This window comes from Geotrypetes seraphini, chromosome 4 (assembly GCF_902459505.1).
Source record: "Geotrypetes seraphini chromosome 4, aGeoSer1.1, whole genome shotgun sequence".
NCBI classification, from domain to species: Eukaryota; Metazoa; Chordata; class Amphibia; order Gymnophiona; family Dermophiidae; genus Geotrypetes; species Geotrypetes seraphini.
In genome coordinates, this window is record NC_047087.1 from 290,983,725 (window position 1) to 291,055,813 (window position 72,089).

General features: G+C 43.5%; 1 protein-coding gene across 2 annotated transcripts; it reads right to left on the reverse strand.

Moving 5' to 3' along the window:
- Positions 1-4,847: 4,847 nt before the first annotated feature.
- TLX1 (T cell leukemia homeobox 1) lies at positions 4,848-38,146 on the reverse strand. 2 transcript variants are annotated; one of them, XM_033942861.1, is made up of 3 exons: positions 37,516-38,146; positions 34,457-34,658; positions 4,848-5,137 (listed from the first exon to the last, which is right to left on the reverse strand). In XM_033942861.1, exons 1-3 carry the CDS (start codon positions 37,988-37,990, stop codon positions 4,915-4,917), a joined length of 900 nt encoding a protein of 299 aa, XP_033798752.1. In that variant the 5' UTR covers positions 37,991-38,146; the 3' UTR covers positions 4,848-4,914. The 2 variants fall into 2 exon arrangements, with proteins under 2 accessions (XP_033798752.1, XP_033798751.1); XM_033942860.1 differs by having other exon boundaries at positions 34,457-34,694.
- Between the last annotated feature and the right edge of the window lie 33,943 nt (positions 38,147-72,089).

Below are 72,089 nucleotides of genomic sequence, written 5' to 3' on the forward strand. Positions count from 1 at the left end.
GGTGGTTTAGCCTGTACGCATTTTAGCAGCTGCCTTACCAAAAAGTACTCCCCTTGGAGATCCCACAACAGGACTATCTCATAATGAACCCAAGTATAATAGGATTAACTCCGTCGCTAAACTATTTTCTGGCGGTTTAGCCTGCACGCATTTTAGCAACGGATTATCTGACTTTAGCGAGGTTTCTAGCAGTCCCCGACAATGGCATGCAAAGTGCTCTTTAACATTGAAATGAGCCCTCCGATGGATTCTTAAAAATTGCCGAGGCGTTTTCGAAGAGCGGATTCGGCTTTTGGCAACAAAAAGCAGCGACTGGTCCGGGGGTGCCGTTACAGTGCCAGCACTTGTGTTTTGACTGTGGCTAATGAAAAAATAAAATGTATATCTATATATTTTATGAGTGGAAGGTAGTAAAATCATGCTTTTTTGAGTTTATGGGAGAGACAGGCATGTTTCATGCGCGCTTGTTAAAAGCCGTTTCTTCTTGAGCACGTGTATGATACCCTTGTTTTGTGTGTTTCTGGCTGTGGGTCTTGATTAAATTTTACATTAAAAACAAATTACAAGATTTGCCTGAATTATAGAAGTTTTTTGGGAGAGAAAGGCATGTTTTATGCACGATTGATAAAAGCCGATGTTGTTTCTTGAGCACACGTATGATACCCTTGTCTTGTGTGGTGGCTGTGGGTCTTGATTACATTTTACATTACAAAACAAATTTGAAGATTTAGTGGGTTTTGTTTTTGAGAGAAAGGCAACATGTTTTATGCGCGATTGAAAAAAAGCCGACGTTGTTTCTCCCCTCCTCTCCCTTCCATTTGTCCAACGGTGCAGCAGGAGAGTATGGTTCGTTTGTTTTTATGGCGTTTTTCTGCAAATGTAGGAAATCTTTGCTGCTGTCCGTCGATCTTATTTGCATGCGCGATTTTTTTTTTTAAGAATGTCTCGGGTTTTTAGAATCGGTATCAAAACGGCTGCGTTAGCAGACCGTCGCTTTTTAACCCTTTCAGGACCATAAGGATCGTAGGCCAATTTTTGTGGTTTTGACGACATTTTTATGGTAAAAAGGGCTTGCAGATGCCAAAAAATTGATTTGTTTTGTGAAATATCATTATTTTTTTTTAAAAAAATCACACTTCTGGCTTATGGACAGTGTGGCAAGTGAATCTTCTCGTCAATCTGGCAACGACGCTAATGAATGAATGTCGGAACCAGTTTGTTTACATAAAGGCAGTATCATATGGAATCCGTACATATCAAATTTAGAACTGTAGACTATCCCAATCAAAATTTATAGGATTTTAAAGTTATGGGACAAATATGTCCCTTGGTCCTGAAAGGGCTACAGCGGGTTTTTGAAAATCCTCCCCTAAGTCAATGGACATTATTTTAAGGAGGATTTTTCCGATTGGTGATGGGGTACTAAATTTCCCACGGAGAGTTACATAGATAACCTGTGTGGGTACCCACTGAAATCTTTTCCTCCTTAAATTTGAATGTTCATATTAATTTTCATTCTGGATTCTTTTGTTGTAGGACTTTACATATATTGGATCGGAATATTTCTTGGGGTAAAGTCTATATATCCTGCATCAGATATTTGACTTGTTTTAAAACTTAGAGAATGATCAAATTAAGCTACCCTGTATACACATTTTATCACATCTACCTGTCAAAAGCACCAAAATATTATTTGAAATTTCATTAACATTCCACTTGGCTTTGTCTTTGCTGTTCTTATTTCTGTAAGTAGAAGTAATCTATTTTGACAGTATGCATGATATATTGCCTTTCTTCAGTTTAGATGCAGAGGCAACATCTGGAATCAAACGATAACAACTGAACCTTGATATGTTTGGGATAAATAGTTTATGGAATACAGGGAAAATAATAACTTGCATTTCATCTGATTTAATTCTGTCAAATGGTAGCTTCAGGCAGGGTGAATATAGGCACGTTTGGATGAAGTTAATAACTTCAAATCTTTTTGAAGTCAAGAAACACTCTTTCATTTTTAAATTGATTGTATAGCTGGTGAAGAAAATCTGTAAAATGAAAAACTTCCTCTATATTAACTTTTAGTTTTCAGCTGTTAAACCCAAATGTTATTCATATATCTGTCATACAAAATATCACTGTTTGCAACAACATAAAAAAAAAAAAGCTCAGTGATCCCAAAGTTATTAAAAAGGTTGTTTAGTTAGACTAGATTTGGGTTCTTAATAAATTACATTTTCTGATAACCCTTTTTTTTTCTCAGACAGATCAGCCAAAAATGAGTTCACAATTGTAATTAAATCACAGGCTGGCATCCCACAGACTTAGATGAAGTAATTGCATTTCTCCCTCCACAATAACTTCTATATCTGAAATCTGATTAAATGATTGTACAGATCTTCACGCTCTCTTTCCAAAACATGAAAATAAATAAATAAATAAAACAAATAAAACTCAGACCTTTTGAGGAGCTGGTAGTTTAAGAATATCACTCATTATTTAACTTGTATTTATGCAAAAATTTAAATTTTATTTACACAGTTGTGGGGGTTTTTTTTTCACATTCAAAAAGTAAAAACCTTAGCAGTGTAGGTGGATAGGAACTGGATCTTGGTGGATAAACTCCAAAACAAAGCAAGGACTGCAGAGTAAAACATACAAGATGCAGGAATCTTTATTAAAAATCTTCTCCCTCCATATTCGCTGTGATAGGGAATTAACAGACCCTCGAATACAGAAAAACCGCAAATAACTTTTTCATATGTTATTCGCTGTTTTCTATTTAAAAAAAACCATCGTGAATATGGTGAAACCGCTAATAACACGGTGGGAGACCTAGCCTGTTCCTGAAGGAGGTGCAAAACACGGTGAAGAAAGTGCTGGGAATCGGCGATTTTCTCTGTATAAATGCTTGGAATCGGTGATTTCTCTATGCAAGCTGATGTAATTTTGGCGGAGGGGGGGGAGCCAGCAAGCTAAAAACCTCGAATAATCGAAACCGCAATTGTCAAAACTGCGAATATGGAGGGAGAAGTGCAATCCATAAAAAAAACCAGCTCTCTTATACATGGAGTGCGGCCCCAACACGATCCGTGTTTTAGAGAAGCACTCCTTCCTCAGAGAGCCACTTTTTTTAATGGATTACTCTTTTATATAGACTTTTAATAACAATTCCTGCGCCTTGTACCTTTTACTCTGCAGTCCTTGCTTTTGTTTTTGGTGTTGGCTTTTTACTGCGGACCCCTTGGCTTTTTCGTTGTTTTGGCTCTCGGTGGATAAAGTCACTCGCCCTGCGGAGATCTTCAGAGCCAAAACCAATGGCAGAGATAGAGGCGGAAGGGCTCTAGATAGGAAGATATTTCTAGTGCTTCCATTCGGTGAAACATATTTGCAAGACTTATTAATAAGGCTAGCTACGACGTCTACAACAATTAATCGAGAAACAGACGATGACTCTATCAGCCAGCAATAGACAGAGAAAGAGTGGGCTCATTATTATTAATTTTTTTTCATCCTCAGCAATTCTATTCAAAACCCAGAGGATATCATGAAAATAAAGTCAGCTTTGCATAGACTGTACTTTCAGTATGATACAAATGCCTCAATATGGAACCAACTAAACTTAAAATAACCAATTAATTCCTTAATAGTAAGATGATTTTTTTTTTTTTTTACTTTGTCATGAAATAATCAACTGTAATACTGTCTCTGAAAAATCAGTTCATAACTGCAGAGCTCTGATGATGCATCCAATACCGGACAGCTTAAAATTTTTTTCACATAAATTACACGAGGGTCTTATAAAATGAATATACATTGAACGCATTGTAAGTGCATAAGTTAAAAAAAAAATTGTGTTCTTTAAAATCTCACAGGAAAACAAAATATTAACACTGGCACAACTTCTTAAAAGCTGGCAAAGTTTTCGGTGGTACATATAACTAAGTGGGGAAAAAAATAAAATAATGTCCCGGATTGTAATATAGCAGAACTGGGAAGTACAAATGACTCTTGGCAACATATTAATAGCCGAGTTTTAAAAGGTGAAAGAGACTGGCAAGAATGTGACACATTTCCCGATCATAATTCGATTTCCAAGCTAGAACACGGGAAATCAACTTAGCAAATCAGCTGAAATTGGCATTGCATTGCCCTGGTGAAAGTAAACGTCTCAAGACCGAGTCAGTTATTACACCAGAAGCTGGTCGATAACATGTTTGCTATCTGTGCTTTCCAACCTCTGTCTGCTCTTTTCATCATAGTTCCTCTGCTGATGGAGTTTCCTGTTCCTTTGGTGTTTTTTTTGTTTTTTTTTTAGTTTTGCAAATAAACAAAAAATCTCAAAGCAGTTCTCAAAACGCGCCTAAAATTTCTGGCTAAAACCTAACTTGCATAAGAAGGAAACCAGGATGGAAAGCAGAAAAGAGGGTGGCGTTTTAGCATTTGAATCATGATCATATTATTAGCCGTCTGAGCAAATGACGCAGTGAGAATGTTTTCAGGGCATTCGTCGGTTCCCTCTTTAACGCGCAGCTTCTCCGCCGTCTCCGGGACGTCCCTTCAGTCCGTTGCGCGAAATTTAAGAAAGATCTGAAAATACGGTAGCTGTTGGATCGCGTTTGCTTTTATCAGGGGGCGGGGCTAAGGTCACCCGCGGATTGAAAATGCAGATGCGCGCCCCAGCAGGATCTCAAATTTCCCTCTGAAACTGGAATTGTTTTGACGTCTTTGAGAAAACTGGACTTTAAAAAAGCCGAGCCTGCTTCCCCCTCCCCCTCGAAAACATTGCTCTGCTTTTATTCTTTCCTTTACGTTTGTGATAGTGTCTTTTTACGACTTCTCGCTCTTAGTTTGTTGTGGTTGTTTTTTTTTTTTTTTTTTTTGGGGGGGGAGGGGAAGGTTCAGGAGATATGCGTTTTATTCACAGGCAGACGCCACCGAGGTGACGCTGGTGATTTTCGAGCTGTCATCAGACCAAGGCTGGAGGTTCTGCAGGGCAAAGAGGGAAGAATTGTGGATGCAGATGGGATCGGCCTGCATGGGCTGGTTTATAGATTTCTGAAAAGCTTCCTGTTGCAGCTGCATAAGGATCCGGTTGGCTTGCTGCCTCTCTGCTTCCCTCTCTTCTGCAGTTTGTCGCCTTAATGCAATGCAACCCAAAAGAGAAATAGAGACAAGGCGCATGGTTAAAGGATACAACATTTCATACGTTTGACATCCTATGTATAAGACCTTGCAGTAATAATGCATAAAAAAATCTGCCTTACAGCACGCTCCAATTACCCTTAATTTTAACTTGTGATATAACTGAGACAAAGCCAGACTAAGAGAGAGCTTCAAAAAGTTTCTGCGCTTTTATTTTTTTAAACACAAATATCTCAAAAGCAAATTACGTCACTTTTCCACAGGTGAGCCGGCTTGCCTGACTAGTCTCATGACATTCTATGACACACCCAGTGGCGTAGCAAGAGGGGGTGCAGCCTTGGCGAGGGCGCAGGTACCTGTCCTCCTCGCCCACCCCCCACTGCCGCGTGTACGCACCGCTTCCCTTCCCCCCTTACCTCTGTAACATTCCTGGCGTGAGGGGCAATGCCCAGCCTGCTGTCGCGCCAGGGTTGTCTCCTCTGACGTCACCTAGAAAGTGACGTCAGGGGAAGAGCCAACGCTGGCTCCACAGCAGGTTGAGGGGTGCTGCTCGAGCCAGGAACGTTGCAGAGGTCACGGGGGAAGGGAAGCGGTGCGCACACGCGGCAGTGGGGGCGGGGAAGGAGCATGCGGCGATAGGAAGATGGAGGAGAGTGCGGGGGAGGGGCGCCACCGCCCTGGGCACCTGTCACCCTCGCTACGCCACTGGACACACCCTCTTACCACTTCTCCAGCCCCGACCATTGCTGGCGAAAATATGAAAGTGCTGAAACTTTCTGAAGGACCCTCGTATTTTGCATCTGAGGATGGTATATAAATTTGAAAAGTAAATTAATTAATTAATGACATAGAAAGCAAAGATGTTGATATTCTTGAGTCTGTGATATATTCAAACCTCAGTTTCCAAGTTCTAAATCATAAACAATCCATTTTTTTAAGACTAATAAAGTGTTCCCCCGCGTGTCAAAGCAGCTCCTGATTGGTGTAGCCCAACTTTACTACAGGAAGAGGCGGTCGGAGCAGACCGCGAGTGATTTTTCTTCACCCGCCAGCGCTCCAGCTGCCCTCTCCTGCCTCCCCTGTCTTTTGACAGGCAAAAAACCGCATTCGTGGTTTTTCAAAATTCGCGGGGGTTCCTGAAATGGAACCCATGCATATTTCGGGAGAGTACTGTATATTTTTTAGTCATGTTTGTTTTGTTTACAATGCTCGGGGTATATATTCAACTCAGGACGGAAAAGGGCACAGGTGCTGCATGAACTTTAGCATTCCAAAGTAGTTTAGGAAAGTTCCAGAAAGGTTCGTGCACCAGTGGCTTAGGCGTGGCTCCTACCACCAAATTAGCTCATAAATATCCTTAAAAGAGTTACAATAAGCAGCCAGCATGCATATTACAACCACCTTAAAAGGGCACAGTAATCTGCATCTCATTTCCAAAATGTGTCACTTCCTGTCAGTACCTGAGTAGCGATTGCTGACACAACGACAGGAAAGGAAACAACACAAAAGCCACTGATGGTCTGCACGGCCTCAGCGCTCCTAAGCAGTCACCTGGGTCTAGCAGCGCTCTGACCTTCCCCCAAGTCCCTGGACCCCTGCCCCCAAAGAGGCTGGCGTGATACCCACTCAGCTTGGCTGCTGCGCTTCCATCTTGGAAAATGGTAGCACCTTGTACTGCCCAGTGCATCATGGGACATACTGAGCAGAATCACTCTGCAAAATAAGGGAATTGGAGAATTCATAGTGGAATGTGGAGAATGCAAGGGAAGGCAGAGAGAGAAAAAAAAGGAGGGGGGTGGGAGAGTGTGGCGCAGTGGTTAAAGCTACAGCCTCAGCACCCTGGGGTTGTGGGTTCAAACCCACGCTGCTCCTTGTGACCCTGGGCAAGTCACTTAATCCCCCCATTGACCCAGGTACATTAGATAGATTGTGAGCCCACCGGGACAGACAGGGAAAAATGCTCACGTACCTGAATAAACTCATGTAAACCGTTCTGAGCTCTCCTGGGAGAACGGAATAGAAAATGGAATAAATAAATAGTATGAAACGTTTCAGCTTCTGATAACCAGAGCAGGTATTGTGACATCATAATGCCTCATTCCACCAATGCCTAAGAGCCAACCTCATCAGTGAAGTCACAATGGCTTGATTGTCCTATACTTGGCTACTTTTGCTACATTTTGATTTCTAGAGTGGCGCAGTGGTTAAAGCTACAGCCTCAGCACCCTGAGGTTGTGGGTTCAAATCCACGCTGCTTCTTGTGACCCTGGGCAAGTCACTTAATCCCCCCATTGGCCCAGGTACATTAGATAGATTGTGAACCCACTAGGACAGACAGGGAAAAATGCTTGAGTGCCTGAATAGACTCATGTATATCATTCTGAGCTCCCCTGGGAGAACAGTATAGAAAATTGAATGAATAAATAAATAAAGAGCAGGGAAAAGGGAGAGAGAGGGTGCTCTATCTACAACCCCCACACCCCTACCTCCAACAGATATACAGTACATACATACACCTATATCTACACAATTCACCCCTTCTCCCACGCATGTGCTTCCATCTTCCTCACAGAGGCCAAAATTCTGCAACACAGACACATATGGAGCACCTACACCCCTTCACCACACACCTCCATTACTGTATCAAGGCACCTCTCCATGCTGTTCTCTGCTGACTCCCTCACATGTCTATTTATAGACCGCCTATCAAAGTTATCTAAGCGGTTTACAATCAGATATTCAAGCACAGTGTATTCGGTCCATAAGACGCACCCCCCTTTTCCATCCCCTTTTTGGGGGTGGAAAAAGTGCGTCTTATGGTCCGAAAAATACGGTACGGTATATAGTGCCGAAAGGCATATGAAGCGCTGTACATTTTGACATTTATAGACAATCCCTGCTCGGAAGAGCTTACAATCCAATTTGGACGGACAGACAGGCATGACATATAGGGTTGGGGATGCAGAATCCAAGGCGAGAGGAGTTAGGAGTTGCAAGCCCTCTCGAAGGTCTTGCACTGGGCCTTGAACACTGCCAGAGACGGAGACCGCCGTAGGGATTTGGGCAACTTGTTCCAAGCATATGGTGCAGCAAGCCAGAAAGGACGGAGTCGAGTTGGCAGTGGAAGAGAAGGATGGATTTACCAGCAAAGCAAAGCTTGTGGGGATCAAAGGGGGAGATAAATGAAGAAAGATAGTGAGGAGCAGCTGAGTGAGTGCATTTGTAGGTCAGTAAGAGGAGTTTGAATGGTAATCTGAAACGGATGTGAAGCCAATGAAGTGACTGACAATGTCCACTCTTTCCTAGGGTTACCCTATGGCTCCAGAAAAAAGAGGACAGATTGAGACATCTGGGTTTTACTTCCACTGAAAGCAATGGAAGTAAAACCCGGATGTCTCAATCCATCCTCCTTTTTCTGGAGCCATAGGGTAACCCTACTGTTTCCAGTCCCAACACTGCCTGTACCCCCACCTCCAATCCCAACCCTGATATCGTCTGCACTTCTAAATCATACTTCAAACACTGCCCACACCCTCAGATCACACCTTTGCCTCCTGACACAAAGTCTCCACCCCTGATATAAAGCCAAGCCCATCCAGACCCTAACCGGGGGCCTTCAATGGTAGTTGGCAACAGCTAGCGCCCTCTGCTGCCACTTGGGTCAGTGACATCACCCAATAGGTCCCTCTGTCCCCTAGCAGTAGTTTTGAATGCAGTTCCCGTTACCCTATACACTCAGCCTATTCAACAGCTGGTAATTTTGCACTGGCACATATCAACACAGCTGTGGTCTTCAGCGTCGATTTTACCTTTATCCTCTAGAGCCATTTACCAGAATGCAGCAAATGAATGGCATTCAGAGCAAATGTGTGCTTCGATGTCCTGGCATTATATTAGGGTGATTTATTTGCCCGGACTTTTGTTTGCAGAAGGTAGGTAACATCATTGTGAGAATTGCTCTGAGACACTGTTCTTCCAAAGACCGCGATGGCTCCCCAGTTGCAAGACTTTATGATCGCGACTCTCCCTCCTCCCCTGGTTTCCTCACACAAGAAATTCCCTTGAGACACAGGGTGGATACGAACAGGGCTCTGTGAGTATCTCTCCTGTAGACTTTCTCAGAAGGCTTTCCGAGAGCACCATGCTTCCAATTTACTTATGGGCCGTGAGCCTGCCTGGAATGCTTAGCCCGAGGGGGAAACAGGAGGTAAAGTAGAGAATTACTTCAAGACATAAATTCCACTCATCCCCAATGGAATCTAACCCATAACCACCCATACCTGCTAAGATCCATTCAATCTCCATAGGGGCATAGCTATGGGTGGGCCTTGCCCACTCAGTCTCAGCTCAGGCCCACCCAGTCTCTCTCACAGCATAAGCACGGGGTGGAATCAGGGCCAGGCTGCAATGCCAGTCCCACTTGCAGCAGCGCTACACGTGTAGCCCAGTGCGCCGCCTCTGAGGAAGGGCAAGTCTCCGCCCACCTCAGCCTGAGCTTCAGAGATCGAGGGTGGGCAGGGCTCAATGATGCGCTCGCGCAGTCGCACTCCTCCAGGGCGGGCCCACTCACTTTGGGCTTAGGCCTGCCCAAAATTGGCTGCCTAGCTATGCTACTGAGTCCCACCCATTCCTACATTAATCTCATCCATCCCCATCCATGTCGGCAGGAGTCGATGCTATTATTTACTTGCTCACAGCCCTCTGTTTCTTCCCAGCCCAACCCCTACAACCTCCTTTGGTTTCTGGGATGATATTCAGCACTACTAGATGTACACAGCACTGCACACATTATATGCCATCAGTTTTCTCTGTACCTAGTGGGTTCACAATCAAAGTTTTGTACCTGGGGCATTGGAGGGTAAAGTGACTTGCTCAGGGTTACAGAAAGCTGCAGTGGCAATTGAAGCTAGTGTTCCAAGCCTCATTCTGGCACGCCAACTATCTCTCAGTGCATTCCAAGCCTCATCCTGGAATCACCTGTGATTTTTTTTTAACCACACCCCTGCAGTAATCCCATGATAACTTCTTCCATCCCTGTGGGATCCCTATGGCAACTTTTTCCTGCAATCCCCATTCAGCTTTCTAAGACAGAGGTAAGCAGCCAGACAGAAGATATTAACGGAGGTGAGCATGTTTGCTCACCTTCCTTTTTTTGGTTTACTCTCCCACCCTAGAAAATTGCTAGAGTTTCAGGATAAGCTAAGAGCAGGAGAGTATTGGAGCTTAAACTGTATATGTCAACAGGAGACGGGACTTAGTAGAAAAAATATTTGTAGTGCTCATAGGTGGGAGCTGGCTGGTGGCTGAGCCACCAAAGACGGTGATCTTTCAAGGAACTGGAGATTTAATGATTATAGGTGATGAGGGAAACCAGTCACTGACTGACCAGTGGGGTACAGGTGCATGACTAGTTGGAATCTCCAGAAGATAGAGACTTATATGGGGTGGTGTTCCTTCTCTGAGTATGGATTCTCGTGAGAAGCAGCAGTGCCCTATTCTGACCTACCAGCTATGGATTAGAGGGTTTCTGAGTTAGGACCAGTTAAAACTAGGAGGCTGTTGGCCCCAGGATCATTCATTTTGCCACTTGCTTCCATTTCTACAAACTGACAGGCCAGTTCGGGCTTTGCTCTGAAAATCTTTAAACAGTCAAGACAAAATGATTCCATAAAGGTGCAGAGTGTAAAACAGTAAAAGTTACAATTCACCTTTTTTTCTCTGTTCTCCACCCTTGAGTGGAGAAAATATTATCTTCACCTCCCTGGAATTTGCCGCAGCAGCTGGGAATTGCAGTCTTCCCTAGCTCCTCTCTTTCCTTCTTCTCTGTCAGAGGAAGATCTTAGGTACAGTACTTCTTCCCTTGAACTCTGGTCTACTGGGGTTCAGCTGCTAGAGTGATCCACTGAATCTTTATCTTCTTTACCAAAAGATAAGTGATATCACTTAATTCTTTTTATTTCAGAAGCCTCCTCCAGTCTATGATTCTATATTACATTTAAACAGCCAGTCAAACTCTGACCCATGTGGTACAGTGGCTGTGCCAGTCACATACAGTAAGCTGCCTTTTGACCTGGAATTAATACCCGTGAGTTTCTCCTTCAATTCAAAGTCTCCTTCAACTATTATCTCGCTGGTAGGTAGAACGCTCCCAATTCTGAAAAGTATTGGGTGGCAGAAAAAGGTTACTTACTGAAATAAGTAGGGATCACTAGTGGTATCTATACTCCAAGATGGCTGAACTTTAGGAATCTCTAATGCGACTAAGACAAATGGCCAGAGGATGGAATAGCAGACATTTTCCTACTGAGGGGAAAGGGTTTGAGGAAGCAAATGGTTACCAATTAGGTTTGTTTCTTCATAGAGTAGAGAAGGACTTTAAGGTAAGATCAGTGAGCTAAGAAATCAGGAAGCCAGGGTTCAAATTCTTTGTCTCCCCAATGCTTCTTTTGACGTTGGGCAAGTCAACCCACCCTACATTGGGTCAGGTACAGGAAGTGGAATTGTGGAGCCATGGACAAAGGTGGGTGAACCAGAGGTTGGAGCAATTGGAGAAGAAGGGCTGGATTAGAGAGCTATGCGTAAATACCTAGTTGAGTGATATACTGTCATCAAATCCATCAAATAACCTGGACACATAAAATTTTAAAAATAAAAAGCAAGCTTTTAAATTCAATTCTTGCCTCAATTGGCAACTAATGCAATTCTGCATTCCTATACATAGCATTGGGGAGTCTTCCGGGTCCTCCCTCCTCTGGCAGGAAGTTTGATATAGATGAGTTGGAGTCCAGCAGATCTGAAACATGCACGTGCACTGCAATTAATCTGCTTGGAAGCACTTCCAGGTGGCCCAGACAGAGGCAGGATGGCAGAAGTATTGGCAACAGTAGAGAAGAGAAAATATGTCCTGAAAGGGATGATATAGGAGAAGATATGTATAGGGAGGGTGAGGAAGGAAAGAGGAGATATTAGATCGTAGAGGAGGGATGAGGGAAAGGGAAGGAGAGATGCTAGAAATGGCGGGGCAAGGGGTAGAAGTAAGGCAAGATGAGATGCTATACATTGGGGCGAGAGTAGATGTTGGTTAACTGGAGGATGGGTAAGGTAAGGAGAGGAAGGAAAGTGAAGTGAAGCAGAGGGAAGGGCAGATGCTGGACTATGGGGGTCAGAGAGGAAGGGAAGGCCAATGGAGATGCTGGACTGCAGGGAGTAGGAAAGGGAAAACAAGGGGAAATGCTGGGCTATGGAGGAGAGAAGGGAGGAGGGGTTGCTAGACTACAGAATGTAGGGAAGGGAAGGAAGATAAGTGGAGACACTGAACCACAGAGGCATAAGATATCCTTGGGCCAACCCTGATTTTTGAAAGAGGCAGGTGATTAAATGTAAAGTGAAAGGCAAAGCTAGCTTAATACAATTTCCATACCTGGTACAAATATGTCAATTGTTAAACCACACTGAAGTCCAATATATTCAACTGTACACTTTTACACAAAACAGTGAATGCTTTTATTTTACATCATATGACTAATCCTGAATGGGGGGATGGACTGATTTGAGAGAAGAAGAGGGGAACACTGTCCGGATGCGGACTAGAATGTCCCGTCTGCGGAATCGGAAAGAAGTAGGGAGATTGTGGATGCCTTTCAAAAGGCTCTGCTCAGACAAATGGTGACGGAACCCACAAGGGAAAAAGCGATATTGGATCTGGTCCTCACAAATGGAGAGAGTATCTCTAATGTTCGAGTGGGTGCTCACCTAGGTAGTAGCAATCATCAAACGGTTTGGTTTGATATAACGACTAAAGTGGAGAGCGGCCGCACGATACTTAAAGTCCTAGATTTCAAACGTATGGACTTTAATGCAATGGGAAAGTACCTGAAGAAAGAGCTGTTAGGATGGGAGGACATAAGAGAAGTGGAAAGACAGTGGTCTAAGCTGAAAGGAGCGATAAAAATGGCTACGGACCTTTATGTGAAGAAAATCAATAAAAACAAGAGAAAAAGGAAGCCGATATGGTTCTCCAACCTAGTGGCTGAGAAAATAAAGGCGAAAGAGTTGGCGTTCATGAAATATAAAAAAAACCCAAGAAGAGGAGAGCAGAAAGGACTACAGGGTGAAACTGAAAGAAGCCAAGAGAGAGATACGTTTGGCGAAGGCACAGGCGGAAGAACAAATGGCTAAAAATGTAAAAAAGGGAGATAAAAATTTTTTCAGATATATTAGTGAAAGGAGGAAGATAAAAAATGGAATTGCTAGGCTAAAAGATGCTGGGAACAAATATGTGGAGAGTGATGAGGAGAAAGCAAATATGCTAAACAAATACTTCTGTTCTGTGTTCACAGAAGAAAATCCTGGAGAAGGACCAAGATTGTCTGGCAAAGTTACACGAGAAAATGGAGAAGATTCTGCGCCGTTCACGGAGGAGGGTGTTTATGAGCAACTTGAAAAACTGAAGGTGGACAAAGCGATGGGACCAGACGGGATCCATCCCAGGATACTAAGGGAGCTCAGAGAGGTTCTGGCGAGTCCTATTAAAGACTTGTTCAACAAATCTCTGGAGACGGGAGTGATTCCTCGGGATTGGAGGAGAGCGGATGTGGTCCCTATTCATAAAAGTGGTCACAGGGATGAAGCAGGAAACTACAGGCCGGTGAGCCTCACTTCAGTTGTTGGAAAAATAATGGAAGTGTTGCTGAAAGAAAGGATAGTGTATTTCCTTGAATCTAATGGGTTACAGGATCCGAGGCAACATGGCTTTACAAAAGGTTAATCGTGCCAAACGAACCTGATTGAATTTTTTGATTGGGTGACCAGAGAGCTGGATCGAGGACATATGCTAGATGTAATTTACTCGGATTTCAGCAAAGCCTTTGATACAGTTCCTCATAGGAGGCTGTTGAACAAACTTGAAGGGCTGAAGTTAGTGCTATCTTGTGGTGAGAGGAAATGGAAGGGGGAGGGGGAGGAAGGAAGATGGTGGAAGGGTTGGAGGTAGGCCTGGATAGGAGGAAGCAATAGTCAGTATGAGCTGAGGGATCCCCCACCCCGGGTCCCAGGAGAAGAAGGAATGAATGCTGACTGGGTGATCCTGTCACCAGGGCAACCAAGAGAGGAGTCAGACAGGGTGAAAGTTTACTGCTTCTATTTATCATTTCTATAGCGCTGAAAGGCGTATGTAGCACGGTTCATAGACATAATCGTGGAAGACAAAGGCGCGTGCCGACAACTGAGCGCAAGACGGAGGCGTGCGCCGAAGAAAATTACTCTTTTTAGGGGCTCCGGCGGGGGTTTTTGTTGGGGAGCCCCCCCACTTTACTTAATACAGATCACGGCGGCGTTGTGGGGGGTTTGGGGGGTTGTAACCCCCCACATTTTACTGGAAACTTAACTTTTTCTCTAAAAACAGGGAAAAAGTGAAGTTTTCAGTAAAATGTGGGGGGTTACAGCCCCCCAAACCCTCCACAATGCGGCGCAATCTGTATTAAGTAAAGTGGGGGGGTTCCACCCCACACCCCACCGTCGGAGCCCCTAAAAACAGTAATTTTCTTCGGCGCGCACCTCCACACTGCGCTCAATTGTCTGCGCGCGCCTTTGTCCTGGTGCGCTTTTGACTGCTGTACATTTAACATGTAAATAGACGGTCCTTGCTTAGAGGAGCAAAAATTACTTCTGCAATATATTACAGGTTGCCACTTGCACACTGCTATTTCTGGGAGGAAAACATTTCACTTTTTAATTTAATTTAATTTCCATATGTATATCCCGCTTAACCACAAAGTTCCAAGCAGGTTACAATAAAAGATAATACCATATCAAAAAATGTACCAAACTTAAATACATCCTATATAGAGTCATAATATCCACCCTGCTTAATCAAAAATATTTTTGAGGTAACCATTTTTTTTCGCTTTCCTAAAAAGCCTGATATTAGACACATTTCTTATTTCGCTGGGTAAAAAATTCCAAAACTCTGCAGCTCTTCTAAAGAGCATTTACTTCATAGAGGAGAGCAATCTACAATCTTTACACGATGCTATTACTAATAACAATTCTCAGGAAGAGCGTAAATACCTAGATGAGTGATATACTATTATCAAATCCATCAAATAACCTGGCCATATAAAAATTTAAAAATAAATAGTAAGAGGTACATATTTTTTTTTTTTTTAAGTCTAAAATCCTGCCTAAATCAGTACTTGGACAATAAAAAAGACAGGTCATCCAAGTACCAAAAATCAAACAGGGTTTTAGACATATCTAAAATCAGCTTAGGTCTTTTCTCTGACTCTGTGCACCCAGAGCGAAAAGGGGTATGGATAAGGCGAGAGATTGGGATGTGGGCTGACCTATATTAGAGAAACTGGGCCTCTTCTCCCTCGAACAGAGGAGATTGAGAGGGGACATGATCGAAACATTCAAGGTACTGAAGGGAATAGACTTAGTAGATAAGGACAGGTTGTTCACCCTCTCCAAGGTAGGGAGCACAAGAGGGCGAGAGAAGACAGAAGGAGAGATGTTGAATTGGGGAAAGCAAAGACAGAGTGAGAGTTGTTGGAACCCAGGAGAGTTGTTGGAACAAAGAGAAAGATGGAAGTGGACAAAAAGGAGGGAAGGAAGAGAGAAACTGGACCATGGGGAGGAGGGGCAGAGAGCAAGACAGATGAGATAGGAAGATGCTGGGGAGGGTGTGAGCAAAGAGACAGAAAGATGTTAGGCTACAAAGGTGGGAGGGGGAAGGAGAGAAAGAGAGAGAAGATGCTGGGTTACAAGGGTCAAAGGAGAGGTGATGCTGAGAATGCTGAAACACTGTGAGAGGAAATGAGGGACAATGTCAAGGAGAGAAGTATGTGTAGAAATGCAATAATGGTAAGTAGATAACAGATGAAAGGGAATAAGAAGCTGGGGAAGGAGGAAAATGGAAAAGGTAGGGGTGAGAGAAGGGAATGAGTCTCAGGGTTGACAGGGGCAGGAGTGAACCCCACTCTCTCCTGCTCTGGTGGCTACCTTATATGGTAGCCTGAAAGCCCTAGCAGTAGTATGGAGAGATTTTCGCTAGGGGGTTACCAAGGCAGGAGTGAGTGAGGATCACATCTGTCCTCATCACACCTGGGGTGAGTCAAGAAATGCAGCTGGCTGGGGGAGGAGGGGGCAGCTAGCTGACTGACTGGAATGCAGGGGGAGCTGGCTGGCTAGAAAGTGGGTGATGTGGAGGCTGGCTGGCTGGGAGTTGATTTGGCTGCACAAGAATTGCATGGAGAAGTGGAGGAAGCCAGTACAAAAAGGTGGCTTAGGGCACCACAGTCTCTTGAGCCAGCCCTGTTCCCTGGTATGTACTGTGTGAATGATAATGTACCCTAAAATATTTTGTTAATTCATATTCTCTTTGTTTTCACAATTATGGTTTTACCTATCCTCCCAAAGAAGCTCAGACAGGGTACAAATCAGATATGTAAGCTTTTTCCCTATCTGTCCTGGTGGGCTCACACTTTACCTATCTGGGGCATTGGAGGATTAAGTGACTTGCCCCGCGGTCACAAGGAGCAGCATGGGATTTGAACCCACAACCTCAGGGGGCTGAGGCTGTAGCGCTAACCACTACACCACACTCTCCTGCCATATTACTTGGTATCCTAATGTATCAAAGTAATATATATATACAGGGCTCCTTTTACGAAGGCGCATTAGCGGTTTAACGTGCGTAATAGCGTACGCTAAACCGCCGGCCGCGCTAGCTGCTACCGCCTCCTCTTGAGCAGGCGGTAGTTTTTTGGCTAGCGCAGGGGTTAGCGCGTGATTAAAAGTCGCGTGCGCTAAAGCCGCTAACGTGGCTTCGTAAAAGGAGCCCACGGTATATGCAACGCACACATACACATGTTCAGGTTCGATCAAGCATCATTAATAGTGAGCACTCTTCCAAAAGAATGTGTAGTTTTTTCTGCAGAGTGCACACCATTTTCCATCAAACAAGAAGCACACGTTTGTTTTTTGTGTTCATCTGTTTCCTTGCTTTGTTTGTTGTTTTTTTTATATAAACTTTATTGATTTTCAAATCTAGAACAGTGCTTACAAAATATACATGCAATTATCATTAGAGATAGCACTTCCCAATCAATCAGATATTAATAGAAGATAATTATCCCCACCCTCCCTCCCACCCTAATTTGAGAACAAAAAGAAAAGCAGTAAATTATACATGAAATTAAAATCCCAGACAACATTTGTTAAGTATATAGCCCCCCCCCCCCCCCCGCACTCCCTCCCACCCATCCTGGATATGCAGTCTAAAAGGAAAAATAAAGATATAATTCAATTTAATCAGAATGAACATAATTAGTCAATGGACCCCATGTTAATTTAAACTGCTTATTATGGCATGATGTTTCCGAATTAATTCTCTCATATTTATAATATAAGCATAAAAATTCCCACCAAAAGGTAAAATGGAGTCTGTCCCAATTTTTCCAGTTTTTAGTGATCATTTGCATGGGTACCCCAGTCATAATCATAAAGAGCCTACTGTTATGCCTATCTGATGTCCCACATATTACCATCTCATAGGATTCCAATATCAGGTTGATTTGCCCCCATATAGATCTCCAAAAATTGAGTATCAAAGGACAATAGAATAATAAATGATCCGGTGTCCCTACGTCAAGATGACAGTGCCGGCATCTATTAGACTTGGAACAGTCCAACTTCTGTAAACGAACAGGGGTCCAAAAACTTCTATGTAACAAATAAAACCATTTTTGGCCCATAGATGCTGACGCTGTACATCTCATCCTCCAAGTCCAAATCCATGGCCATTGAGTAGTAGAAATCTGCTAGAACATAAGAAGTTGCCTCCACTGGGTCAGACCAGAGGTCCATCGCGCCCAGCGGTCTGCTCCCACGGCGGCCCATCAGATCTATGACCTGTGAAGTGGTTCCTGCTGCTTAATCTCAATGCTCCAAATGTCTCTCAAGCTTGTTTTTGATTTTTTATTCATATAGTCAGATATGAATTTATATCACTTGGCGGCCTGATGCCCTAGCAAATCTATCTGGAAGCATAGGCCCGGCAAGTTATACTGATTATTTAAATTCTGCCAATCAGGGAACCCCTTCTGAATGGCTTGCTTCAACTGCAACCATTTATATGCTTGAGACTTTGAAATACCGAATGATTGTTGCAGTTGTGAAAAATCAAGCATTTTCCCATTTGATAACACATCATCTAAAGTACGTATACAATGCTTCCAGAGGATCTTAGACTCGCCTATTTGAATCTTGGAGTTCAGCCATAAGGATTGACACGTGGTTTTTTTTGTACTGGTTTAGCTGTTAAGTTGTTGATGAATTTTAAGGTTTTCCATGTGGCAAAAATAATACTATTGTCCTCATAAATTCGGGATAACTTGATACTCAAAATGTGGCTCAACTGCAATGGGGACATGAGTTGCCATTCTAAAATCAACCAATCCGGAAGATGCTCCAAGACTTCAGGAAGGATCCAATACATACCCTGCCGCTTGATGGTATCTATAAAAATTTTCAGCTGGTGACGGTGGGTTCTTTTAGCCTTCATCGACGGTATTCCTGAATATTCAGTGCCGGACCATGTCCTAAATATTATTGGCAATTAACCACATAAATGCTGACTCCACTCTTGGACCACCCCTCAAAAAGCTGGCTTTCACTTTGCCAGTCTGTACTGATATTCAAGAAAGCATGCACCATGTGCAAACAGTGCAGATCACCCAGATTCTAGAAAGGTCACCCAAATTTGAGTTCTGTTCCCAGACTGGCGGCCAAAATAATTAGTTAATGAGCTCAAATGATTTAATTACGCTATTAACAAAATTGTAAGTGTTATGTTGCATTGTACTTGCTGTACGCCGCCTTGGCTGAATCTCTACTTAAAGGCGGTTCATAAATCCAAATAAAAAATAGAGCTTAGTGGGCACAAATTATGATTTGGGTGCCAGTCTGGCTGCATGCTATTGCGTAACAGCACCAAAATTGGATTGCGCAAAAATTTAAAGGGTTGTGGCCATGGGAGGGGCATAGGCGGGTCAGGGGCATTCACAAAAGATGCACGCAGTGATAAGAACAGCGGGGATCCACGCCCAACTTGCACGCCAAGCAGCTGGCCTAAACCTTCATGCCCAAAGCTGAGTGAAGAATTCAGCGCTCAACACTGTTCTGTGAACCGCATTCATCCCAGAGCACCCTTTACAGAATAACGTTTAGCGCTGAATTTTATTGGCGCCTGACGTTTGGCATCCACTAGTGGGCTGTGGATTGGGAACCCTGATATAAGGCATATATACATTTTCAGACCGACATCCACACCCCTGAGGAAGGTCTCCTTCCGGAGGCCGAAACACGGACCGTGTCGGGTCATCAACTGGGCCATGCAATTTTAAGGTCATTACGACTATATACCTGCAAAATAGGACTTTATATCCATGTACTTTTATATGTATTTTAATTTGAGTCTATATGAATAAATAGACTTTCAAGGTTGATGTGTTCTTTCAAGGTTGATGTGTTCTATCCCACGCCTCACTTGCTTGCTTTCTTCGTTCTAAAAGTGGCCTTGGAGCATCCTTATTGCTGGTTTTTTCTGCATACCAAGGCCACTTTTGCCATGGCCAGAAACAGGCTAATTTTCCTATCTCTGGACTTAATGGCCATTCGCTAATTGTGCAGTTAGAGCATGGCCATTTAAAAGTCTCCTGAAAAGCTGGCTTTTGAAGGATGCTTTTAACTGAGTTATGCTTATTTTATATCCCCAGGATACTCGTTAGAGTAACAGTAAGGTCGATAAACAAAAATCCTTTTGTTTCGTTACCTTGCCCTTTTTGATTTGATTTACAAATTGTATTTATCTATAGTTGTGTAAAAAGCGCGATTTTTCTTTCCCCGGGTGCTGGTGAGGTGTGTGAAGGGTTGGGGAACCCCATGGCAACGCGCAAAAAATTGCTCGGCGATAAACCTGGCCAGCGCACGATGGAGCAGGCGCTGGGCCGGGCTGCACATGGTGGGGCAGGCCCGGAGACCAGCAGTGGGGAGGCGGCGAGATTGAGTGGCGCTATCGCGGCGGTCGCCGACATGGTGGCAGAGCCCATTCAGGAAGAGGCCTCGCCGGAACCGCTTACGAAAGCGGACATTCAGCGCTGGATTATGGAGGTAAAATCTGAAATCTCGGCTGTGGCTGTGCAAGTCCGGGAAGCGGTGCAAGAGCTGCGCACTGACCTGGTGGAGGTGGGCACAAGGGTGGAAGTGGTGGAGATGCGGCTGGATAGCTGCGAGGAAAATGTGACTGGTGTGCAAAGATCTCTGGAAACTGCATCTGCTGATTACCAACTCCTCCTGGATAAGGTTGAGGACCTGGAGAACCGCACCCGGCGTAATAACTTGAGGGTGCGGGGCCTACCGGATCTACCGGAGTATAAAGATGTTCGTGCTACTATTATTAAGCTGATCCGTTGGCTTCTACAAGATGACTCTCTGGAGCCGGGTCTTGAGCGTGCACATCGAGCTCTGGGACCCCGGACCTCAGATTTCCCTAAAGATATTGTGCTTTGCCTTCAGAGCTTTGTGCTTAAGGAACAGATCTTCCACAGAGCCCGGGAGCTGGGCACGGTCACCTGGGAGGGGCATCGATTGGAGTTCTATCAGGACCTGGCTGCGGGCACGCTTCAGAAACGCCGGGCATTCCGGGAAGTGACTAAAGCTCTGCAACGCAGCAATTTGCGCTACCGCTGGACTTACCCCTTTGGGGTGGTTATTTCCATCAATGGAGTACACACTAAAGTTACCACTGTGAGGGAGGCCCATGGTTTGCTGCAACAAGCGGGTATTGAAATCCCGGAGGAGGCTGTTCCTGCGGTGGGAGCGGCGTCCAACCGAGTGGGGAATCCCGCCTCCTCCCGATGGCAGCGTGTGGAGAGTGGATCCAGGAGCGGGAGGGGAGGCCGGGGGGGAGGACCCCCTCTTCGAGCTACCGCTTCTTCCTCGAGCGGCCCCCCCTGAGGATTGACTGACTGTGTTTGTTTTGTTATTGTTTTCCTTCTTCCCTTCATAATGGGAGGGGTGTTTTTGGACTCTCTCCTTGAGGATGTATTTCTGGGTCTTGGGTTTTGGATGGGGGTTGAGTGGGGGAAGTCCATGGACTGTTCCTGGGGTGTGGTGGGAGGGGGAGGTTGGTGGATTGTTTCTGTGATGGGTGGGGGTACAGTGCTGGGTGGGGGGGGGGGGGAATGAGAATTGTTGTGTGGAGGGCTGTTGGTTGGGAGAGTTTGCTTACGGGGATTGTTGTGGGTGATGTTTTGATAGTTAGCATTTGGTTGTGGGGATTGAGCAATGGGCCGAGGGGATGGTTCACTTTCTTGCATGTTGGTGGGAGATCTATGGACTCTCACTTTGGGGGAGGGGGGGTGGAGGGGTGGGATGGTGGGGGGGAGAGGGGGGTATGGGGTCGAGTATGGAGGGGTTGGGTCCGCAGTGTTCTTGCTTTATTTAGATTATGGAGGGGTTTAGGTTGGTCTCTTATAATATTAGGGGTCTTAATTCCCCCAATAAGAGACGGGCTTTTTATAGAGAGCTGTTTCGTCTGAAGGCAGATGTTTGTTTTGTCCAGGAAACTCATCTACTTCAGTCCCATGAATCCCTGGTTAAAGACACTAGATTTTCTCAGGCCCTTTGGGCTTCCCTGGTAGGTACTTCCAAGAGGGGAGGGGTGGGTATTCTTATTTGTAAGGGGGTTCGGTGTGAAGTGCATAGGGTGGTGCGGGATCCCCAGGGTCGATATATAATGTTGGAGGCTCTGATTGAGGGGGTCTTGTACTCCCTGGTTAATATCTATGCCCCTAACGAGGGTCAGGGGGCCTACTTCCGCGAGTTGGTGCCTCGAATCCTCCGGTTCAAGGGGGCGCCCTGGTTTTGGGTGGGGATTTCAATCTTACCGTGACCCCTCATTTGGATAATTCAGGACGGGCGGATCACTATGGGAGAAAGGATCGTAAACTGTTGCGTGAGGCATTGACTACCCTTAATTTGGTGGATTGTTGGCGGTGGTTGCATCCCGCGGTTAGGGACTATACTTACTTTTCGGGGATACATTCCTCTTACTCTAGAATCGATTATGTATTTGTAGAGCGGGGATTGCTCCGTCGGGTGGAGTCCGCGGGGATTGAATCACTCACGTGGTCGGATCATGCACCTGTTTGGGTGCGGTTCTCGGGGGAGGGGGGTGGTTCGGGACAGAAATTTTGGCGTTTCAATGATAGCCTTCTTGATGACCCGGAGGTGGGAGTGCAGATAGAGGGGTGGCTGCAGGAATATTTGGATGTGAATGAGGAGTGTGGAGCATCATTGGAAGCGGTTTGGGAGGGATTAAAGGATACCCTTCGGGGCAGATTGATTGCTCTGGCTTCTGCCCGGCAGCGCAAATGGCGGGAAGATGCGGCGGCTTGGTTGATTTTGATTGGTCGGTTAGAGCACTTACACAAGCGTAACCCTTGGGATATTGAGCTCCGTGGGCGGTTGTTTCAAGCGCGCCGTGATCTCCAGGCTTTAGACTTGGAGCGCCTGCACCATAATTTGCAGCTTCTCCAACAGAGATATTTTGAGTTTTCTAATAAAGCTAGTCGACTGGTTGCCAATCGTCTGAAGGTACGGCAGACGCGTAATCAGATTCTCTCGATTCGAGCGGCTTCTGGGGAGTTGTTGCAGAAAGAGGATGCTATTCGTGCTCGTTTCGTGGAGTTCTACTCCCATCTCTATACTTCGGAGGCTCTTGGGTCCTTGCAGGATCTGGACGCCTATCTAACTTCGGCGGCGCTGCCCAAGATTGCACGTGATGATGTGGTGCGATTGGACCGTCCTCTCACGCTGATTGAGGCTCATGGAGCACTGCGCTCGATGAAACTCGGTAAATCGCCTGGGTTGGATGGTTTCACTGTTCGGTACTATAAACGTTTTCAGGATCTCTTGCTGCCTCCTTTGTTGCGCTTTCTTAATTCTCTGCAAGAGAATAGTGCTCTCCCCTACTTCATGCGCTTAGCGGGGGTTACGGTGCTGGCTAAGGAGGGGAAGGATCCCCTTCAATGTGCTTCCTACAGGCCGATCTCGCTGTTGGGGGTTGACACTAAGATTTTCACACGAATTTTGGCGGATAAACTGATGAGTTGGATTCCCCGGTTGATCCATCCTGATCAGTCGGGGTTTGTAGTGGGAAGACAGGTGGGCGATAACACTCGCCGTGTCTATAACTTGTTTGACCGGGCCAGGAGGGGGGTACGGGACACGGTGTTTTTATCTATCGACGCTTTCAATCGGGTCTCCTGACCTTTTTTATTTCGGGTCTTGGATTCTGTGGGTTTGGGTCCACGCATGCAGGATTGGATTCGGGTCCTTTATACTTGCCCTCTTAGTTGTATTAAGGTTAATGGGGGTTATTCGGAGACTTTTTCATTAGCCCGGGGAACACGTCAGGGATGTCCTCTCTCCCCGCTTCTCTTTGCCTTGACGGTAGAACCCTTGGCGCAGCGGGTGCGGATGAACCAGGATATTAAGGGGGTTACGGTGCCGGGAGGGGATTATAAGTTGGCCCTGTTCGCGGATGACCTTTTGTTTACGGTGGAGGAGCCTGAGAGTTCTTTGCCTGCTATATTACGGGAGTTGGACGATTTTGGTCAGGTGTCGGGGTTTCGCGTTAACGTTGGTAAATCAGAGCTTCTTAATATTAACTTGTCCGGAGATCGGGTGACTTATCTCAGGGACCGATTTCCATTTCGGTGGGTTCAGCATTCTCTACGCTACCTTGGGGTTTATTTTGTACCGCCGGGAGTGGCACTTTATGATCTTAATTTCCCTCCGCTCTTTCGGCGCATTCGCCAGGATTTGTTTGGTTGGAAAGATCAGTATTTTTCTTGGTTGGGTAGGGTGGCAGTTGTGCAGATGATGATCTTACCCCGTCTCTTGTTTCTATTTCAGGTGTTGCCGCTCTGGGTGAGCAGGAGCACATTGGAGGGGGTTCAAAGGCACCTTTTTGATTTTATATGGGCGGGCCGGAGACCCAGAGTGAGCAGGAAGGTCTTATATTTGGGGCGGAGTGATGGGGGACTGGGGGTACCCAATGTGGTGAAATACTACCAGGCTGCTCAGTTACGTGCCCTTTTAGAGTGGCAGACGCAAGTACCGAAACCGTGGGTGGAGATAGAGCAAAGTTTAAATGATGGGGTGCCTTTGTTGCATCGGCCATGGTTGCCTGGCAGGGTGCGGCTAGTGGGTGAGGTGACTTCGGTTGGAACTTCTCTGAGGGTTTGGAATCAGACCAGAGGGGGCTTATTGCTGGGCAGGCGCCATTCCTGGTATACCCCGTTGAGACATAATCCAGATTTTCTACCGGGAAGGACGGGGGAGTGTTTGCTGCTTGGGAGGCTAGCGGCTTGGCATGTGTGGGACAACTGTGGGATCCGATTTTGGGCCGTATTCGACCCTTTGCAGAGCTACGGGGTAGGTTTGGCTGGGGGGTCCGGGATCTGTTTCCTTACCTCCAAGTTGTTCACTATATTCGGACTTCGGGCCTCCTGGGGGACTTGAGGGGTGGCAAGACTCCCTTTGAGTTGTTGTTGGGTCCGGTGCTCCGGAAGGGAGCTCTAGCTGCTATATATAGGTGCCTTAATTGCCGGGGGGCCCCACATCCCTACATGAGGGCTTGGGAGGGTGATTGGGGAGCTACTATTTCCTGGGACACTTGGGGGGATATCTGGACAGAAGGTTCCTCGGCGGGTATAGCTGCTCTGTTGATTGAGAATGGTTATAAGGTCCTCTTTCATTGGTACTATACTCCTCAGGCTGTGGCACGTTGGCAGGGGGGTGCGAGTGTTCTATGTTGGCGGGGCTGTGGGGAGGTGGGCACCTACCTTCATATGTGGTGGCAGTGTGGGTGGGTGCGTGGGTTCTGGACGGGGGTTTTTTCTAGGGTGTCCCAGATTCTTGATGTCCAGATTCCGGATGATTGGCGACATGCCTTATTGTATTGGCATCAATTAGACCTTGCCTGGGGAGATTCTATGTTTTGCAAGTTGGCATTCACTGCTGCTAGGTTGGCTTTAGCCTCCTTGTGGAATCAAGCGCTCTCTCCCACATGGGTTATGGTGGAGCAGCGCTTGCTTTCTTGGCAACTTCTTTACCACTTAACGGCCTTGCGGCATGGCAAACAACATGGCTATGCTCGCATTTGGCGTCGATTTCGGGCTTCTGTGGGGGTGGGTGGTAGGGGCGGACCGGGGATTTGAGCTACATTTGGGGCTGGACTGGGAGGGCTGGGATTCGGGGGATCTTCTACCCATATTCCTCTTCCATTTTCTGCTTTTTATGGGATTTGATATTTCTCAACCTTTTCGAGTGTTGTGGGTATTGTGTTTTGTCCCTGGGGGGAGGGAGGGGAGGGTATTGGCTAAGTTCTAGTGGGTATTGTGGTTTGTTATTGTTAGAACATAGGGATTGCACGTGTCTTTTGGCTGGCAGCACTTTGGGAGCTTTCTGGAATGTTGTGTACTGCTCTTTGTTTTACTGTTGCTGCATCTACTGTGTATATTTTATGCTTGGTGTATATCTCAATAAAAGCTTTATTTGAAAAAAAAAATAAAAAAGACCCCATAATCCTCCACTGCCCTAGGTACATTAGATAGATTGTGAACCCACTAGGACAGACAAAGAAAGATGCTTGAGTACCTGAATAAATTCATGTAAACCATTCTGACCATTCTGAGCTCCCTTGGGAGAACAGTATAGAAAATTGAATAAATAAATGGTGTGAAAAGCTTCAGCCTTTGATAACCATTGTGACATCATAATGCCTCATTCCACCAATGCCTAAGAGCCAACCTCATCTGTGAAGTCACAATGGCTTCATTGTCCTGTACTTGGCTCACTTTTACTACATTTTGATTTCTAGAGTGGCGCAGTGGTTAGAGCACCCTCAGGTTGTGAGTTTAAACCCACCCACGCTGCTCCATGTGACCCTAGGAAGTCACTTAATCCTCCAGTGCCCCAGGTACATTAGATAGATTGTGGCAGATAGGGAAAATGCTTTGCGTGTAGTTGTAACTATGCACTATGCATTCCACTTGGGATTTTGCAATGACACTGAAATCAAGAATAATGGGGCATTAATGATATTAGAAACCATGAGCTGTAAATGATTAAAACCTTGACTGAATGCTGGAGATATGAGATTTTAAAAAAATAAACCAGGCTAAATTATAGTGAAATGATCACCAAACATTATTAAAAAGCAAACACAAAGTTGATTAAACAGTAGTTACTGTAATATTTATGTTACTAATTTTAACATGAAAAATCCCTCCTAGTATACATTAATTGGTGCATTTACCAATTTTCTTTTGATCTCTGTTTATGAAAGCCCATGAGCAAGGCATTACTTTCTCTAAATGTGTAAAAATAACACAAAACTTTTAAAAAAATAATGTTAAATTCTGATGAAACATATTCTTCACTTAGTGAAAACCGATCTTAGGCCTGGGTGCACTAAAATGGTCCCTCAAGCCGAGTGGGTCACTGTGAGCCAATTCATTGTCCGATTTTAAAAATGGCGATCGAATTTCGAACGACTTTGCGTTCAAATGAGTTTCGCGGAGGATCACTGTATTCCCATCTGATCGGCCGTTGGGATAGTGACTTTGACACCCGTGCAGAATAGTCCACAGGCACAAATGTACGCAAGTGCCAAGGATTGCTACATAGGCACGTTTGAGCGCTCGGCGGGGGGGGGGGGGGGCAGAGAAGCAGCAGCAGCACATGCAAATGTGGGACATAAATGACGGGGTGCTGAAAGGTTCTTGGCCCGGATCTCATTCATTTTGGTTCATGATGAATGAAAATTTTCCAGTTCTTTCACTGGGCCCCCTTCTTTCCACCGTCCCCTTGTATGCTAGGTATACGCTCTTAAGGGGCGTGCATAGGACACACCTTCAACACACGCTCAAAAAATGCCTATAACACATGAGTATTTGTGTTCAGGTGCAGGTGTATATGCTTCCAGTGCAGGTGATCGAGGCAGACAGCGTGCCAGACTTTAAGAATAAATGGGATACCCATGTGGGATCCCTACGAGGGTCAAGATAAGGAAATTGGGTCATTAGGGCATAGACAGGGGGTGGGTAAGCAGAGTGGGCAGACTTGATGGGCTGTAGCCCTTTTCTGCCGTCATCTTCTGTGTTTCTATGATGGGTCATTTGGCCTTTATCTGCCATCATGTTTCTATGTTTCTATAATCAGAAAGTTCTATGACATCACAATGCAGGTGTAAAGAGCCTTAGCCTATAGGAAGAGGAGATGCAAATGTTAAGAGCCTTAGCCAATAGGGAGAGGAGGAGAGAGTGGCTGCTGCAGACCCCAGAAAGTATTTCTTCACAGAGAGAGTGGTTGATCATTGGAACAAGCTTCCAGTGCAGGTGATCGAGGCAGACAGCGTGCCAGACTTTAAGAATAAATGGGATACCCATGTGGGATCCCTACGAGGTTCAAGATAAGGAAATTGGGTCATTAGGGCATAAACAGGGGGTGGGTAAGCAGAGTGGGCAGACTTGATGGGCTGTAGCCCTTTTCTGCCGTCATCTTCTATGTTTCTATATCAATTTTATAGCGCTGCAAGTCATACGCAACCCTGTACATACAATAGACAGTCTTTGCTCAGAAGAGCTAACAATCTAATTTGACAGACAGGACATCTCAGGGTTGGGGAGACTGGTAGAGGAAATGATTCAGTGGGTCTAGGTATCTGACAGCAGTGAGTGAGAGTTAAGAGTTGAAAGCAGTTTCAAAAACTTGGTCTTTTAGCTTTGATTTGAATACTGCTAGGGATGGAGCATGATCTATTGATTCAGGCAGCCTGTTCCAGGCATACGGTGCGGCAAGAAAGAAGGGACGGAGTCTGGAGTTGGCAGTAGAGGAGAAAGGTACGGATAAGAGAGGCTTGCCCAGTGAATGGAGGAGCATAGGGGGAGATAAGTGAGGAGAGATATTGGGGGGCTTCAGAGTGAATGCACTTATAAGTCAGCAAGAGGAGTTTAAGCTGTATTCGGAAATGGACGGGGAGCCAATGAAGTGACTTGAGGAGAGGGGTAATGTGAGAATAACGGCTCTCATGGAATATGAGTCATGCAGCAGCATTCTGAACGGATTGAAGAGGTGAGAGACGGGTGTGCGGGAGGCCTGAGAGAAGTACGTTGCAGTAGCCTAAGCGCGAGGTGAAGAGCGCGTGGATAAGGGTTTTGGTTGTGTGTTCAGAGAGGAGAGGACGGATTTTGGTAATATAGGACACACCTTCAACACATATGCTCACAACATGCCTATAGCACACGAGTAGATGTCCCTCACCTAGTATGATGATAAATTTTATAAATTTTGATTTCATGGCAGACCTGTTGGCAAGACACTTACGACTGGCCTTGACCTGTCATATTTTTCCGGGTCACTAGAAGTAATTTCTAGATTTAATGCATGCTTTCGTGGTGTTAGGGCATTGATCAGTGTGCTCATTTGAATATTAATGACTTCATTTTAATACTAATGAGGTCATTTGCATGGCAGAGTCAGATAATGTAGGAACGCACAGAAAACCACGCGGTGAGCCATTGGCAAATTGGTTCAAGCTGGTTTAGCGACCATCATTAGACAATCAGAGAGTTTAGTGCATCTAGGCCTTAGGACCCTTATTATTTATTTATTTAATTTTCTATACTGTTCTCTCAGGGGAGCTCAGAACGGTTTACATGCATTTATTTAGGTACTCAAGCAGTTTTCCCTCTCTGTCCCGGCGGGCTCACAATCTATCTAACGTACCTGGAGCAATGGGGGGATTAAGTGACTTGCCCAGGGTCACAAGGAGCAGCGTGGGATTGAACCCACAACCTCAGGGTGCTGAGGCTGTAGCTGTAACCACTGCACTACACTCTCCCCTACACTTTGTTTTCTTATGTGGTGGCAATTATTGGTGGAATATTTAATACTGTTTACCGTCAAGAAAAAAAATGAATTTCATTTCTTGATATTTGGAAACAAAACAGTGAAAGTTTTGCTTCCTAAACATGCCAAAAGCAACAAGACTTGAATTATAGAATGCTTAATAATATGTAACTTTCACCCAACAGAAATTTAGCTTTATACATATTTAATATTGTTTTGAATTCAAAACAACACAGCCCATTGATGGTATAATTACCGGTAATATATTGTTATTTATAGTATAGTATATTATATTCACAGATATCCCATGCCACCGCTCCAGCTGGGAGCAAGACAAAGTCCTTAAAAAAAACCTGTTGCATTTAAGCATAATTAATTGCTTGCAATTGCAAGAAAAAAATGTTAATTGAAATTATACAATACTAGATAATAACTTTCAATTTCCCATTTATGTAACTATTTTTTTTTTATAATTGAAAGGTATAAAGAAGCTACAGAAAGATCATTTGAACCCTCCCCCCATTCTTTTTCATATAGCAAAAGTTCTCAGCCCAGCCAAGAAGAGAATGACCTGGATATGATTCAATCAATGACCTGAACCAATGTAAAAAAAAACAACCAACATAGAATTTTGTTTCTGCAAATTGACACACAGAAATAAGATAACACTCTTTTCAGCTCCAGTGGCAAAATAACGCTCAGAATTTAGGGAGTTGGTTGGTTGGGCTGAGAATTTTCAGCATCCCGTCGTCCTTGCGCTCTGTTATGTATAGAAATTCGTATGTGCTCTTTATGTCTGCTGGGAGTACGCAGCACACTTAGCTGTCTAGTCATCTCATAATGTGATGCTTTCTCCCAATGTACTAAGAAGCCTGTTGGAGCCTGGGCTATTTATCGTCCTAAAAGAGAACAGTGAAAATGCAGACACGGGCCTTACAGACTCTTTGTCTCCGATTACGTTTTTAAGTATAAAAAGAAAACTCCTTTCATGCTGAACAAAGGCCTTAGGTATAAAGACAGTAAAATGAAATGTGGACAACATATTTGCCCTAAAGAATACTACTTGTGGCACAATCCACTTAAAATAGAAGCTACTCAATGGATTCCGATTACAATATGTGAAAAGGCAACCCCAATATATTCAGTAACTAGTATTGTTACAATATAATAATAATAATAATAATAATTTTATTCTTGTATACCGCCATACCCAGTGAGTTCTAGGCGGTTCACATTAATTAGACATGGATACATGCAGTTAAGCATTAATTGAACAGATTTACATTAATTAAACATAGTTACGTGCATGGTTACATGCGGTACACATTATTTAAACATAGTTACATGCAGATAAGTATTAATTGAACAGATTTACGTAGAGTTAAGTGTTCAATTAAATAGGGATGTGGGCAACGAAGTAGATGAAATTGGGGGGAAGGATAGAATGGATCGGAGGGGTGGGGGTGGGGCGGGGTTCTTTGGGGAGGGGGCAATTAAGTGTCGTGGCGTTGGAAGAGGTGTGTTTTGAGTAGTTTTCTAAAGCTGAGGTAGGTTGGAGCCTCGAGGATTGTATCTCTCTAATATATATACATTAACGGACCTCTCGTACCCAAATATAACTGCAGCACACTTTTTTTTATTTAAATCATTGTTCCCCAGGGCTTTATGTGTTAATGAAGATAAAAGATTTTAGAAGTAGGTTCCACATTTTATTATTTTAAAAAATAATTGTTATAAAAACAGATTTTGACAACTGTCAAAATGCTTACCCTTAACTCGTGGACTTATTATTATTGCAATTTATTTTTGTAGTTGGTAGAAATAAATTAATTATGTTTATATCTTCAGTTCTTCTTACAAAAAAAAATGGAAGGATCTTGTTCTTTTTGAGCAAAACGTAACACTCTTGATGTGTTTCTTGATTTTAAAAAAAAAAAACCAACAACCCATATGTGTTGTTTATTGAATCAGTATTACAAAAATAATCTGTAACAGCAAAATAACTGTGTCATTTAAGAAAGCTGTCTTTCATACTCCTCAGTGTGACGCTGTGACCCTGCGAAAAAGTTTGATCTGTTCTGGAGGTTCTCAAGCAGAACCGGCACCTGAGCTATATTATAACCCTTGATCCGGTAACCTCTGGGCAGGGTGATGCTTGCTGTTGGACATTCATGAGAGCCCGAGACCCCGTGTGAATGGGCGGAATGTAACACGGGGCTGGTAGGGCCACATGTCGCCCATCGGCTGGGGTTGTTAAGTTAGTTGGGGGGAAGGGGGAAGTAATTGTGTGAAGATTGGGTGGAGGGCTCATCAGTGTAGGGAGAGGCAGAGAAGGGCGCGGGGGGATGGGGGAGAAGAGGTTTTAAAGCCGGGACCTTGGAGAACTCGGCTCCTTCTGGGGTCCTCCAGGGCGGCTTTTTCCCGCCCGCCCGTTATTTTTGGCAGATGATGGTAGTGCAAGGGTGCGGATCTCCCTAGCTACTGGGTCATGGGGCTCATCAGGTGATGAGCAGTGGGCTGGCTGGGAGCTGTGCCCAGTGGGTCAGGTGACCCAGGTAAAAGGGGCATGAGGGACATGCCACCCCTCTGACCCTTGCTGAGGTGGCGGGATCAAGGGCACTGAAACTATGTATTTGAGGGGGTAGGTCGGGAGGAGCTCTTTTGGTTACGATGTTAATTGAAGTTAATGTGGATTAATAAACTGAGCTGCAGCTAATTTTTACCATCATAAAGACTAGTGTGTTTGTGGTAAAAGGGGGGTGGGGGGTAGGTTATGATGGTAAGGGGGGTGCGTATGTAGGCAGACAGAAGGTCTATCCAGATCCCGCCGTTACTACTGTATCTGAAATGAAACATTTCCTACTGACAACAAAAAGGCGGTAAACAAGCTCCAATCCCTTTCCCTATAGCAGTTAGTATACAATAGGGAGTCATGTTTTTCAGGTATAGATGCAAATGGCATTGTATCATATTGACCATTAAAGCGTGCTCATTATTATAATATGTTTATTTAGATGCCTTAATGCGCGTATGTCTTTCTGCGTATATAGAGGAGCTCGATAAGATGGGGATATCGATACCCCTCCCAACAGTTTTTCCTCCCTTAATGAAAAGTGAATTCTTTACCAGGTGACCGTATTAAACGTGCTGATTTGGGGTTCTGTAGAACTGAAAGGGCCATTTTTGATCTTTTTTTTTCTTCTTCTTCTTGTTTGAAATAGATTATTCACATGTGTTCTTCTCTCTCTCGATTCCTCCGTACATAATTATGTGCACGTGTGCAATCTGTAATTTCTGCGATAATATTTGTCTTTTTTTTTAATCCAATAAATAGGAAATATAAATGATAGGAATAAATTAAAATACACATTTGTCTTAGAAAAGAGTTTAAACCCCTGTCTTCAGTTGTAGCCATTTTTTAATTTCATTTGCTGTGATATCTTGAAATTTAATTGGCTAATCACAGATAACATTTTGAGAATGACACGTGTGCTGAGATGATCATCATTCTTCCTGGATGGAACATAGTGAGTCTCATTTTTGGTAGTATTTAAAACGGACCCAAGTTAATAGTTAAATATTTGCCACATTTTTCTTTTAACAAAGTAAAGGAGTGTGGTCCTTAACCTTTTAAAATAAAGGTTGTCAATCAAAAGATGGCATGCACATCAAAAAGACTCGACAGCAACACCTTTGTTTGGTCAAAAAGAGCATTTCCTATAGCTGAATTGAATACAGCCAAGCGGTGTAAGAATTACTTTGGGAGAACGAGCTTTTCCCTTTTCTGTAAAGGTCAGATGCAGTGTGAAAAGATTTGTTATAAGGTGGGAGGGATGCATTTTGTTTTGTTTTGTTTTTCGTTTGCATTCACTACTGGAGGGGGCTGCTGAAAAGTTCTCATCCCAACCAAGAAGAGAATGACGTGGAGCCATGAAACTTATAGGTTATTCCACACTTTTCTTGACACTTTTCATCTAGTAAATGGGCACAAGTTCAGGGAAACCAAGCCATTGTGACATCACCAATGAGGCTGGCTCTTAGACATTGGTGGAATGAGGCATTATGACATCACAACACAAGGAGATGCTGAAAAATTCTCAGCCCAACCAAGAAGAGAATGATGTGGAGCCATAAAATTTATAGGTTATTCCACACATCTATTGACACTTTTCATTTCAATGATATGAAAAGTGTCAAGAAAAGTGTGGAATAACTTGTAAGTTTCATGGTTCCACATCATTCTCTTCTTGATTTGGCTGAGAACTTTTCAGCGGCCCCTGTACATCCTAACAATAATATTTATAACTGCATGCAATTTAATGTAATAACTATAAATATATGTGACTCTGTAGTGATGACAGTATAATTTTCACCTATATCAAAACTGTATTTTTAAATTCAAATTACGAGGGAGGAGAGGAAGGAAGGAAAGTTGAACTCCTGGGGGGTGTTTAGGAAATATACTTGGATTGCATATATTTATAATAAATACTCAATCTGAATGTACCTTCCAAGTTAAAATCACAAATCACCGATTTTTTTTCATTTGTTTTGTTTCTTTGGAGCATTGAAGTAGTACTTCTAGCTGCATCCACGTGCAAAAAAAACCCGAAAGGAGTCGTTCAGATGATCCAAATCTCTCCAATTAAATAAGGGCACTTTTCAGTGTTTGGACGATGGTCTTTCCAGGCCACAGCTTCTCTTTAAAGAAGCCATCCTCTTGATATATTAGGGAAAATGCATTAACTTTCAAAATTTATAGCTATAATCGATCGCTTTTCTATGCTCCCTTCCCAGCTAACCACACTCATTCTCCACATAGGAATTGAATTCTGCAAGATTAAATATACACTGGCTCTTTTTTTTTTTAAAATCTATCAGAAAAGAGACCTTATGCGGCAAATACAGTACATGTGTCATCGTAGATGGGTTTTTTCAAACATAAAACTACTTGCACACTAGATAGAGTTTGAGCCCACCGGGACAGAGAGGGAAATATGATAAAGTACCTGAAAGTAAAGCACTTAGGATATAAGTGGTATATAAATAATTAAATTATATATATATATATATGTGGAAATTTGTAATAACCTAATCTTAAAATTGTACCAAATACCTTGGAACAATTTGCTATACCTTGTTTGCTACAGAGCAGAAAACATAGGCGTTCATTGTATTCTCCACGAAAGGGCACAGGAATGGATTGGGTACATGGTGACAAACATGCAAAATAATTGATTAGCCCCCTCCCCCGGATCTCTAATTATTGCGCCTATACATATTGCATTATATGCATCAAGTAAGATAACCTGGTCGTTCGGTTGCATCTCACCTCCACTTCGTTCTTCTGTTCTGAAACCAGGTTTTGACCTGGGCATCTGTCATTTTCAGCGCCTTGGCCAGAGCTGCCCTCTCTGCTGATGCCAAATATTTCTGCCGATGGAACCTCTTCTCCAGCTCGCAGATCTGAAGCCTGGTGAAAGAAGTCCGTGGTTTTTTCTTCTTGGGAGGCGTCCGATTCTGGTAGGGGTGACCTATACGACGTGTTACAGTGAAGGGTGAGAGGGCCACTGGATTGGGAGACACGGCAAAAGCAAGCGGCAAAAATCAGCAGAGTTTAAAAGCAGAGCGGAAGAGACAGACAGAGCCGAAGATGTCACCAAACGGGCCTTGCATACATCCACACATACAGAGACACACACGGCATACACCAGGAACAAGTGTGGAAATGCTTCCCTTATATTGTAATGCACTATGTCACAGAAGGTAAGTTCAGATTCAATTAGTGCAAAGGGAGACTTAGAGAAAGTTAATAATAATAATTTATATTTTTATATACCGCCAAAGCCATAATAGTTCGAGGCGTTTTACAATAAGAGGTGCTGGACATACAGCGAAGTGGTACAATACAAAGTCATCGTAGCCAAAGCCCTGCTTAACCAAATCAATCGAGAATTAAAGAGACAAGTTAAAGGAAATTGGGATTCAGCTCAGGCCTTTAAGGAATTGCTGAGAGCGAGTTATTTACGTGAATTTATCAGTGCAGGAAGCAGAACACATTCATCAAGCTGCAAAGACTGAAATATATTTTCGTAATATACATTTAAGGAACATTTTGTCATTGTTATTAATGATCATCATTGTGATAATTCAGTTTTGACTGGATATGGAGAGAATTGAAAGCACCAGGCCTGGGCACACATTAGTTGTGTAAGGGTTCACTTTTTTTATCTAGATTATATGACAAATCGGATTAATACCAATAGTTTGCATACAGCTCTCTTATTCACTGATTGAAAAAAAAAAAATTGTAGGTAATCTTTATTCAGAATATAAAACTCAGGGTGTTTCAAGGGATACTGACGGTCAACTATTTTACTTTAGTAAGACTATGTAAAAAAATCTAACTAAAGGGTTCCATTTTTTCCTAACAAAAAGAAAAAAAAAAGGTTGCTTAGGAAAAAATGGAGCTGTAACCAGTAATTAAAAAGCAATCAAAATAATTAAAACAAATCATTTTGTTCTGCCACATCTAGGAGTATATCATGTGTGTTTATATATCACAATTGTTTACCCCACACCGGCATCAAAAAATGAAAAGGCAATATTTATTTTGCAAATGTGGTTACCTTTGATTTATGTAATGATCTATTTGGTCGACAGCAGAGTTCCAGAATAAATACTGTTTTCAGATTTGAATTTTATTAGGCCTTCACTGATAGAAAGCAGGCCTCACATAGGCCAAGGTAGTCGAAGCCTTATTCTACCCAAGAAGTGCCTCTCGGAAAAGAACTTTAGCAGGTAAGGCCAGTACTAAACTCAGAGGCTTATTAAATATTTCCTACTTTCTGTAGTCTAAAAAGGAAGCAGTTTGGTTTTGTCGATTTCAATTCGTGCTAGAAATAAATCATAGCTCAGCCACCCTGGCAAGTTTCCAACTGTAACTCAAAGCTTCTCCTTACCTAGATAGGTAGGATACAATATATTGTAAAGAAGTATGGGCCTGACAGCTCTGGACTGAAAATGGTATATTTAAAAATTAAAATATTTTAAATTGTTCTTTCTTGCATTTTCAGTTCCCTTTTTTTAAAAATTGAACGTTAACCTCTTATGATCTCAGCTTTTTAAAAACTTACTTAGTATCCTCTCCTATTAATGTATGACTTTTTTTATTTTATTTTTTTTAAAAACTTACTTAGTATCCTCTCCTATTAATGTATGACTTTTTTTATTTTATTTTTTTTGAAACTACAAAAACAGCAAATTTAAGCTACCAGGGTACATACAGTTTGTCATCTCAAATCTTTATATTTTGGTTTCTATTTGTGCTGTTTATTATAGCGAGATTTTAAAACTGCCAAATTCTCTTTTATGCAGTCTACAAATTAAAAAAAAAATATGTAATTTTCTTATCCATAACTGCAATAAATCATGTCTTTGTGTAAATCATGTAAAATGCACACATAACTTCACACTCATACTGGACACATTTATTCTCTTTTAAAATACAATATCCAATCGCTGGGAGAGATAATTCAATTCTCAGGGAGCACTTAAACCTTTGAAAATATTGATCGCTCTTTCTGTTGAAGGCACACGTATCGTCTGTTCATTATTCATATTATGGATTAGCTTTAGTATCACCCGGGAAATGCAAAACTAAATTTGTTCGCTGCCTTATCTGTGCACTGCAACAACTACAAGATTTGCGGTAAATAAAAAGTTGACTTATAAATTTCCTATAAAAATGGAAGATATTGCTGCCGGCTGTGGTGATTGGCTATTACAAAGAATTCTATACTAAATTAAATGAAGGTTATTTTTTAGTATATAAATCGTATATGGATTATACCAGTGCAAGGCATGGCATCTTGTTTCAAAACTCTTTTATTAACTCACTTCATAGCAGTCACGAAGGTTCAGCGACTCATTTTAAGACTTCTGATTGGGAGCAATTGGGATTAAATATTTGTAAATTAAATTTTACCTTAGGCTTGATCTCTAAGCCGCAACTTTGCACCGTGTCATAACTGTAAACCCGAACAATGCATGATAATTTATTTATGTTTTCTATTTTTATACTTTCGGAATTTGATGCTTTTTTCGTTTATATAGTAGGACTTTACCAGCATCCATTCCAAGATGAAATTTTGATGCATTAAAAAAATAAAAATAAAACTCAAGAAGTTGAAAGCTATTCTGAACACACAACACGGTTTTTTGAGTCGCTTTTTCAATGGAATGGAATTTTTAAAGCTTTTTTTTTTTTTTGACGCTTGATTTTAGGCAGTAAAGGCAAAGAAAACCAAAACAATCCCTCCCCCCCCCCAAGAGCCAGTTTAATGAAGGTGACTGCAGCTGAAGCAGGGTGCCGAAAAAGCAGTAACTCACCTGTGAATCTGTCCTTTGTGTACCTTCGGTTACTTTCCATCCAGGGAAAAGTCAACCCTGTCAAATTGTTCATGTTACTCATGCCTCCCATGCTGGGCACTGTGGGCATACCAGTAGATATAGGCTGATGGACGCTAGTGGCTAAGGGTCTGTGCGCCGGAACCCTGATCACCCCGGCAGAATTAAGGTTATTCCCGTTCATATTCATGCCCATGTTGACATTGTAGGAGCCCGTTAGAGAGGCCATGCTGCAGGCGCTGTTATTGTATCCTCCGGCGCTGTTGTTGCTGTAATTGCCGGTCATGGTGTTGTAGGCGCTGCTCACGATGCATCCCAAGCCATAGTCCGAGTCTTGGAGCCTGGAGCTGGAGATCATGCAACTCCCCTGGTCCGGATTGTTCAAAATCTGATCAATTCCAAAGCTTATGGGTTCTGCGTGGCTCTGGTGGATATGGTGAGCCCCCATGTGATCCATGCTTTTCCGAAACCCCTTCCAAGAAATGGTGGTCCAGTCGTTTCCGATGTATTTCTTTTAAGTTAAGCGGTAAAAAGGTGGCGCGGTCTCGCTTCAGTCGTTTCCAAAGACTTAGGCAGGGTGGAAGTGGAAAAAGGTAGAGCCGAAGTCGAAGTGGCTTTTTTTTTTCTTTCTTTTTCTTCTTCTTTTGCCTTTGGATCCTGCTTGTTGTTAAAACTGGGACATCAATCATGATGCCAAAGGCCTGGGCGAGATGTAGCCCTGTAGTTTTAGGCCCTGGATCTTCATTGGTTGGAGGCTGAAAGAAGCTCTGTGAATGACAGCCAGAAAAAAAGGAGTTTCTCTTACCAGCCAAACCCAAAAGCCGGAATCTGCCAGGGCTCAGCCTTATAAAGTCAAGCCAACAGCAATAAAAGGCGACGTGGTTTTAAAGATCTTTTATTTATATTAATAGCGAGTTCAAATTCTCCCTAAACAGAAATGATTTTCCCTACAGACTGTATTAGCCTCAGTTCCCTCTAGCATTTGGAAAAAAAAAATCCTTTTTGCACTGACTTACTTCAAAGCATACAGATGCATAGAGCAATAGTTCAGTCGAGTTGTTTAAAAGGATTTTAAATGAAACCTTTTTCCCAAACTCAAGAAAAAAGGCATTCTGGGCCTGGTTAGTAGATGGCATTCTACTCTGTGTCTATAGCGAAGGCACTGAATATTATTTTCTTGCAAAATAAAAGTATTGATAAAGTTAGTTGACAGATTGTAGTTCAGGATATTTTAAGAGTGCTTATAGGTAGAAAGATATGAACATTATTCTTCATTGATAAAGTATGGTTATTGAGGCTTTTCTTCAACAATAAACAGAAAGAGTTCCTAGGACTTAAAATTCAAATGTATCCTGACCTCAAGAGAAACTCAGAAACGTCGGCCGAGAATTTTTGTTCTTTTGAGACCAGGGGTCATTCTCTTAGGGGCCCCATTCGATTTGACATACCCTTGTAAGTGTATTATATGCTACTGCTCAGTTAAATATGTTTTCTTTGAACCTTATCAGTTAACTGCTTTCTTGGCTTTGTCCCGAATAAATGGCGGAACAACAATTGCTCCAGAAGTTAAATAAGGTTACTCCTACCTCGGCACTATGTTTAGCATATTTCTAAACTGATTTTATTTACTTCTTTTTCTCGCTTATGTGAAATCTTGGGTCTTAAGTTGAGGGCTTGAGCTGTGTTAGCTGAAATTATTATTTTCTTGTGTATTTTCTTTTAAGCATTATCAAGGCATAAAGGTTTTATACTTTGAGAGAAATGTTCTGTCTAACCAACTTTCTGTGCAAGTGTTTACTTGATATGTAATTTGGAAACTTAGAAATAAATAATATAAGAAAAAAGAAAGAGCATTATTCTTCTGTAGCTGAATGTAACTCTCCTTGAACAACTGAGAAAGGTCCAAATTGCTCTAATACCAATAGATTTGCACAAAAGTTCAAAGTGTTCAACATTTTTTTTAAAAGCTAGCAACCCGAGAATGTCCTGAAACTATTTTGTCCGACCTTATTACGTCACAAATGATCCTGCCAAATTAAAAAAACTTGACGCCATGCACTGTATTTTTTTTGTTTAAATATTGTATTTGCAATTCCACCATATAGAAAGAACCCCCCCCCCACATATCCTATAGATGGCAATGAGAAATACATATTACCCAGTACTCAAATAAGGTGAATTGATACCTGATAAAGGCCACCACTATCTCAGAATATCATTGAATATGCTGTATATATAAGTAACCGTCTTCACAAGTATAGCATTTCTAGATGCAAAACCCTTCGGTTTTAGATGCATCATTCTTACATTTGGAAAAACATACATTTATGGTGAGCCACTTAATTACCCTAGATTTTCACTGGGTCTTTTTAAAAATTGCCGTTTTCTTATTTGAAATGCTTACGTGTGGCGCCAAGCTACTGTGTATCCTAAAGATTAAGAACGGCAGGAATCTGTTTTGATTTACAGCCGCCTACATTTCTCATTCGAGTGCCACCCAGAATGTACAGCAGCACCATGCTTCACCAAGTCTTCAGTTCATTTCTCCGAACTATTTGGCCATCGCTCTATTCGTCTGAGTGATAGTATCACCTTCACCATTTTGTACGCTCTGATTTTAGCCAACTCTGGTAAATCTCTAGTCTTTTTTTTTTTTTTTTAAACAGGTGATTTAATGTGCTTTATAAACTAGAATACATTGTACCGTCCGGATGGCGCTTTGATCAGAGGTCCTGACTTAACAAGACCTTTCAGTGCTCAGAACTGTAAAGGCTGACTCTTGAACCTGGCTATCATCGATATTCTCTTTTTCCCAGCTAGCAGAATTAACTCGTTTGTTTACAAACCAACTTCTTTGGGTTGTAAGGCCTAGGATGCTAACATTAGGCTGTGTAAGTCTAGACCCATTTTGCTTAGAAGCGGATGATGTTACATTCAGCCTAAAACCCTCACATAAGCCCGGAGGCTGCAATTAGAGTCTCTTGCTCATGTCACCCATCTCCCCTGGAGTGGCTGCATGCAAGGGTCTTATCCAAGACAGAGACCTGCCATGTGCTGTTTTGTAAGGCGGTTTCTCGCTCTCTCTTTTTCTATTAGCGGGGAAAACCATTACAAGATCAGATTCAAAGAATAAACGTAAACCGTAGCTTCTCAAGAAGGCCACTGATTATCATGCATAGGTGGTAATTAGAAGCTTTGATGCAATTAGTAAAATCTAGTCAGTACTTAGGAAGTGTCGGTGCCATCAGAGGTTTAAGTACAGTAAGGCAGCCAAATGATTAATGTCAAAAGAGCAAGGCCAATATAGATAAAATCTCCATAGCCTTGGGGGGAACTGTATTATGTTATTTGACTGAAATGATATCCCGATTAAGGCACAGAAATTGGATGCAAGTAAATCTCATGCAGGCTGGAGCTGCAAGAAGGAAGTGGGTACATTGGACCAGCTTTTGTTTTACTGCCCACTGGTTCAATTTTTCCGGCAAGAAGTTTGGGTCAAAATACTAAAGTATATTAGAAAACCGTATGCCTTTATCGTATGGCTTGGTGATATGTGGAACACATGTTACATCAACAACTTTATTGACAGTAAATAAAAATAAACTTCCTGATACTGACTGGAGTGGCAATGCCATCAATAGCTAAGAACTGGAAAGACTTCACACTTCTAAATGATCATTTTTGGCGGGAGACAATATGTCTCTTTTATAGATATGAAGCTAACTTAGCTGAAAAAAATCTGGAAATATGGCTTCTAAGGATGTGTAGAGCCCTTTAGAGGGTTTTGTTAAGTACGTGTGATAGTATGAATGACCTGTCAAACGAATGGAAGGGAGAGAGGGTTGGGTAAAGGTAGGCGGGAGTTGGGGTTTGGATAAGGGAGGAATTGTGGGGGGAATAAGATAATAATAATAATAACTTTATTCTTTTATACCACCATAACCAAAAGTTCTAGGCGGTTTACACTAAAAAGAGCTGGACAATCAGAGAAATGCAATAATACAGTAAAAAAATGCAAATATTTGTAAAATAGAATTTCAGTAATAAAACTCACTAAATAATAAACTTATCAAACAAAGTGGTCTTAATTAATTTCCGAAAACTGCAATAGGATAACCTAGCTTGCTAAATACATTTACCTAACCAAGATTTTGCCTACCAGCTTGAAATGCCAGGGTCCTATCTAAGAAGGTCGTATATCTACACCCATTAATTTTTGGATAAGCAAATAAGTAGAAGTTTCTAGTTTCTCTTGATGGTCTATGCAACACAAAATGAGGACAAAGGTAAGCTGGAGACAATCCCGACACTGATGTGTTACTGTTAATAGTTTCCTAATGTAAGTATAAGTACAGTGTTCCCCCGGTCGTTCGCGGTCGGCGGTTCACGGTCCCAGTCATTCGCGCTATTTTCCGACCGTGAACCGCCGACAAGGAGAGGGCAGCAGGCGAGAGCAGCCGGAGCGCTGGCGAGTGCAGGAAATCACTCGCTGTATGCTCCGACCGCCTCTTCCTGCACTAAGTTGGGCTTTATCCAATCAGGAGCTGCTATGACTGCTTTGATTTGGTAAGGCCCGGGACCGGGACCTGCCTCTCCTGCTGCCCTCTCCAGTCTCCCCCATGAAAAATCGAATTCGCAGTTTTTCAAGATTCGCAGGGGTTCCTGGAACGGAACCCCCATGAATATCAGGGGAGTACTATATATGATATGATATTTGTTTGTTTATTCTGAAACGTGTTAAAACTTAATAAAGATTGAACTGAAAAAAAAAAGATATCCTGATCAAATACATTGAACCAAACACTTTTTTGCGTGTGTGTTGGGTGGTTACGAAACGTGCCAAAATGGTCAAACAGTTTTGCTTAATGGTGGTTTTAACATTTCCCAAACTTGTCTATCATCGACCCTGAGCAGCGTTAACTTCGGCGTCTTGTGATCCTCTTTTGCAACAGTTTACATAGTGCACAGAGATGATGGGAGAACGCATTAGAAAGCAAGGCCTTTGCAGCATAGAGTAGCCCGAGAGCCTGTCTCGACGGGCGAAGGGTAACACGGGGCTGGGAGACCCTATGTCGCCCGCGAGGCAGGTTAGTGGAGGGGAGGGACAGGACTAGGAAGAGTTAGGAAAATAGTTGGGGGTGTGGTTTGCGCCAAAAAGCTGGCGTTGGATTGGGCAGGCAGAATGTAGGATGGCACGGGGGGAGGTGATAAAGCCGGGACCTTGGAGGACTCGACTTTTTCAGGGTTCTCCAGGGCGGCTTTTTTCCCCGCCCACGTGCCCATTCTTTGGTGGCCTTGGTAGCTTGGACTGGCGGGTCTCCCGAGCTACTGGGTGCTGGGGCTCATCCGGCGATGAGCGGTGGGCCGGCTGGGAGCCGTGCCTTGTGGGTCTAGTGACTCGGTTAAAGGGGCATGAGGTCATGCCACCCCTCAGACTCTTGCTGTTAGTGGCGGAGTCGGGGGCAATTTATTGATGTTTACACTGGGTAGCCCGGGGGGAGCTTGCAGATGTTGTTATATTGAAGTTTAATGTGTTGAGGATGTTAATATATGCAAATTAATTTATTTGCTGTTTTTGATTAATAAATTGAGCTGCGGCTATGTTCCAAATTATGAGTGTGGTCTCTTAGTTATTGGGGACAGGTTATCGGGAGGGGGGTTGTATGGGTGTAGTAGGGGCTTTCCAGATCCCGATGTTAATGCCATATCAAACTAATTGTAACGTTGTATAAATCTTTGTGCCGAAATGTTTTCACAAAGCATCGCACATGGTTGCCAATGTGTGTACCTCTTTCCCTGACCCCCTTTACTAATCAGAACCCCTAAAAGGATCAACCAGGTTGCTTGAATGATATCTTGGACCCCACACACGCCTTTCAGCGCTCGAGAAATGATAAAACAGGACACGTAGTGTATCTTACCGACTGTATCAGCTGAAAAGACTGCCTTCCTTTCATCTGCTCTTGGTTATTCTCCAAGGACTTATCTGAATGTTGAGGAGTCTTAAGATTATACCTCTTACCATTAATTAATAGGGAGAAATGTGCCACTGAACCGCTATGTGGACACCAGAGCAGATGACTTGAAGCTCTACAGTTCCCGTAACCAACAATTAAAGCAGGAACTCATTGCGGTGAAAGACTTCTCCGATGACATTAGGATGACTTTTGGTCTGCGCAAATGTGCTATGGCAACCTTTTTTGTTGGAAAATTGAGCAAAATTTTAAAAAAAAAACACCCCCAAACAATCAATCCCTCTGACTGAAGGCTATCAGATAAAGGGATTTGGACAGGAAGGTGGTGAATATAATTATATAAGGCTAGGGATGATTAGTGCTTGAACTGCATTCATTTTAATGTAAGCAAAATGTACAACCCCCCCCCCCCTCAAGCTTATCTGTGCATTGCAGATCAGCACAAGTTGTATTTAAATACACAGAAATGATTCAGATCAGCTGATTTATTCATTTATTCAATTTTCTGTACCGCTCTCCCAAGGGAGCTCAGAATGGTTTACATGAGATTATTCAGGTACTCAAGCATTTTTCCCTGTCTGTCCTGGCAGGCTCACAAAAGATAATTGAAAAAAAAACAACAACAATCTATCTAATGTACCTGGGGCAATGGGGGGGATTAAGTGACTTGCCCAAGGTCACAAGGAGCAGCGTGGGTTTGAACCCACGACCTCAAGGTGCTGAGGCTGTAGCTTTAACCGCTGTTCCACTCTAGAAATCAAAATGTAGCAAAAGTAGTCAAGTAAAGGACAATCAAGCCATTGTGACATCACTGATAAGGTTGGCTCTTAGGCATTGGTGGAATGAGGCTTTATGATGTCACAATACCTGCTCTGGTTATCAGAGGCTGAAACTATTCATACTATTTATTTATTCCATTTTCTATTCCGTTCTCCCAGGAGAGCTCAGAACGGTTTACATGAGTTTATCCAGGTACTCAAGCATTTTTCCCTGTCTGTCCCGGTGGGCTCACAATCTCTCTAATGTACCTGGGGCAATGGGGGGATTAAGTGATTTGCCCAGGGTCATAAGAAGCAGCATAGGTTTGAACCCACAACCTCAAGGTGCTGAGGCTGTAGCTTTAACCGCTGTTCCACTCTAGAAATCAAAATGTAGCAAAAGTAGCCAAGTATAGGACAATCAAGCCATTGTGACATCACTGATGAGGTTGGCTCTTAGGCATTGGTGGAATGAGGCTTTATGATGTCACAATACCTGCTCTGGTTATCAGAGGCTGAAACTATTCATACTATTTATTTATTCCATTTTCTATTCCGTTCTCCCAGGGGAGCTCAGAACGGTTTACATGAGTTTATTCAGGTACATGAGCATTTTTCCCTGTCAGTCCCAGTGGGCTCACAATCTATCTAATGTACCTGGGGCAATGGGGGGATTAAGTGACTTGCCCAGGGTCACAAGGAGCAGCATGGGTTTGAACTCACAACCTCGGGGTGCTGAGGCTGTAGCTTTAACTACTGCGCCTCTAATAATGTATTTACGCCAATGCTCAAAAGACATTGCAGAAACTAATGCTTGCCTTAGCACTGAAAACACTCTGCCTGATCAGGTGTGGTGTTCGGCTTTGGAAAAAAGAATTTCTTCTGCATTTTTCTCATGAAATTGCCAGTTTTGGGCTTCTTTTGGAAGGAAAAAGAAGCTTGTGCAGCCTGTAGTGAGGGAAAAAAAAACCTCCATGTCTGCGAACCCAGGCAAAGCTGGGGGTGAGGGTGGCCATTGGCACCTGGTTTCCTGCACTTTGGTGTGAGACTCTAAGGCAGGAGTCCCCAAAGTCCCTCCTTGAGGGCCGAATCCAGTCAGGTTTTCAGGATTTCCCCAATGAATATGCATTGAAAGCAGTGTATGCACATAGATCTCATGCATATTCATTGGGGAAATCCTGAAAACCTGACTGGATTTGGCCCCCAAGGAGGGACTTTGGGGACCCCTGCGATAAAGCAGTGGTTCTCAACCCTGTCCTGGGGGACCCCCAGCCAGTTAGGTTTGCAAGACATCCCTCATGAATATGCATGAGAGAGATTTACATACCTGTCACTTCCATTATATGCAAATCTCTCTCATGCATATTCATGAGGGATATCTTGAAAACCCGACTGGCTGGGGGTCCTGGGTTGAGAACCACTGCTCTAAGGGGATTTAAATGATGACAATTTGGGGGAGGGGCTTATATTTCATGGCGCAGGGGAAGGGCGACAAATGTGCGCTTGCACTTTCTGTTTTGCGTGGTGCATGTGCACAGTTTTGCAGTAAGTATAGCTCTCGTGTGCATGCGTCAGTCATGTTCTTCCACTTTGCTTTCGTGTTACCGGCACGCATAAAATTTGATTCCCATTTGCTTTTGGCCAATTTTTCACAGTCTGCTTGTGTTTTAACCACTGCGAACAGTGTATTGTCATCTGGAAATTTCATCACCTCACTTGTCTCAATTTCCAGATCATTTATAAATAAGTGCCGGCCATGATGGCCCTCCGAGCACATCACAGGTAACATGGCGGTTGCCCGGAGGGAGCACGGCCTTTGCACCGCCCCACTCCCCGACTCTCCCCTGCTCCATCGGAGGAATTGGCCGCCTCTTATTGGGTGTGTCGTGAGAGAGGAGGCAGAGCTAACCTGTAGCGGCAAAATTTAAAAGCTGAACGCCTAGCGGCATCGGCCCTTTTCTCCGTGCTCCCGCCCTCCCGCCACTCAAGTTTCTCATAATTCTGCTGTAGTTAGGAATTTATGTTAGTAAGAAGTCCGCCTGTAATCTGTACTGCCTTATTGTGCATGGCAGAGTCAGGTATGTAATGTCAAGAAGAAGTCTGCCAGTATGTTATACTCTTACTGCTGTTGTTGTCACAACGGTGAATGCATCCGAGCCCTGAAAATCCCGGCCAAATATTGAGACTGAACTCTCGCGATGAGAGCATATTATGCCTGTGGGTAAGACATTGTCCACCTCGCTGGCTTGCATGGCAGGTGGAATAACGGAGTGATGCAGTGGCCTCGCTGGAAAGGAGGATGGCAGGTCACGGAAGGGACTGAAGCGCATGCTCCCTTGCTGGAGGTCAAGGCGGGGAGCAAGTTCTGGAGAGGGCTTATGGCTTGGGTGCTTCCTAGGGTGTTATTTCATACATATCATTAATAAAGTTGTAGCCTTTTATTCCCAGAACTGTCTCTGTGATTTTATTCTTAATGCCAGGGGCTGGGCGGACGAGGAGGTGCAGCCTGCCTATGTTAGTTAAATAGCACCGGTCCCAAAACATATCCCTGCTGCACTCCACTATTTACCCTCCTCCATTGAGAAAAAAAGATGGCAGCCTGTGATTGTCATGACAGGTGCACTGGTGCATTGTCGTGAAGAAGCAGCATGGATGCTGTGAGTTTTTCCTCATCTTTTCTCCTTGATTGATTCCCACAAAGTGATCATTGTGTTGGTGTAACTTTCCCCGATTATGGTTGTCTTGCGTGGCATGAACTCCAGAAGCAAAAGTCTTTCATCATCCCAGAAGACAGTTGCCATGAATTTCCCTGGTGGGGGATGACTTGTACTTCCATGGCATTGACTCCATTTTGGACTCAAGATCTCTGTGATAGACCCCAAGTCTCCTCTTCAGTCACCAAATGATGAAAAAAAAATTCACTTAGTCTTCACGGAGCATCTCCAAATTCTTCTGACAGCACTGGAGTCTTGTAACCTTCTGACATGGCATCAGCATTTTTGCACTAACCTTGGACATGCCCAACTTTTCATGAATTATTTTCCAAACTGTGACTGCCGAGATGCCCATTTCTTTAGCTATTTGGAAAACCTTAATTCGTTTGTCTGACAAAATTAAATCCTCAACTTTTTTGCACATTTCACTGGAAGTTGCTTCCACAAGCTATCCAGTGTGAGGGCCATTGTCAATGGCCCACTTAAATTGCTTGCTCCACAATTTTACTTTGTAGGATGATGAATTTTACTTTGTAGGACAATGAAGCCGACGGCACAGTGCGCAACAGCCGCTAAGAAAGCAAATAGAATGCTAGGCATAATCAAGAAGGGTATTACAACAAGGACAAAAGAAGTTATCCTGCCATTGTATCGGGCGATGGTGCGCCCGCATCTGGAATACTGCGTCCAATATTGGTCTCCGTACCTTAGGAAGGATATGGCGTTACTCGAGAGGGTTCAGAGGAGAGCGACACGCTTGATAAAAGGGATGGAAAACCTCTCATACGCTGAGAGATTGGAGAAACTGGGTCTCTTTTCCCTGGAGAAGAGGAGACTTAGAGGGGATATGATAGAGACTTATAAGATCATGAAGGGCATAGAGAGAGTAGAGAAGGACAGATTCTTCAAACTTTCGAAAAATAAAAGAACAAGAGGACACTTGGAAAAGTTGAAAGGGGACAGATTTAAAACGAATGCTAGGAAGTTCTTCTTTACCCAACGAGTGGTGGACACCTGGAATGCGCTTCCAGAGGGAGTAATAGGGCAGAGTACAGTACAGGGGTTTAAGAAAGGATTGGACAATTTCCTGCTGGAAAAGGGGATAGAGGGGTATAAATAGAGGATTACTGCACAGGTCCTGGACCTGTTGGGCCGCCGCGTGAGCGGACTGCTGGGCATGATGGACCTCAGGTCTGACCCAGCAGAGGCATTGCTTATGTTCTTATGTTCTTATGATGGGAAGACTCATCATAAACTGCAGTCATGTGTTCATGGATTGCCTTTGACTTTTTCCCTTATTCTGTGAAAAATTTTATCACTGACTAGTGCTCCAAATTTAGCAGTTTCTTACATGATTTGCATGAGGACTCTCCTGACAACCTGTCTTTTGGAACGTTAGACTCGCCCTGAGCTGCATCTGTGCAGGAGTAACCTTGAGACATGTCACAACATGCACAGACTTGTTTCAAATCATTTACTACTTTCTTTCATACTCAGGTAGATAACTGTACACCCCTCATATAAATACATTTTATTATTCTATAGATATTTTTCTGCTCTTTTATGACACCCCATTGTTTTGGGTGCCACAAGCTTGATCAAAAATAATTTTCGAATACACCTTTATAGATTGCACATATACCTTGTTTTTTATGTATTCCAGAAGGACACTTTCTTTAGCACAATGCAAGTTTTATGGTTCATAGACAACAACGCGGAAGACAAAGGCGTGTGCCGACAACTGAGCGCAAGATGGAGGCGCGCCGAAGAAAATTACTGTTTTTAGGGGCTCCGACGGGGTTTTTTGTTGGGGAGCACCCCCAGTTTACTTAATACAAATAGCGCCGGCGTTGTGGGGGGTTTGGGGGGTTGTAACAGGGAAACAGGGAAAAGTGAAGTTTTCAGTAAAATGCAACCCCCCCCCCAATGCCCCCACAATGCGGCGCAATCTGTATTAAGTAAAGTGGGGGGGGTTCACCCCCACGCCCCCCCCCGTCGGAGCCCTAAAAACAGTAATTTTCTTCGGCGCGCGCCTCCACACTGCGCTCAATTGTCTGCTTGCGCCTTTGTCCCGGCGCGCTTTTTGACCTGACACCAAGTTTTATAGTGAGCCTTAAGAGCATAAGAACATTCCATTTGCCATACTGGGACAGATCAAACGTCCATCAAGCACAGTATCCTGTTTCCAATAGTGGCCAACCCAGGTCATAAGTACCTGGCAAGATCCCAGAAGAGTAAAACAGATTTTATGCTGCTTATCCAAAGGGTAAGTTGTGGATTTCCTCAAGTCCATCTTAATAATGGCTTACGGACTTTTCTTTTAGGAAATTATCCAAACCTTTATATATCCTGCTAAGTTAACTGCTTTTACCACATTCTCTGGATATGAATTTCAGAGCTTAATTACGCATGGAATGAAGTAATATTTTGTCTGGTTTGTTTTAAGCCGACTACTTGGTAGCTTTATTTGCAGGGATCTCAAAGTCCCTCCTTGAGGGCCGCAATCCAGTCGGGTTTTCAGGATTTCCCCAATGAATATGCATTGAAAGCCGTGCAGGCACATCGATCTCATGCATATTCATTGGGGGAAATCCTGAAAACCCGACTGGATTGCGGCCCTCGAGGAGGGACTTTGAGACCCCTGCTTTATTGCATTCCGCCTAGTCATAATATTTTTGAACAGAGTAAACACTCGTAAGTGTTTGAGTCTTGTATGGTTAAGGCGGAGCTTACAGGAATGGGGCAGGGACCAGCGACAACACTCATGGGGACGGGACGGGGAAATTGAGTTCCTGCGGGGATGGGGAAAAGTTGTCCCCGTGTCCTTCTGTACTCTGTACCTTTTCTAATTCCGCTATATCTTTTTTGAGATGTGACCAGAATTGCAGTACAGTAAGTACTCAAGGAGAGGCCACACTATGGAGTGATACAAAGGTTTGATAACATTCTTTTCTTTGTTTTCCATTTCTAATAATTCCTAACATTCTATTTGCATCCTTAGTCACTGAACATTGAGCAGAGAGTTTCAATGTATCATCAACGATGATACCAAGATCTTTTTCCTGGGAGTGGCTCCTAACATGGAACCCTGCATCACAAAGCTAGGGAAGGGGGTAAAACGCGGACCTTACGGACCTCGCGGATCTAAAACCGCACGTCCTTAAAAATCCGAGGTCCGCACCACTTTTGAGGTCTGTGCCACTTTTGAGGTCTGTGCCACTTTTGAGGTCCGCACCACTTTTGAGGTCTGTGCCACTTTTGAGGTCTGTGCCACTTTTGAGGTCCGCACCACTTTTGAGGTCTGTGCCACTTTTGAGGTCCGCGCCACTTTTGAGGTCTGTGCCACTTTTGAGGTCCGCGCCACTTTTGAGGTCCGTGCCACTTTTGAGGTCTGTGCCACTTTTGAGGTCTGTGCCACTTTTAGTCTGGCTCCGACAGAGCTCTATGACAGTTTAACTCTGACGGATCCTAGCATAGGGAGGGAAAAGCATTAGGATCCGTCAGAGTTAAACTGTCATAGAGCTCTGTCGGAGCCAGAGACTAAAAGTGGCGCGGACCTCAAAAGTGGCGCGGACCTCGGATTTTTAAGGATGTGACGTGCAGTTCAGCTCCTTGAGGTCCGCGAGGGAGCCGGGGGGCCTGAGCTGAGCCGCAGGGAAAGCGAAGGCGGACTTGTCAATGCACGGACCTCGGATTTTTCAGGACTTTTTAAGGTCCGTGAGGTCCGCGTTTTACCCCTTCCCACAAAGCTATAATTCGAGTTCCTCTTTCCCACATGCATCACTTTGCACTTGCTCACATTAAAGGCTCCTTTTACAAAGATTAGTGCGCACTATAGTGCGTGCTAGCCAGAAAAACTACCGCCTGCTCAAGAGGAGGCGGTAGCAGCATTCTAGTGCACGCTATTCCGCGCATTAAGGCCCTAGTGCGCCATTGTAAAAGGAGCCCTAAATGCCATTTGGATGCCCAGTTTCCTAGTCTCGCAAGGTCTTTTTGAAAGTTTTCACAGTCTTTTTGCGATTTAACAACTTTGTGTCATCAGCAAATTTAATTATCTCACTAGTTATTATTATCAGTAGATCACTGATAAATATGTTCAAAGCAGAGGTTCTAGCACAGATTTAACCCACTATTTACCCTTCTCCATTCAGAATATTGACCATTTAACCCTACTCTCTGTTCTCTATCTTTTAACCAATTTTTAATTCATAATAGGACATAACTGCCTAATTTCTAATTTCCTTAGGAGTCTTTCATGAGGTATTTTGTGAAATGTCTTTTGAAAATCCAGATACACAATACCAACTGGTTCACTTTTATTCAAATGTTTACTCGCCCCTTTGAAGAAATATGGTAGATTGGTGAGGTAAAATTTCCCTGGACTAAATCCATGTTGGCTTTGTCTCATTAATACATGCTCTGTTATTTTGTTCTTCATAATAGTCTGTACCATTTTACCCCATACCAACATCAGGCTCACTGGTCTATAATTTCCAGGATCTCCATTGGTGTTAGATTAGCCACCCTCCAGTCTTCTGACACTATGCTGGATTTTTAAAGATAAAAATATAAATTACTAACAATAGCTCTGCAAGTTCATTTTTCAGTTCCACCAGAACTCTGGGATGTATACCATCTGGTCCAGGTGATTTTCTACTCTTCAGTTTGTCAATTTGCCCATTTAATCTTCCAGTTTTACAGAGATTTGTTTCAGTTGAAAGTGAGATCATAGCCCAAGTACCTAGCATTGTTCCTTTCAGCACCTAATTCCCCCCTCCCACCACTATTTTCCTAAACCCATCCCCAAAAATACACAGAGACACAAAATATGGTTTAAATAGGTCTAATACAATTAGTCTAATCACAGTTTATCTAATATGAGAGGGTGTTGAAAAGTTCTCAGCCCAATCAGGAAGAGAATGACATGGATATGGTTCAATCAATGTCAAAACATAGAATTATGCTTCTGCAAATTGGCACTTAACAAAATAAGATAACATTCTTTTCAGCTCAGTGGCACCGAATTTGAACAGCCCGCTCTCCTGCTAAGCTCCGCCCTCCTCCTTGAGTACAGCCAAAGAGGCGGAATGCCCCAGTAGTGACATCAGCGGCACGGGGTCAGACTAGAGGAGGAAGGACAGAGCTGATCGGAGAAGCCTCGTGGCCGCCACCATGTTACTGGCAGCGTGCTCGGGAAGAACCCTCGCCGCCTTAATTTTCAGCCACAGTGGCAAAATAAAACTCAGCATTTAGGAAGTTGGTTGGTTGGGTTGAGAACTTTTCAGTACCTCCTCATAGATAACTGATCTAATGCTAAGGAGTCCATCTAAGAGACAATTCATCCAACAGAACAATTCATCTAATGGACAATTGGTCTGAGACATTTTGCCTAACTATACTATACTATGAAATGTCAAAATTTGATACACGTGTAAAATTGATTGCGTCTGAAATGCACTTCCTCTCTGTCTCCCATATAGGAGAGTAATTTATAGATGAATTTGAGAGTATAATTGGGCACAACCACTGACCCGCAAGGTTTGCTTTGAAGAATGCTGGTGTAGAAGGACCGAGGTTGAAATAGACACTAGAAAATGACACGGGATTATTTCCCACGGTTATCCGCGGGGACGGGAACGGTGATGAATTTTGTCACCATGTCATTCTCTAATACCTACGTGGTGTAAATGCGCATGAGTCGAGTCTCTTTCATTTGAAAGGAAGCTCTGGAATGAGAGAGCATAGGATGAAGTTAAGAGGTGATAAGCTCTGGAGTAATCTAAGGAAATACTTTTTTACAGAAAGGGTGGTAGATGTGTGGAACAGTCTCCCGGTAGAGCTGGTGGAGACAGAGACTGTATCTGATTTCAAGAAAGCCTAGGACAGGCATGTGGGATCTCTTAGAGAGAGGAAGAGATAACGGTTACCGTGGATGGCCATTTGGCCTTTATCTGCCATCATGTTTCTATGTTTCTAATCAACATCCCAAAACCCCCAATGAAGCATATACTTAGCAGCCTTTTGCACTATATCCACGAAGGCTATACAGGGCTGGAACAGTATTTCCCTCCGGGATGGGTGGAGGGTTTATGTCAACCCTTTAAGTTTCTCAATGTATTACATTTTCAATCAGATCATGTCACTTATTCCAGGACCCAGTCTCAGTTTCTGTGGCCCTTTTGGCAAGCGTGGAGGTGGCGCCGCCGTAGGCAGGGTTTGAGACATGAAGTTTCCCCGTTTTTTTTTTTGTTTGAGGGTAATTCACAGTTCATACCGGATTTGGGGTGTTCTGTGTTCAGAGAATGGGCACAGCTGCTGGAGCTCTCTGATGATTTCTTTCCCTGCTTTCAGCAGGTGGAAAAAAAAAATGGGATATCCCACACCAGTACTTTTTAAATTTATTTCCAGCTACGCCATTATTGGGACTCCGAGTATCAAGGGGGGTGCAGGGGCTTGGGATACGGGACCTTTGGATAAGATCTTCTTCATTACTCAAGTCATGCTTAATAAATTATCTCACTGGTACGGAGTTTTCCGACTTTCCATGCCCATGGCTGGGATGAGCAAGCTACGGGAGTGTTGGGAAGGGGATCTTGGTCAGAGTTTTACAGATCACCAGTTTTGGGGGTGTTTCCGGCCACTTTATCTCTTTTCTAAATCTGCTGATTATCAGGCATTATAATATAAAATCTTACGCAGAGCTTACATTACCCGACACAGGGGGCGCAGCTTGGGCTGTGGGACTGCGACCTTTGTGTCACGTGTAAATGTAACCCTGGCACCTATATTCACTCTTTTCTTGAATGCACTAAGCTTACTATTTTGTCAGGCGCTGCTGGTTCTCCTTGAGGCCGCTCTTGCCCGATCTGTTGCCTGGGATTATGGGGTACTTCTTTTGGGCTTTCGAGAGCCGCTGCAGGAGCAGGGACTTACCATTCCCAAATGTAGATTTCTCTACAATGCCATATTTCTAGTTAAAAAAAACCCCTAGATTTTATCATACTGGCTTTCAGAGGACTCGTCTCCCACAAATCAATGGAAATGTAGGTTGAGAGAACTGGTCCAGTGAGTGTCGTTCCTATGGTATGTCCCGACAATCAGACATGCAGTACTATGTCTCCCTATGGGAGCGCTTGCTGGAATTGATCCCCATCTAGGAGTTTAGCTGTCTGATGTTAGTCCATTCTACCTCGTAGTAATTGGTAGTTTCCCTGTCCATGCTGTTCTCTGGGGGGTTAAGAGGGGGGGGGGGGGGAATGGTAGGTGGAGGTTTGCTTGCTTGGAAGGTGTGTTTGGGATGCTTGTAGACTGTTGTATTCCTTGGGGCGAATGAGTTGGTATGACCGCTGGGGGTGGGGGGGGGGCAGAGAGGGTGGTGGTTGTTGATTATTTGGTGGCCTGGCCTGGTTGTGACCCGGTGGCAAGGTTATCTTTCTTTTTTTTCCTTTCTTGAGTTACGCGTTAACCTGTATTGTAGGGTTGGCTGTCAAGCTGAGGGGTTGTGTTTCATCTGTAGGGTCTTTTTCACTCTCTTTGCCAACTTCCCCCCCTCGGTTGGGGGGGATTGTGTCTCCTAGCGCTTTTATTGTTAGTGCACCCCTCTATACTGATGCCTTGCTGTTTGCATTTTACCTGGTGCAACCTGCCATTTTCAATTAAAAAATATCTTTTTTTAAAAACTCTAACTTTTTCCCATAATACTCCTGGCTCAGCCCTCCCTCCCCCCCCCCCCCCCTCTGAACTGTGACAACAACCCTTTACATAGAACATGCAAAAACAGGAAACCAAGCCCACCAAAGGGAGGGCAGAAGAAACCCAAACATGGTGGGGACCAGCTTCCCAGGGTACCACTAACTGCTGAGTGACTGAGTTTCTGCCAAATCCTCCCCCCTCTCAAAAACCCCTCCCTCATTTCCTGACTCTTTACCACCTGTACTGTCCATGGTAGGTGGCCCACACTTAAATAACATCCCCCCCCCCAACACACACACTCATAGCAAACAACTCCCTTCCTGCTAAGCATTCACTTCTCCAATAGTGCTTCCAGTCCTAGAGCCAGTAATGTTGGCTTTTGTGACTGGGCCCATTTGACTTGTTCTACTTGGCATGCCCTGGCTTAGAAGTGAGTTTCTTTACTGTCATGATATGCGCAAATCTTTGGCGACATTGTCCCAAGCATACTGTTAGGTGTCATCGACTCATGTTCGAGACCTAGTGACTTGAACATCATCGAGTTTTCGTGGCAGAATACAGAAGTAGATTACCGGGCCTTTCATCAGCGCAGTACAAATTCAACGTTGCCACCGTTGTCTCATCAAATGAAATCCTCCACCTCCACCACTGCCCATCTGCTGCCGCTGCCCAGGTAGTGGGTACATCGTACGTCTGACATCTCCGCTGAAACCTGTCTGCCTTGGGAGGCAATGCTCGTAGTGAAACGATGGATGGCATAGCTTTCAGCTTCTCAGATGTGCACAAGCCCTAGTGGCAGGATGAGCTCATGTACCGCGACTGACAGTAAATTTGATAGAATGAGATCATATTCATAGCCTAGAGAGATTTATGACTGTCAAAGTATGCACTAACCCGTTTGGAGCCCCCGGAGTCTGCTCCCAAGCCTGGAGAGTTCACAAACCTCCAGAGCTCACCGCCTCGTTGAAAACTAGAAAGGACGTAAATTAATGGCGGATAACCAGCAAAAACAGTGCCAATGGCCTTTAAAATATAAACGTATTCACTTCCTTGGTTAATTAAGTATCCTTGATGGGTTTTCATGGCCCTCTAAAAAGGGCCTTCATGTCGGAATCTCCATTCTGGACCGATTTAAAAGGTAACACGCCGACTTTAAATTCTAAAAACGTAAAAAAAAAAAAAAAGTTATATTCTTATTTAAAGCTGCTGTTCTCTTCGTGCTTTCATGTTATTCTCTCCAGCAAGACATCATTTTTATTACTAGAAATATAAAATAGAGAAGCAGAGCATTTCCCCATTCTATTTATCAACCAACTTTTCCTATTTCAGACTCTGTGTAGTAGCGATTTTTTTAATGCCATAGGCACATAGGGGGAAAGCACTACAGTACTCCTCCGAAATTCGTGGGGGTTCCATTCCAGGAACCCCCACCAATTTCCAAAAACCGCAAATACGGTTTTTAGGCAGGGGAGACAGGAGAGGGCAGCTGGAGAGGCAGGAGAGGGCAGTCAGAGTGCCAGCGAGTGAAAAATCACTCGCTGTATGCTCTGGCCGCCTCTTCCTGTACTAAAGTCGGGCCTCACCAATCAGGAGCGGCTCCTGATTGACACGCGGCTCCTGATTGGCAAGGCCCTACTTTAGTACAGGAAGAGGCGGTCGGAGCATACCGCGAGTGATTTCCTTCACTCGCCGGTGCTCCGGCTGCCCTCGTCTGCCTCCCCTGCCTGGTCATTCGCGGGTAGAAAATACCGCGAATGACCGGGACTGTGAACCGCCGACCGCGAATTCGCGGGGGAGCATTGTATACTAAATGGGAATAAACCCTAATATAGGAGGGGGTGCTGAAAAGTTCTCAGTCCAACCAAGAAGAGAATGATTGGATATGGTTCAATCAATGATCTGAAACCATGTAAAAACAAAACTCAAAACAGAGATAGCCAACTACGATAACACTCTTTTCAGCTACAATGGCAAAATAACATTCAGAATTTAGAAAGTTGGTTGGTTGGGCTGAGAACTTTTCAGCACCCCCCCCCCCCGTCAGAAATACTACTGCTTACACTTCTTATATTTATTTAGCGTCAATAATTTTTTTTATTGAGTTTTAAGAATAAAATATACATAACAAAAATTTTACAAACAATGTTATCTCAACTCAGTTAATACAATGTGGATATATAAATTCAAAGACATCAACAATCAATTATCACCACAATACAAACACGATAAAGTACCTCCCAACACTTCCTCCTCCCTTCCCATCCCCCTTCCCCCCCTCCACCCACCCCATTCCCAAATATTACTAATAAATAGTGCATCACTTTCTGATTACAAATGTAATGAGTTCACTGCAAAACTGCGTGCTCTGATAATTGCTGTATATAAGATTCCCAGATCATCCAAAATTTACTGTTTTTTATAAGATGGGGAGGTCGCCCTAGCTTCCATAATCATAAGAGCATGAAAAGCTGCCCTCCAATGCCAAAATGAAGGTGGGCTTTCTTCCAACCAATGTTGTAAAATATATTTTTGACCTACAAAATCTTATATCCAGGTTAAAAAAACAAGCAAACCTCACAACACATAGATAGTATTACCAATGTACAAAGCAGTGGGCAATAGAAGAAAGAAGGTCCATATATATTACAAGATGCACAAGGCTGCAGAAGAAGTATTAAAAAGCATAAAAGGTATAGAGTCCCTATCCTGATGAGCTTACAATTTGCTTAATGCATGGCATGGTCTGTAAGTCACTAAAGAATCGTTTTCAATAAGGGGTACAGGATGGGATAGGACACTTAACCAAAAAGGACTCCATGGATTAGTGAAGGCCTAATGTTTCTATTCGGCTGATTCGTTGATTTATTCTGTGATGATTTTCCCCAGCAAGATATAGGGCACTCTGACAAACTTTACTACCCAGTACTCTCTGAAAATATCGGCTGTGAATCAGGTAGATCATTGTGATTTCTTAAAAACAACAAAAAAAGTATCTTCATTAAAATTATCTCTTTTTTGCCGTTTTATGAGGAAAATCCCTTTGAGTTCTCGGCCCAACCAACCAACTTCCTAAATTGTGGAGCGTTATTTTGCCATTATAGCTGAAAAAAGGGTCATCTTATTTTGTCGTGTTAATGTGCAGAAACAAAATTCTAAGGTTTTTGTGGGGTTTTTTAAACATTATTTCTGATCATTTATTGAACCATATCCACATAATTTTCTTCTTGGTTGAGCTGAGAACTTTTCAGTACCCCCTTCTATATGAAAAAGAAGAAGGTGATGGGGGGGGGGGTTGAAATGATCTATCTGGTATTATAATGCTATTGTACATGCTCTCTAATCTCTAAAAGGTATACAAGTTTTAAAGGAGACCACGACACTCTCTCTGGTCTGGAGAAATCTCTATTTTGGATGATACACGTTTTAAAGGACAAATCAAGAAAGATGTTTTCCTGGGAAACAGATATGAGCCAGTTCTATCTCCAAAATATGAATAATTAATTAAATGGTAATTTATTGGTAGAATCCTTTGCTGGATCTCTTCTGTATAGATTTGATTTATGTTTAAAAGCTTGGCAGGCCCTTTGTATTGTTTGTATTATTCACTGTGTATTAGGGGAATAAAACAAATCCTACTTAAAAAGGGATTTATATAGCCTGGGCAGCACCTGCAAATCTTTAATGCTCTTGTAAGGTCACAAAATAACCTAAGCCTGGTGAGTGTTAATTTTGTGCATCCATTAATGTGCTTTTCTCTGGCTGTCAAATCGTGTTGGCATAGAAAATAAACACAATGATATAATGCACTTTTACGTCATGCTTGTAACTGGCTTTAAGAAAGGTTTGGACAAGTTCCTGGAGGAAAAGTCCATAGTCAGTTATTGAGAAAGATACGGGGGAAGTCACTGCTTGGCCTGGATCGGTAGCATGGAATGTTGCTACTCCTTGGGATTCTAGAATCTTGCTACTTTTTGGGGATTCTGCATGGAATGTTGCTACTCTTTGGGGTTCTAGAATCTTGCTACTTTTTGGGGATTCTGCATGGAATGTTGCTACTCTTTGGGGTTCTAGAATCTTGCTACTCTTTGGGGATTCTGCATGGAATGTTGCTACTCTTTGGGGTTCTAGAATCTTGCTACTCTTTGGGGATTCTGCATGGAATCTTGCTACTATTTGGGGTTCCGGAATCTCTGAGATAATGGAATGTTGCTACTCTTTGGTTTACTAGTGACCTGGATTGGCTACTGAGCTTGATGGACCATTGGTCTGACCCAGTAAGGCTATTCTTATGTTCTTATTCCATACGTAAATTAAAAAAAAATATATATATATATTTTACTGCCATTTTTGAGAACTGAAAATCTTAAGCGAACAAGGAAAAAAAAAGAAGAAATTCCTGGACAGCTAACCTGTGCAAATAAGGCTGATCTGCACGTTTGGGATTAAAGAAACCTGAGGTTGTAAAACCTTCTTGTGTGCTCACAAATGGTGCGCAGAATTCACACGAGTTAATAATCACGCCAAATATATCCCATGTCAGTGCTGGCAGGCAAAATTGGAAGTCCATTAGAAAGAATTGATTCTGAAGCGCTTTGGGGCTTACTTATTTAACATCAAGCATTAAAGTATTAATATTTGATATGAGATCCCAGGGCTTTTTTTTTTTTTTTTTCTGGGCAATTGACCGACATTAAAATTTAATGAAATGATCTGTTGTTCCAGATTTAGCAGCACGGCCAACCCCACTATAACTGGGACCATTAGCAAAACTTGAAGCCCTTCCAAGAACAGGTAAATAATTCAAAAGAAATGCGATCCCCGGCGTGCTGAGGATTATTCCGAGCTGGGCACGGGGAGCTGGTCCCAAAGAAATCGCCGTCACACCAGCATCATCTTTGGGACAGGGAAACACAGCAGAAGTGACTTGATTAATTTCAAGGTAATGTAGGCGAAACACCACGACGTGCAGTTAATTTCTTTCCTTCAGCGTGATCCTGTATATTATTTTGCAATTTAATTAGAAGACATTCATCTGTTTATAAATGAAATGGATAGCATCAAACATTTGCACAGTTTGACGAAGGTATTAAAAAAAAAAAAAAATCAATTTGCAGCACTTTGCAAACAGAGAAGCTCAATTGGCTTTTGTGTGTCGAGCATCCCTCAGATAACCGGATAAACCCAACAAACCCCTCGAAATCCACGCGGCCAAGTCGCTTCTTTTTGCAGTACCTGGGCTCCTTCAGCTGTTGCACAAGCCGACCTTAGCAGATGGCGTTTCTGCTTTATACATGCTGCGGAGGGCGACCCATTGTTATTGGGAGATCTTTAACCCATCTGTTCAGACATGCAGCCCCCCCCTCCCATCCCCTTTTTCATGAATTGCACAAAAATATCCAAAAATCAAACTTAATTATCGAACGCCTCAGTCCAGAGTCGGCTCGAGTGTCTCAAAAGATCAGCGGGGGACTTAAGTGCAAAAGAAATATTCCCACATATATATATGTGTGTGTGTGTATATATATATATAACTTTATATATGTATATGCATGTATATACTTTATATATATGTGTGTGTGCATATATATATAACTTTCTATATGTATAAAACTTTATAAATGTATAGGTATAATATGTATAGATATATATAACTTTATATATGTATGTACATGTATATACTTTATATATATATGTGTGTGTATATATATATAACTTTCTATATGTATAAAACTTTATAAATGTATAGGTATAATATGTATAGATATATATAACTTTATATATGTATGTGCATGTATATACTTTATATATATATATATAACTTTATATATGTATAAATATATATATATATGTATATACTATATATATGTATAGATGGTTTCCTGCCTATTTGCAGCCTTATGTGAAGAAGTCTTTAAAAATCTGTGAAACTGGGAAAGCATAAAATGGGTCGTTCAATGTTTTTTGTACATCTTTCTATGAAAGCAAAAAAATTTTCAATAAACAAACTCTGACTTAAAAAAAAAAAAATGCTGGTGAAACTTCAGTTACTCTTTTAAAATAGTGTTTAAAAGGCGGTGGGGTGGGGGTGGGGAGCCGTCAGTTTACATTTTTCAGATTCACTTCTGTTCCTGAAAACTCGTGTTTTTTTTTTGTTGTTCAGTCTAATGCAACCAAAGTAATTATCGGGGTTTCAAACCCTCGGCAACGTTGTTTTGCTGTGTGGCACCGACAGCAGAAAGATAATCGCGTTAGAGTTCAAACAATAAGCTAAATGAGTGGAGAGAGTCGGTCTGGATTTGGGCTCTTTCAAAATCTGAAGAAGGCATTATGAAAACCAGTGCATTTACTTCTGGAAACACTAAAAGTATCACAGTGTTTTGGTTTTATTTTTTCCCCCTGTGCAGCTAATGTGTAAGTGTAAGAAGGACTTGATCTCCTCCTCTTGTCTGTCCGAATCTCCCTTCCTGAATCCCCTGTCTGGAAGGATCAGGTTTCCCAGCCCTACCTGCAGAGCTCTTCACGTCTAAATTCTTCTGGGAACCTTCTGGCGCCAGCTCCATCATCCAAACTCCTTGTGGTTAGGAAGGGCAGGAACACTCAGATGGAGCAGAAGAGCCGATGAAGGTTTCAAGAAGTCACCCTTACGGCTTTAATTGCACTCCCAAATCGACTGGGGGATTTGCTGAAGCACTGGTCTGAGACAAAAGATAGACAGTCAGGTACAGAGAATTAGACAGCCAGATGGAAGCCTGCACTGGGCAACTGAATATATATCTCCAGTTTAATAGAATGCAATCGGGAACCTCTGGTAAAAAAAAATCACCAAATTGTTCCACCAACCTTTCTCTCTTCGGAAATTCCCACACAGATCAGGTAGCATTGTTAGCAATCTGTTTTGGGGGGTTTTCCTCATCATGGTGGGGGCTGCTTTCACTTGATGTATTGCAAATGTAAAAGAGCATGGCTACTTCGATGAAACCATAGTAACACATGCAAATTATTGTGATAACAGACATAGAATCAAACGCCACTGGGCATAATCGACTGACATATGTTAGTTTAATGAAGCCACAGTGTGCAAAATAATAACTGGTTTCTGTAAGTGCTTTTAAAAGCTTTAGCACGATCTTTACCCTTGGCATACAACCTGTTAAGGGAGTTTAAGGAGGAATGGGGAAACAGTTTTGCCTGGTTATATTTCCTTCGTTACTACACTTTTTTTTAAAGGAGAGCCCTTGTCTCGATGGGCGGCGGGAATGCGGGAATGGAGGGCCCGCGTCGCCTCCCATGGGGACGAGTGCACTGCGTAGGGGGGCGGGCGTAGGAGGTATAGGAGGCAGCTTAGCGGTAGGTAGGTGTTCCCGCCACTGGGCGGCCTCCTGATAGGGGAAGCGCGGGGCGACGGTTGGGCGGAGGTTATAAAGCTGGGACCTCGGAGGACCCGGCGTCTTCCTGGGTCCTCTGAGGCGGCTTTTTTCCCGCCCACCCCTTATTTGTCTGTTGGTATGGTTGGGTTAGAGTTTGCGGGTATCCCGAGCTACTGTATGGTGGGGCTCATCAGGAGATTAGCAGGGGGCTGGCAGGGAGCCATGCCCAGGTTCTGGTGTCTATGGTTAAAGAGGCATGTTGGGACATGTCACCCCCCCAGACCCTTGCTGGCATGGCTGGGTCGGGGGGGCCAAATATTATGGGTAATGGTTTAATATGTAGCTCGGGAAATAGTTTTGTTATGTGAGTGTGTTTAACTTAATTAGTTGTTAATAAACAGAGCTGCGGCTATTTCTACCAAGAAGAGTGCGGTCTAGTTGTTGGGGGAAAGGGAGGATTTTGGGGGGCAGAGGGTAAGCGGGCCAAGACATATCTCACTGTTAATGATTCAGTGTTATTCGCAACAACTCCTTTTGCCATCCCAGATGTCAAAAGTTATTGATTAGGAATAGTAGCAATGTGATCGGAATGACCCTGGGAGATAACCGAATATAAACGTTTCCGTCCGCTTCTTTCTGAAATCCGTCTTTCTATTTAAATTACTCGAGTCATTTACCTAGTGAAGAATTGCTACTTTTAGAGAATATGTTCCATATGTTCCTAATGTAGTCTTTTCTGATACTGGTACCAAAAAAACAAAAAACAGTTCAGGAATTTAAAAGAGTACCAACCACCGGGGGTTCACAATAGCGGTTCAACTTCTTATCTACTACGTACAAGAAAAGTGGAAACAGAATACTCATAGGGTGGCAGAACAGAGCCATTAGGCCTTGTTAGCTAAAATAAATACTGTCACCTGTGCCTAGAAAAATGGAAACGCATCAGTGGTCTCAAACTCGCAGCTCGGGGGCCACATGCGACCCGCCAGGTACTATTTTGAGGCCCTCGGTATGTTTATCATAATCACAAAAGTAAAATAAAACAGCTTCTTCATCATATGTCTCTTTAGCTATTATTATTAAAACTTAGCCAAAAGGAAAGATTTATAAACTATAAAGAGTTTTACCTCATTAACTATTTTTTTCTGAGGCCCTCCAAGTCTCTACAAATCCAAAATGTGGCCCTGCAAAGGGTTTGAGTTTGAGACCACTGGTATAAAAGCATTATATCGGTTCAGCTTTATTAAAGCTGGAAAAGAAAGAATAGAATCAACCGCTTTGAAGAACTGGGTTGAGACACGCGGGAACACTAAAATTCCGGGAACGCTTATAATCTAGATTAGTTATTCAGCACGGCCTTTTAAAAAAAAAAAAAAAAATTCTGAGTAGAGAATAACAAATTTGTTCACGTCCCCACAGAATCTACCTCCATCCCTGCAAGTCGTGTCCTCTGCACAAGCCTCCGATACTTATGATTTTAAAGTGTTCCAGGTTTGGGCAGATGAGGGTACAGCTTGCAGGGAAGGGACAGAACTGATGGGGAGGGGACACATTTGTCCCCCCCCCTGTCACTCTCTGATTCTGAGCAGTCTTTTAGTTTTGCTTTCTTCTTTTGGCAACGAAACCCTGCCGAGGTTACATGTCATCAGCCGTCTAAATAATAGACTATCCTGGCGTTCATTCGGGATGCTTTGACTGAGAGGCACCAATTAATTTTCTGATTCAGGAATATGAAGGGGGCCATTACTAAACACCCTAATTGCCCCCCCCCCCCCGTCTACCTTAGACAGGTGCTGACTCAACCTACAGTGAAAATTAGCGAACGTGTAACAACTTAAAAAAAGAAAAAACATCAGCGGATGGTATATGAATTGACCATTTTGTTTTTACAAATTACATTTCCAAGTTAGATAGATGGTGAGCCCACTGGGACAGGTAGGGAAAATGCTTGGAAGTACCGCATTGAGGGCTCCTTTTACAAAGCCGCACTAGTGGGTTTAACGTGCGTGATTTTTCATCACGCGCTAGCCCCCGCGCTGGCCGAAAAACTACCGCCTGCTCGAGAGGAGGCGGTGGCGGCTAGCGCGCACCATTACGCGTGTAAAACCGCTAGCGCAGCATCGTAAAAGGAGCTCGAGTGTGGTTGTAGCGGCATACAAGTACCAATCCCTTTCGCCTTGCCCTTAAATTCAGGGACCAGAGAGAGAGAAAGCAAAATGATCACACGTTTACACCCTACAAAGTCTGAGAAAATGATTGAACTGAGCGTCTATTGAAACTGAAGAGCCATTTTCTGACGAGAATATCTCTAAGAGAGGCAAGCGTGGGTTTGGATTATTGTATTTATTTATTGCGCCCGGTCTAGGGTCGTTTTGAGTTTGAAGAGTTCTAAAGAAAATAAGAGAGAGAGAGAGAGGTAAAAAGAACATATAATAATAGCAGTTTCTATACCGCAGGACCGTGAAGTTCTATGCGGTTTACAATGATTAAAAATGCTACAAATTGAGTAGAACTAACAAAGTTGAAAACTAGTGACTAACAGCTCTAGAGATCAGTTATTGTGGAATAAGATTGTACAGATCAGCTGCCTAAGTACTTCAGGAACCGATATGTTTTTAGGTGTTTCCTAAATTCCCCATAAGTATTTGTAAGCATAAGTAAATTTAAATGAATATTTTTCTCCAGTTAAATCTGACTTTTAGTGGATGTCTGGCCATTGGTTGGTTATTGGCATTTGACTCTGCCTGCTGCGTCATCAATTCATCCACCACTTTAAAAAAAAATAAGCAGCTGAGCCACGGAGATATTTAAACATTAGACATTCTGTAGCCTAAGCAGAAAAACAAAAAAATGACTTCCCGATTTTTGTTGTTAAAACAACCTAGTCTCCGTGGATGGCTATGCACTTAGGGCTCCTTTTCCTAAGGTGCGCTAGCGTTTTTAGCGCACGCAGGAAATGACCGCGCGCTACACTGCGCGCTACATTTCCAGAACTAACGCCAATGCTGGCGTTAACGTCTAGTGCCCGCGGCATTGTAGCGTGCGCTATTCCGTGCGTTAAAGCCCTAGCGCAGCTTAGGGCTCCTTTTACCAAGCTGCGATAGCGTTTTTAGCAGCAGGCAGAATTAAACCCGCGCTACGGGGCTAGAACTAATGCCAGCTCAATGCTGGCATTAGCACCTAGCACGGCTTTGTAAAAGAAGCCCTTAGTCCAGCCAGTTTCCAGGGTTTTTTTTTTCGTAAGCTATTTTTCCTATGATACGGGAAAAAAAAACTGGAAACTGGCTGGACTGATGAGTTCTTTGTTTAACTTGGTTTTTTTTTGTGTTGTTGCTTTTCTTAACCAAACTTTTCAAGCCACCTTTCTATGTACGTAGGAGGGGACCGCTGAAAAGTTCTCGGTCCAGCCAACAAGGCTGAGGCAGATCCCATCGAGGGAACGAAAAACGTGGAAAATCACTGGACTAAGCGTATAGCCCCGATGGAGACAGCCCCCAGCTTTGTTGGCTGGGCTGAGAGCTAGAGACAGATTCTTCTAGGAATAGTCTTTTAGGAAATACATTTTCTTTTGCCTGTTCTTTCATGAAAGAGTATTAATGAAACCAGAAAAAGGTTTAGTGTGCAAGAAGTCTGAAAACAGAGGAAAAAGTCCTGAGCAGTTAAAACATTTTGTGTAACTTATTATCAGATCAGATGCTTTTGTTTTTCAAAGGTTGTAATACGGCCTTCAATTTTTGTTGTAGATATTTTTAAAGTTTAGAAAGATGACTAGCTCAGGTCCAGTTCATCAGAAACTTTCATGTTCTCTGTCTCTCTCACTCTGTTTTAGCTTTTAAGATGTTGTTACAGTTATTTGATTTTCATATAATGCTCCTATGTTTAGTGCAGGGTAAATCAGAGCAAAAAAAAAACAAAAACCAAACCCCCAAACAAACAAAACAACTCCCTCCTCCCCACACAGTAAATAGGGGAAACCATTCTTTCCTGTTTCTTAAGTCAATCTCCAGCTCTGTAAAAAAACAAAAAACAACCCCAAACATTTATAAGTACGTAATAGCTCCCGCACCCAAATTCATTGGCAAACTTTTAAATTTGTTTTTCAGGCGCTTTTGAAGCAAGAGAACCCACATACATCGTTTCTTTGATAGAGGTCTGGGAAGTCGTTGACAATGATTTTCTGCATCCAAAGGTTTCTTAAATACTTTTCCAAATCGAAACCGTTTAGGAACGCAAAAGGCACCACTCGCTGTGGTGAACAGGGCGGTGAATTTTGTTGCTGCATAAAGTCCAAAGGAGCATCATTTTTCGCCGATCCGCATTTCATATTGCGCTGTCTCTCTGTCTATAGTCTCGGGCTTAAAACCTTAGGGCTCCTTTTTGCTAAGCCGCGTTAGGGCTTTAACGCGCGGAATAGCGTGTGCTAAAATGCTTCCCGCGCTAGACCTTAACGCCAGCATTGAGCTGGCGTTAGTTCCAGCCACTTAGCGTGGGTTTAGCGTGCGCTAAAAACGCTAACGCAGTTTGGTAAAAGGAGCCCTTAAATTTCCAGCGAACACGGAACCTCAAAATCAAAACTCTCTGAAACAATACGTTTCTTTCTAAACCAAACAATGCCATGGTTAAATTACAGATATTTTTTTTAAAGGCTAATAATGCTGTATTCATTATAGCTTAACAGAACTCCTGTAGATTTATTTATACACCTCACTAGCCTTATATTCCAGTGCTTGCTCTTCCAGGTTAAATATTTATAGTGACATGGCTTGGAATTGACATCAATGGCGTTGTAGTTATGCATAAATGGAATGGTGTAGCATTTTCTGCAGGTAATGTTTTAAGAAGACTGCTTAGCTGAGCAGTTTAGGCCTGGGTGTAAAGTTAGGCAAGAAAATGACTTAAGCTAGTATTCTATAAAGACATTTCCACGCAGAACTACGTTTATAGGATTTGTGCAATGCCTACCTGTGGGTGTCCTTTACCGAATCTACCCCTAGATGGGTAAATGCCCTACCCACCAACATTCCGTGCCATTCATTGGATAGGGCTGCTATGAATTCTTATAAACCACCTTGCATTATCCGGATAGTACTGGGCCAAGATGAGGCTGGAGTGTGTATGAGGGGCCGCTGAAAAGTTCTCAGCCCAACCAACAAAGCTGTCTCCACCGAGGGCTATACACTTGGTCCAGCAATTTTCCACTTTTTCCATTCTATATTTTTCCAAAAGAATGAAAAGAGTGGAAAATCACTGGACTAAAGTGTATAACCCTCAGTGGAGACTGCCCCAACTTTGTTGGTTGAGCTGAGAACTTTTCAATGGCCCCTCGTATTTCCCTCTTTGGATAGTTGCCGGTATTGTACCATTATCCACATTGTTATGTTAGAAACATAGAAACATGATGGCAGATAAAGGCCAAATGGCCCATCCAGTCTGCCCATCTGCAGTAACCGTTATCTCTTTCTCTCTCTAAGAGATCCCACGTGCCTCTCCCAGGCTTTCTTGAAATCAGCCACAGTCTCTGTCTCCACCACCTCTACCGGGAGACTGTTCCACGCACCTACCACCCTTTCTGTATAAAAGTATTTCCATAGATTACTCCTCTGCCTATGACCTCTTAGCTTCATCCTAAGCCCTCTCATTCCAGAGCTTCCTTTCAAATGAAAGAGATTTGCCTCATGCGCATTTACACCATGTAGGTATTTAAACATCTCTTAAGAAAAAAATTCAGAGTAATAAATAAACTCAAAAATACAAAAAGATATTACTCGCCAGGGATGGGCTATACTTCCCTGATAAACATTTCATACAAAAGGCGGAGAAAAAGCCTCAAACTTTTCATAAACGCTTATGAAAAGTTTGAGGCTTTTTCTCCGCCTTTTGTATGAAATGTTTATCAGGGAAGTATAGCCCATCCCTGGCGAGTAATATCTTTTTGTATTTTTGAATTTAAACATCTCTATCATATCTCACCTCTCCTGCCTTTCCTCTAAAGCAGGGATCTCAAAGTCCCTTCTTGAGGGCCGCAATCCAGTCGGGTTTTCAGGATTTCCCCAATGAATATGCATTGAAAGCCGTGCATGCACATAGATCTCATGCACATTCATTGGGGAAATCCTGAAAACCCGACTGGATTGCGGCCCTCAAGGAGGGACTTTGAGACCCCTGCTCTAAAGTATATATATTGAGATCTTTAAGTCTGTCCCCATAAGCCTTATGACGAAGACCACACATCATTTTAGTAGCCTTCCTCTGGACCAACTCCATCCTTTTCATATCTTTTTGAATGTGCTGTCTCCAGAATTGTACACAATATTCTAAATGAGGTCTCACCAGAGTCTTATATACAAGGGCATATATGAGTATTTGACCACATAATTTTATAAGAGCCATTTTCACATGTAAAACATGCTAACAATGTGGGAAATGGTTTGTAAAATTGGTCTTTTAGTGTATTGAATCCTAGCTGTCAAGCATTTAACTACTTCTCAAGCTTCCATCTGCTCCCTATAAGGAATGCACACCATTGCAGATCATAATATCACCTGCAAAAAGGCCTCCAGGATTGTTGACAAGGCTACTGCACAGAACCAGACAAATGACAGATTCAGCTTGCTTCTTGATTGTCTTCTGCTAAACCATCTCTCCCCCCTTCAGTCTTTTCAGAATTCTGCTGCGCGTCTCATATTCTCCTCAAGTTGCTTCATTGGCTCACTGTTTGCTTCCGCTTTTAGTTCAAACTAGAGAGTTGCGCAGGGACAGAAATCCCATCCATCCCCGCCCGTCCCCGCCAGGATCCTCTACGTCCCCGCCAGGATCCTCTCCGTCCCCACCCGTCCCCGCCAGGATCCTCTCCGTCCCCACCCATCCCTGCAAGGAATTACCTCCTTCCCCGCCCGTCCCCGGAAGCAATTACTTCCGACAGGATCATCAATTCCACAGTTTCTTTTGCTGTTTTCCTTGTGGAATATCTTTGGCAGAACCCTTTTTTTGTTTTCTGTTCAGGTAATTAACTTATAAACCCCCTCTTTTAATAAGACTGACGTGTCCATTATATTATATGGACAAACCTGCTTCCAAAGCCTTCCATCCCTGTGGGAGTCCCGTTGGCTAGAGGGGGGTACCCGTGGGAGTCCCGTGTGCCAGAGGGGGGTCCCCGTGGGAGTCCCGTGGGTTAGGAGGGGATTCCAGCGGGACCCCCGCGGGACCTGCGGGATTCCCGTGATCCCCGTTCCCGTGCAAACCTCTAGTTCAAACTCCTCTTACTGACCTACAAGTGTATTCACTCTGCAGCTTCTCAATATCTCTTCTTTCTTATCTCTCCCTATACTTAGGGTAACCAGATTTTCCCAAAGGAAAATCCGGACCCATTGCCACACCCCCAGGCCTGCTCAGTTCTGCCCGTGTCAAGCCCCGTCCCACCACCAGCCCTGCCCACAGCCCCACTCAACATGTTCAAGCGTCAGGACAGCATCCGTGCATGCTCGGATGCGATGATGTTGCGCATGTGAGCATGATGTCACATGTTGCATCTGCACATTTGCGGATGCCGTCCGGACATTGGAAGCTATTTAAAACCCAGATCCCGTACATGTCTGGGGAAATCTGGACGTCTGGTAACCCTACCTATACTCCGCCCTGGAAACTCCATCCTTTGGATAAGTCTCTCGTGTCTGTACCCTTCTCCTCTACTGCCAGCTCCCAACTCTGTCCTTTCTGCCTTGCTGCGCCATATGCCTGGAACAACCTGCCTGACACGATATGGCTGGCGGTATTCAAATCCAGGCTGAAAGCCCACTTTTTCAAAGATGTGTTTACGTCCTAACCCCACCAATTTGTAAAGCACCATATTTGTTTGCCGTTCCCTCTGTAGTCCCCTATGCTCTCTACCTCTTCTTCCCTTTGCGTTTCCCTACATGAGCTGCATATATTGATTCACCATTTCTATCCAGTGTGTCTATCTTCATTAGATTGTAAGCTCTTTCGAGCAGGGACCGTCTCTTGCGTGTTTAATGTCCAGTGCTGTGTGCATCTGGCAGTGCTACAGAAATAATTGCAATAGTAGTAGATTCATGGAGTATGCCACTGCTCACCCTTCTTTTCTGAGAGTAAGCAATCCTCTGATGTCTGCTACATAACCAGCTTCTGCTACAGTTCATCTCATTAGCACCCAGGCTGTTCAGTTTATTTATGAGACTTTCTTCCTCCCTTCCTCCTCTCTCCCCTTCCTCTCCCTCTTACCTATCCACCTCCTCTCTCTCCCTCCTCTTTCTCTCCCCTCTTACCTCTCTTTACAGTTGCCTTGAGCCTGTATAGGTATGAGCGATGCACAAATAGAAGATTAGATTAGATTTATTCAGGACAATTTCAAAAGGTCTGTTGAAATCGAAGTACTCTGTATCCAGTGCAGTGGCATAGTAAGAGGAGGAGGGGGGGAGGGCAGACCACCCAAGGTGCCATCTAGGTGGGGGTACCGACGCCTCTCCGCCCCCCCCACTCCTTTCCTACCACACGCGTGCCTCTTCAATTCCCCACCACCATACCTTTAGCCCTTGCCGGTGCGAGCAACTCCAATCTGCTGTTTGCGCCAGCCTTGGCGCTCCTCTCTGATGTCACTTCCAGGGAGCGCCAACGCTGGCAGCAAGTTAGAGATGCTGCTTGCGCCGGGGAGCTTCAGGTGCGGGGCAGGGAAGGAGCAGAGAGGCACCATCCCCCCTGGGTTCTTCCCACCCTTGCTACGCCACTGATCCAGTGCATGCTCCAAATGTCAATTCTCTAGTCAGATGTTTGATTCGACCCATTTTTAGAAGCCCATTGTAATGTCCTGTGTCTCATTTGCTTCAAGGTCGATCATTGTTCGTTTCTTTAGTATATCTTGCAGTTCTGTAGAAATGATAAGAAGCAGAATTAACAGCAGTGATAGTAGTACCGTGTTTCCCCGAAAATAAGACAGTGTCTTATATTAATTTGGGGTCCAAAAAACGCATTGAGGCTTATTGTCGGGGATGTCTTATTTTTTTTTCATGTAGAACAGTCATCTCTCCCTCTCCTCTACCCCACCCCAATTCTTCCTCTTTCCTTTCCCCCCTCCCCCGCCATGTGCAACATCTTTCCTTCCTTCTCGCCCATCTCCTTGTGCAGCATCTTTCTATCCCTCCCTGACATCCCCCTGTGCAGCAGAATCCCACCCACCCTCTCACTGTGAGACTGGCATATTCCTCCGCTCCGAGGCCTCCAAAAACAGCAGCAGTGGCAGCGCTCAGTGATGCGGCGGAGGGAAGACTCCAGCGGGGAAGGCCATGAAGCAGCCCGTTCAGAGCGCTGTCACCGCCACTGCTTTAAGAGGCCTCGGAGCGGAGGTATGTCAGGTTTTACTGGGGTGGAGGTCACTGAATCAACGAGTCTGATTTTTTTCCGGCGAATCAGGCAGGGATGGAGTCAGGGAGTGTCTGGGACATTCGTGGGGAGGGGGGGCTTTGGGGGTTGATCTTAACTAGGGCTTATTTTCAGGATAGGGCTTATTTTTAGGGAAACAGGGTAGTAGTAAGAGTCTTGGTTTATCCAATGCCATACAATTCCCAGCTTCCTTTTATGAAGATGGACCAGCTGCCTCCCTTTTCCAGTCCCATGGCACTACTGTCATCTCCTAAGATCAAATGAATAAATTCATCAGTGAATGCCCCGAGACCTTAATATCCCAAGCTGTAATCACATGCAGTTTCATGGTTTCACCCATTTGCAATTTTGGTAGGTCTGCGCAAACCCGGTCTTCCTTTGGGAGCTAAGCTGTGAAGAAAGATCAGGCAGAAAGCTACACCCTGAAGCAGCGATTAGGGAAACATGGAACATGTCAGCATTTGGTCCTTCGCATTGAGAGAGAAGTTATTTCAGAAAAATAAGGAAAATAGTTTAAAAGATATATAAAGTATATAAAAAGTTTATGATTGTAATAAAAATGTGACCGATGAAGAGGCAGGCAGTTGTGGGTGAGACAATACCCATGTGAAAGGAGTCGCCGCTGAAGTATTTATAAAATATTATGCACAAAATTGT

Excerpts from the sequence above, each read along its gene's own strand:
- TLX1 (XM_033942860.1), bottom strand. The coding sequence starts at position 37,990 with ATGGATCACATGGGGGCTCACCATATCCACCAGAGCCACGCAGAACCC. Across the intron at positions 34,695-37,515 it reads CACAAAGGACAGATTCACAG|TGGCCCTCTCACCCTTCACT; the intron begins GTGAGTTACTGC and ends CTCCCAATCCAG. Across the intron at positions 5,138-34,456 it reads AACAGAAGAACGAAGTGGAG|GCGACAAACTGCAGAAGAGA; the intron begins GTGAGATGCAAC and ends CATTGCATTAAG.